The sequence below is a fragment of the Helianthus annuus genome, chromosome 5, assembly GCF_002127325.2.
Source record: "Helianthus annuus cultivar XRQ/B chromosome 5, HanXRQr2.0-SUNRISE, whole genome shotgun sequence".
NCBI lineage: Eukaryota > Viridiplantae > Streptophyta > Magnoliopsida > Asterales > Asteraceae > Helianthus > Helianthus annuus.
In genome coordinates this window covers 55595698-55667786 of record NC_035437.2, presented here as the reverse complement: position 1 = coordinate 55667786, position 72089 = coordinate 55595698, and the positions used below count along the sequence as shown (strand labels likewise).

Genomic DNA, 72089 nt, shown 5'->3' with positions numbered 1-72089 from the left:
ATAGTAAAACATTGTCTTAATGGGTTAAACACCCAACAACCACAACTTGTCTAAACATTACAGATGCAAACTTAACATAAACATGATTCAAGGACTGTGACTTGTCCAGGAAAGAGTCACAAGCCTCGAACCCTGGATGACCTCGGGCCTAATGCAGCGGAAAACAAGCCATACCGCGCCAGATCGTTAGTTTCCTGAAATACATGTAAGTTGAAAAATCAACAATAATGTTGAGCGAGTTCATGCGAAAGTGAGTAAATAAACCTTTATCTTTATCAAAAACCTGGTATGTAGCAAATAAGGAAAAAGAGATCACCAACGGTTTGCAAGGCCATTGATATGTGTAAATGCAAGTAGGAAGGCTCAAACCTAGCAAATTTATGCGTCGGGAACAAAGTCATCCCAAGGTCCGTTATGCTGGACCTGGGACTGGGCTCGCTACACCCAAATAGATCTACCGCTCCTGCCCCTCGGTCCTACCCTGAGGATTAATGACCTCAAGTTTCCGCCTACCCATTCACATGATCTAAAAGTAACCCTCCTTACGCTAACCATACCATGTAATAAGTAATCATAATCATTGTAACATGTATTTCACCCCCGCAGTTAGAAAATTGAAAACAGTTAAGAGAAAAGGGGGACATGAACTCACAGTGAGTGCGTCACAATACCAAGTAATCCAAATATCCAACTGCTGCGCAACGACCTACATGTGCTAATTCTATTAGACGGATGGCCGTGCCTTAGCTTTATAGTTTAATTTTCGGGAAACGGTTAGACAACCGTTCCGTGTATATACTTGGTAGAAAATCTCCTTCCCAAGGATGGGGGAATTAATACATGCGTGTTTATAACATTAAGTCTCACTTAATATATTTTATTTCTTATTCCCAAAATATAATTATTTTTCTCAAAAATAATATATTTTCTCTTCATATAATACTTTCCAAAATAATACGTTGACAATATCCGCATTCGTGAATATTTCCGTATAAAGCGTAAGTTACGTTTTGGCGATTAAGTGGTAATAGTAATTACCGTTGTAACTTATATGTTTATCGTGAAGGCGTTGGTATTATTTTGGGTTCGACAAAGTTAGTAAATATTATTTTTACTCTAAAAATAATATTGATACATTTTCACAAAATAATCATAAACAGTGTTGTGAAAAATATATTTATCGAATAAATATTTATCACGTTTATTTTTGTGAAAATCCCACCTCCGATTATTTAATAAATAAAGTCATGGCGAAATATAGTTTGAAAACATCTCAAAATAGTTTAACACTTGTAAATAATCCTAAGTGTTATATTTTTAGAAAATTTCGCCAGAGTTTCCCCTGTAACTGGAGGTGGCCACGCTTTCAAGCGTATCATTTTCTTTTACAAAATCATTTCAACAATTCTTCAAATCAACCAAATCATTTTCCGATACTTCAAACTAGTTTCAACACATTAAACTCGTAGACTAGTATGTAAAATCACAATATTACATGAACTTGTAGTTTTTCTAAAACTATTGTGTAGATCTCGTTATATTTAGTGGATCTATGTATAAAATAGTTTAGTCTTGCAAAAACCCCGTTTTTGGAACAAATCACTCTTTACAACTTCCGACAATTTTTATAAAAATTGTTATTTTGTCGGATCTTTCGTTTCACAAGTGTTTTTACACTTGTAGTTTATAGAAATCATCTTTTATTAACATGTTATCCACTTTTGTAAAACATGATTTTCTCGACACCCGGTCCTACGAATATACCACTTGTACATACGTAGATCGGCTCGTTTTAAATACTATTTTTCATGTTTAAACACTTTTACACAAATTCATGTTTCCCGTGTGGTGGAGTTTCACCTTTTAACCCTTGTACAAAAGAAACAAGTGTATGTCAAGATTCGGGATCTTAACAAAGTCGGGTTAAACGATGATAAGAGCCACCACATTGTAGATCGGGCCTCAATAATCAACATATTCAAATACTACGACTTTTACACGCGACATGACCTTTTATCCAACGATTTTCATGTTTTAGTAAGCTTTTTAGATTCGAATGATGGGTTACCGATTTTTAACCGTCAAAAATCCTTTTAACCACTTTAGATACGATTAAAAACGAGTTTTAAACAATATACCTCTAGCTCAAGGCTAGGGAAGAATCTAGTCGAAAACGGCGTGGATAAAAGCAAATGCACGAGGTTCTTTAGCTTCCGTTTGCTCCAAGCTTCGTTGTACGTGATCCCCGACACTAGTGTGCACTTGGAATGGCAAGACTTGAACCGAAAAATGGATGGATGGTTGTGGCTATGTTTGGCCGAGAGGGAGAGCACAAGAGGGAGAGAGAGTGTGTTGGTTTAGTGTGTGTGTTCTTGTGTGAGAGAGAGGAGTATTTATAGGGAAATTCAAGTTCTTCGTCCATCGGTTCTCAATGCTTCTAGATATCCACAAAACGAATTAAATAATAAAAGGGGTGTACCCTCTAGTTCCATTCCAATGGAACCGGCCCAAGGGGGGTGGGGTCGCCCGGTTGGGTCTCGATCGTGCCGTTACAGTTTAGTTAAGTTAAGTGAGTTAACTTTAAGGTCTAACCCCGTTAGTTGTTTAATGCGTTATAATGCGGGTGTTAGGGTAATCAGGGACCCTAACTGGCTCAGAAAAATGCCAATAATATTTATGGCAATTTTTTTATGTTCCGGGTATTGTCCGGTTGTTCGGTCGGATAGGAATCCTTTAAAGTGCTTAAGATATCCTTTAAGCGTTGTAAATAATATTTTTAGCGACACAATTTATTCTGCAAAGTGTCAGGAATAATTTCTCATGTTTTGGCACTTTATTAATTAGCTAGAAGCTAGTATGTTGATAAAAGTGCTATGTTCCGTGCTTAAAGTATGTTTTAGGCACATCCAAATCTCTATATCTTATCCCTAGAGACGTAATCATACAACCCTTGTATACCTACACACACTATGGGTGTAGTAAAATATTTCTGGCTCATACAGGCCTTTAGAGGCAGTATTTGCCTGGTGCTGGCTATATCAGCATGTTCAATAGGTAATCCGTTCAAATGCTACTGTGCTTTTGTGCATCATGTTTGTCACTAAAGTTCGGTAATTAAGTAATGTAGTGACGGAAATCAAAGTATGATGCAGACATGTACAGTTATCAGAAATCAAGTAGCAGTTTATCAGCAAACACAGTAAAGCACAGTGATTAAGCAATAATTAATAGTTAATTAGGTCGTACGGATACCTGGTTTTGTGAGGGTTGTCACATCAACTCTCTGTAGTCAATACACATACGGAAACTACCGTCCTTCTTCTTGACAAACAAAACTGGAGCTCCCCAAGGCGAGAAGCTTGGTCGGATAAATCCCTTGTCTAACAACTCTTGAAGTTGTGTCGACAGTTCCTGCATCTCAGACAGAGCAAGTCTGTAGGGTGCCTTAGCCACAGGCGCGGCGCCTGGAACTAAGTCAATGCGAAACTCCACTTGCCTTTGAGGCGGCAAGCCAGGCAAATCTTCTGGAAAGACTTCTGGGTATTCCCTCACGACAGGGATGTCTTCGATCTTTGGCTCAGCAGCCTTCTTGTCTATAATGTGTGCCAGAAAGGCAGCACATCCCTTTTGCAAACACTTTCTTGCCTTCAGGCAGCTAATAATCCTCAACGGCGTCTCACGCTTCTCTCCGTGAACGATAATGGTCTCACCATCATCGGTCGGGATACGAACGACCTTCTCATGACAAACTATCTCGGCCTTGTTACTCGATAACCAATCCATCCCTACTACCACGTCGAAGGTTCCCAACTGGACTGGTAGTAGATCTAGAGCGAACTCGCGCTCTCCCAACTCGATTACGCAACCTCGAATCACCTCATTAGCTTCTACTAACTTCCCATTCGCTAATTCGATCGAGTACGGAATATCTAACTTACTAGCGGCTAAACCAAGCATATTCTTAAATTCTAACGACACGAAGCTATAATCGGCGCCAGTATCAAATAAAACGGATGCATAGCGTTGGTTTACAGGGAACGTACCAGTGACAACATTGGGATCCTGGCGCGCCTCCCTTGCTTCTATGTTGAAAACCCTTCCGCGGGCTTGGTTCAATTCTGGGCAATTCCTCTTGTAATGCCCAACATCACCGCAGTTGAAACATCCGGGCCTCTGCCCGTTCCCACCAACGTTTCCAGCTTGATTGTTTCCCTGATTTCGATTCATGGCGCCCGCTTGGTTTGCATGATCGACCCGATTCCCATCACCTCCACGGTTTCCTTGGGGGCGATTCCCATTACCACCCCGGTTATTCCTATTCCCAGATCCTCCCTAGCCTCCCCGGCCAGCACTAGCCCAACAAAAATCCTTCGTATGACCAGTCTTCCCACATGATTCACAAACTCTTAGGCTGCAACGACCAGAGTGATGTCGTTGGCATGAGTTGCACTTGGGTTGTGCACCCATATACCCCTTTCCTTTCTTCCTACCAACTGTATCCTGAGCTGGCGCGTTCTGCTCTCCTTTCTTAACCACCACCCTGGTGCCCTGCTTGAAGTTTGAAAACTTCCTCTTGTTCCCTCCAGATGACTCCACATGAGTCTCCTTCTTCTTAGGCTCCACTTCATCAAACTTGTTTAAACGAATTGCCTCCTCCGTAAGAGCCACACTCAAATCAATGGCTTCAGTGATAGTTGCAGGTTTGGAGGAGGTCACCATGCTGATGATTTGAGGAGCTAATCCCCAAATGAAGCGTTCAATTCTCTTGAACTCAGGTGTGACCATGTATGGTACCACATGCGACAAGTCGTGGAACCTCTGACCATACTCAGCTATCTTAGGACCTTCCATTTTTAGATGCCAAAACTCGGTCTCCAATCTCTGAATTTCAGCGCGAGAACAGTACTTCTTGCGCATGAGTTCTTTCAGCTCAGTCCACGTCAATGCGTAAGCAGCAGCTTCGCCAAGTGTTTGGACTTGTAGATTCCACCATGATAGGGCTCCATCCAAAAATAGCCCTGAGATGTAAGTGACTTGTTGATCCAGCGCGCATTTGCTCATGCGAAGTACGGATTCTGTTTTCTCGGCCCAGCGGACGAAGGAGACAGCACCACATGTGCCATCGAAGTTTACGGGCTTGCAGTCCAAGAACTGTTTGTAAGTGCACCCTGCACGTACATTATAACATATGATTGGCATTAGCATTCTTGCTAAGGGAATCCATTCAGGTCATGGTATGTCTTAATGACTTAGGGTTACCATGAGGTGGATTGTTGTTGTTGCCCATGTTGCCGGAGTTGCTTCCACTCATTCCTCCTTGAGAGGCAGCATATTGAGCAATGGCAGCAGCAATGACTTGTTGTAGTTCGTCCTGAGTAGTGGGCATTGGCTGAGGTTGACGTCTTGGCGGCATCTTCTAAAGATGTGTTTACGTCGGTCAGGCCATAGTAACGCATACGTATATAGTAATAGTAATAGCACATAACATCTCATGTTATCAATACTTCACAAATACTAATCACACAACATCCCATGTCACAAATATTATACACACAACATCCCATGTCATAAATAATATACACACAACATCCCATGCCATAATAATGCAAATAAGCAATCAAGCGAATCAAATATGATGAGAATACTGCGATTGCCATATATATCGAGACCACAACGTAAGTGTATCAGTACATCACTGTGTCATACAATCATCAATCAACTGGGGGCTACATCACCCCTGTCCAAAAGCTATATCAAATCAGTGTCAAATACATCAAATACATCAAGTATGTGTCAAAAGTCAGTATCATCATGTAGTCTCCAAAATGCTATGCAAACAAAAGCAATCGCGGTCCTCTCACCAATGTCTACACAAGCAATACTGATGAGCTTATACAGATGGCGGCGGAGGAGGGGGAAAGTAAGTGTAAAGCAGGCGGCGTAGCTGAAGCCAGTCCTCCTCCATAGCCTGCTGAGTGCGAATGACAGAGGCAACCTGCTGCTCTAGTGTAACAAGACGAGCAGCAAAATCTGGGGGTAATGATCGACATGGCTGAAGAGGAGAGTGTATCTGACCATGGCATGAACATGGTGGCAGCTGAGCTCTCTCAAGCTCCTGGAGACGCTGCGTGTGTGACTCATGCTGATGAACGAAGGACATCAAAACATCCTCTATAGTGTGTCCCACATGAAACGGATGGTACGGATCAGTAGGTGGCATGGCTGGTGGTGTCGACCAAAGCAAAGGCTCACTGGTGGGGTCAAATGGTGCCACATGAAATGGTGAAGTAGAGGGTGGAACAGATGACATCTGGGGCATGAAGGGAATAGACATCGGTACGTGCCCAAAAGGATGGGCTGAAGAGCCCTCTCCAGGCCTCGCTGGAGGTACAAACTGAGGAACCTGAAAAGTAAAATCAACAGGTCGTGTAACAGGGATCAACAGGTAGTGTGTCCTCATCGGGTGGATCCCTGTGGTCAGCAAACAGTGCGTGCTCAGGCTCAAGTGGAATGGGATCAAATGGAGGAACAACAACAGGGTCAACTGGTGCAATGTGATCAGCAGGGAGGTCAACCGGTATATCAGCAACAAAAAGTGGATCAACATGATCGGCGGCAATGACCTGCTCCCCCAAAGGAACATCTACAGGAAGATCACCAACAGGCGGGTCAGCTAAAACGGGCTCAACTGGGATGCCAGCATGTACGGGGTCATGCTCGGGCATAGGATCTAGAGCAGCTGCCTGCTCAGGAGCCAAGGCATGCTCATGGTCATCAAAAGCCATATCAAAGTCGAACTCAGGATCAATAGGGTCAACTGGATCAGCGGGATCCTCCATGAGCTGGTCCATCGGGATAAACTCAATGTCGTGATCCGGGTCGAATCCCGGAGGAAAAATGGGATCAGAATCCTCTATGTCGTCATGCTCAAATGCAAAGCTCGGAATAGGTGCAGCTGAGGATGCCTGGTCAGGATCCGAGTCGTGTGCAAAATGATGTGCGCTCACCTCGTGAGAAGGTGCGGAAGCCACAGACTCAAAGGAGTCTGGGACAGGTGAATGTGCGGGTGAGTCCTCAGCAGGGGCATCAGCGATCATCAGAAGATCGCCAGCGGGAAGAAGGGCTGCGTCCGGGATCTCATCCTCTATAGGCTCATCCTCAAACAAATCGATATCGCCGTCAGCCTCGGCGTCAAGTAGTAAGTCATATGCGGGATAGACGGCTAAAGGAATAGGAGCCGGAATCACAACTAGGGGTAAGTACTCAGCAGGGGGGCCATCCGCAGGCTCATCAGCACCCTCGAGTAGTGCGAAGGGCTGGAAGTCGTCGTCATCTGTGCTGGTGGAATCAGATGTATGCACCTCATGCTCCGAAGATGGGAGGTCATCCGATACGATAGGTAGGGGTCCAGTGGTGTCTGAGTCACCAGTGCCTGGTGAGTCCATGTGTCTGTAACACAAACACAAATATGCACAAATAATCAGTCATACAATCAGGTAATCACATAAGTCGCCAAGTAAAATATCACATAGTTCTCCTAGTCCCACTAGCTTCCCAGCCTCCCAGACTGCTCTTCCTAGTCCCACTAGCCTCCCAGTCTCTCAGACTGACTCCCTAGTCCCACTAGTCAATTCTCCCAGCCTCCCAGACTGACTCCGTAGTCCCACTAGTCAATTCTCCCAGCCTCTCAAACTGACTCCCTAGTCCCACTAGCCAAATCTCCAGCCTCCCAGACTGACTCCCTAGTCCCACTAGACAACTACCTCGATCCATTAGATCGAGCCTCGGCCTCCTAGACCGAGCCTCAGTCTCCCAGACCGAGCCTCCGCCTCCCAGACTGAGCCTAAAAATAATTAATAAAATGCGCTCAACATTTGTTTATAAAAAGGTTTTGGATCTGGACTTAAGTGGTATGCAGTAAAAATGTTTTCGTGAGAGCCCTAGTGATCATAGTCTAGACTCGAGGAGGAATCCTAGTTCGCTATGAACCTGGCTCTGATACCAAGCTGTCACACCCTGGCTTTGCGGAAGCGTGGTTAATTTGGTGTGACTTCTTAATACCATAGCTTAATCATAACAAAGCTATATGAATTAAAAATATGCAAGATCATCCATTAAAATAAAAATACCATAACATTGTCTTAACGGGATAACACCCTAACAACCATAAACTTGTTCAAACATTACAAACCCAAACATAACATAACATAAACATGGTTTAAGGACTGTGACTTGTCCAGGAAAGAGTCACATTCCCCAAACCCTGGATGATCTCGGTGACTAATGCAGCGGAAAACATACCATACCGTGCCAGATCTTTAATTCCATGAAATACATGTAAGTTGAAAAATCAACAATAATGTTGAGCGAGTTCATGTGTAAGTGAGTAAATAAACCATTGTATTTATCAAAAATCCTGGTATGTAGCAAATAAGGAAAAAGAGATCACCAATGGTTTGCAAGGCCATTGATATGTGTGAAGTGCAAGTAGGAAGACTCAAACCTAGCGGATTTATGCGTCGGGCACTAAGTCACCCCGAGGTCCGTTATGCTGGACCTGGGGCTGGGCTCGCTACACCCAGATAGATCTACCGCTCCTGTCCCTCGGTCCTACCATGAGGATTAATGGCCTCAAGTTTCCGACTACCCACTCACATGATCTTAAGTACCAAACCTCCTTACGCTAACCATACCATGTATAAAGTATTCATAATCAATGTAACATGTATTTCACCCCCGCAGTTTAGAAAACTGAAAACAGTTAAGAGAAAAGGGGGACATGAACTCACAGTCAGTGCGTCGCTATACCAAGTACTCCGAATGTCAGGCAGCTGTGCAACGACCTACATGTGCTAATTCTATTAGACGGATGGCCGTGCCTTAGCTTTATAGTTTAAGTTTTTGGGAAATAGTTAGACAACTATTTCGTGTTTATATTTGGCATGTACTTGGTAGTTAATCTCCTTCCCAAGGATGGGGGATTTAATACATGTGTATTTTTATTATATCTTTAAGTCCCACTTAATATATTTTTACTTCTACTTTCAAAATATAAATATTTTTCTCAAAAATATTATATTTTCACTTCACATAATACTTCCAAAATAATGCGTTGACAAAATACGCGTCCATGAATATTTCCGTATAATGCGTAAGTTACGTTTTAACGATTAAGTGGTAATAATAATTACCGGTGTAACTTATATGTATGTCATGTAAGCGTTTGTATTATTTTGGAGCTGTTATCGTTCGAAATATTATTTTTACTCTAAAAATAATATTTATGTATTTTCACAAAAAAAATCATAAACAGTGTGGTGAAAATATATTTACTAAGTATATATTTATCATGTTTAGTTTTGTGAAAATCCCACCTCCGATTATTTAGTAAATAAAGTAGTGGCGAAATATATTTTGAAAACATATCAAAAACAATTCTAACACTTGTAAATAACTCTAAGTGTTAGGTTTTAGAAAAATTTCGCCAGAGTTTCCCCTGTAACTGGAGGTGGCCACGCTTTCAAGCATATCATTTTCTTTTACAAAATCACTTCAACACTTCTTTAATCAATCAATCAATTTCCGACACATCAAAAGTCGACAAGTATGTAAAATCGCATAATCATATGAACTTGTAGTTTTTCCGAAAACTACAGTGTAGATCCCGTTATATTTTGTGGATCTATGTGTAAAATAACTTAATCCCGTAAAAACCTCGTTTTTAGCATAAATCATCCTTTACATCTTCTTGTCATCTTTTACAAAAATTGTTATTTTGCCGGATCTTTCATTTCACAAGTGTTTATACACTAGTGGTTTGCAAAAGTCATATTTGTTAGTGTCATCCGTCTTTTATAAAACATGATTTTCTCGACACTTGGTTCTACGAAAATACCACTTGCAGATACGTAGATCCGCTAGTTTTAAACACTATTTTACAAGTAAAAACACTTTTATACAAGTTCATGTTTCTCGTGTGGTAGAGTTTCACCTTTTAGCCCTTGTACCGATAGAAACAAGCTTATGTCAAGATCTATGATCTTAACAAAGTCGGGTTAAACGATGATCCAAGCCACCACATCGTAGATCGGGCCTAAATAATCACCATATTTAAACACTACAAATTTTACACAACTTATGATCTTTTAACCAACAAGATTCATGTTTTAGTAAACTTTAAAGATTCAAAAGATAAGTTTCCGACTTTCAACCGTTACAAATCTTATTAACCACCTTAGATATGTTCGAGAATGAGTTTTAAGCATTATACCTCTAGCTCGGGGCTAGGGAAGAATCTAGGCGAAAATGTGATGGATAAAAGCAAAGTAGAAAGGTCCTTCCGCTTCCGTTTGCTCCAACACTCCTAATACGTAACCCTTAACACTTGTATGATGTAGGAATGGATGGATCAAAACTCGACAATGGGTGGGTGTGCATGGGGGTTCTCGGCCGAGAGCTCTTGGAGGGAGAGAGAGAGAGTGATTTTTGGTGAGGTTGTGAAGTGATAAGAACTCTTGAGTTTAGTGTTGTATTTATTGACAAAATCAAGTGCTTAATCCAAAGGTTAATGTGTCTTCTTGATTCTAGACACAATCCAATAAAATAATCAACTTGTACTTCACTTGGTCACAATGTGACCGATCGGCCAAGGGGGGGGGGGTCCTTTGGTTCGATTTCAATCATATAATTAGTGTCTAGTTACTTTAAAGCACGTTAGATTAGGGGTTAACTCGGTTAGTGGTGTGATGCGTTCTAATGCGGGTGTTAGGGTAATCAGGGACCCTAACTGGCTCAGAAAAAGATCAGTAATATTATTGGCAATATTTTTATGTTCCGGGTATAGTCCGGTTGTTCGGTTGGATAGTAATCCGTTAAATTGCTTAAGTAATCTTTTAAGCGTCGTTAATAATATTTTTAGTGACACAATTTATTTCCAAAAGTGTCAGGAATACTTCCCCATGTCTTGGCACTTTATCAGTTAGCCAGAAGCTAGTATGTTAATAAAAGTGCTGTGTTTTGTGCTTAGAGTACGTTTTAGGCACATCCAATCATTATATCTTATCCTTAGAGACGCAGTTCTACAACCCTTGTATCCCTACACTCACTATGGGTGTAGTAAAATATTTCTGGCTCATACAGGCCCTTAGTGGCAGTGTCTGCCTGATGCTGGCTTTATCAGCATGTTCAAAAGGTTATCCGTTCTAATGCTACTGTGCTTTAGTGCATTATGTTTGTCACTAAGGTTCAACTTGTAAATAATGTAGTGACGGAAATCAAAGTATGATGCAAGAATATACAGGTACTAGAAATCAAGTAGCAGTTCGTCAGCAATTTCAGTTAAGCACAGTAATTAAGCAGCAATTATTTATTAATTAAATCGTACGGATACCTGGTTTAGTGAGGGTTGTCACAGAAATGGAGCAGGAGTTCTATAAAGGCTTTATTGATTGGGTATATAGTTGCATTACAACTGAAGCGATCATATCTTACAGAGCTGGTGGTGAAATAAGAAATATTCACGTTTATGATCCAATGTGGTTGGTTAACTGCTCAGTAAAAGATATAGAATGCTTGTTCATTAACAAGATTCGTTATAAGCCAGCAGACAAAGAGCAAGCACAACAATTTCAACGTGTAGTTTCACTGTGTTTTCAGAAAAGCATTAACTCTGAAAGCAAGTGGAAATCTTCATGGTGGTCGTTAGATGAGAAGATGAAGAGGAAGGCGAAACGTGAGCGTGAACGTGAGAATCAAAGGATGGTAGAAAGGAGAGGTATGTTCATGAAATAACAACTTGAAGAAGAGAAAGCGAAGAAGAAGTTGAATGAAAGAATCAGAGTCGAGCTGAGCAAGAAGCCAAAATTGCGTGAAGAGAAATATAAAGCTATCTGAAGACCTACATCCTAGACAAAGACTGCGGCTTCATCCAAGGGGGAGTTTGTTGGTACACAATGTCTAAAGCCTGCGTCTTTGTTGTGCTAGTTTCATGTATAGGGTCCAGATAGGTTGATATTGTAATGTACAGGGGGTTAGAATGTAAATTTTTGTTTTGAATGTAAAAGGTCCGCTTTTGTGTCACATGTCCACAAAAGCGAACCAACTTGATAGGGAGATCCGCTTTTGTGGCATGTCACATAAGCGGACCAGAAACAGTATAAATACCCCTGTTCAGTTTTTCATTTGTAACCTTGTATGTGATCTCAAGTCGAAGTGCTGTCCGTACGTCAAGTGAAATACAAGTGAAAAAGTGTGTTTAAAGTATAATTCTTCTGTTTCTACTCTATTCTTTCACTGTTTGCTTTGTATCATGTCTGAAATGTATTTCCGCGACATTTCCGGCACGCACTAGCTCAATTGACTCGTTATAGAGGTTAAAACTGATCCTACAGCTGGCAAGACATGGAACCATATATACACAAGAAGAATTAGTTGACAAACTGTTTGATTCGCTGCCTGATGAGCAAGACTGGCAGTACTTTGCTTTGATGCTGAAGAACACAATAAAGTCGGAGGATCTGATGGTTGCTTTGTTAATCGAAAGATTGGAAAGTCATGAGTTAGATATCAAGAAATCAAACAAAATCAATCATTGCTCATATCAGCAGAATGTTGAGCTGTATTACCGAGGAAGTATGATCCCGAAGACTGTATCCCCAAAGACAGCTTTCTCTGTTGAAAGTTCTAATACGTCAAACAAAGAAAGTTCTAGCAGTCGTTTTCATAGTGGTTCATCATCAACTACTTCAAGTCAATCAGCTTCAAAGAATTTGTTTCATTGTAACATCGCTGTGGATCTAAAGAATGCTCAAAATTTCAGTGAAGAATCCACAAAGCAGCAAATGGTGTTTTTAGCGTCTGTTCTTGAATCATACGAGAGCCTTGTCGCAGGCAAGATTGGAAATACTAACCTCACCAAGGAGGATTATGACCAGATCGATCCAGAAGAGATGGAATTGATCGATATCAGACGGTGTATGGCTAGTGCAGTCAGGCGAGCACAAAGATTCATGGAGATCACAGGCAGACATTCTATTGGAGACCTTCCACAAAACTGGGTTTTGATAAATCAAAGGTCATGTGCTTTAGATGTAAACAAAAGGGACATTTTAAAAGAGAATGTCGAAACGCACCTGCTGATGATACTGCAAATCCATTCAGAGAAGATTATTACAAAAGAGCAATCTATCATCAGAACAAATCTGAACCGCCCAGAATGAAACAGCTTGAAGATGCTCCCAAAGAAAAATCAAGAGCTCTTGTTGTTATTCACGATGACGAAGGTTTTGATTGGAGTGAACTGCTACCAGAAGAGGATGCGGTGGGCTATGCGTTTGTCACAAAAATTGTTCCTTTCAAAGACAATAGAATAGAAGAAGAGAAGTTTGTCAATAGAAGAATGAAAGCTCCAAACAGGATAAGCAGAATCTATCATACATTCAAAGAAGCTAAAAAGACGAAAAGATGGGATGCTGATAGAGAATGTTACCTTGATCCCGAAGGAAACATTGCTGTTGATCCAAATTCAATTAGTCTTGAAGTTGTTATCAAGCAAATTGCTGAACGAGAAGACGCAAATCAAAGATTATGGTGGGGAGGTGGAGAAAAGAAAGAAAAAGAAAAAGAAAAAGAAAAAGAGAAAGAGCAGGAGACAAAGAAAGTTGATGACAGGATTATTGATACGTCACAAGAGTTTACTTCTGAAAATTTGAAGAAGAAGGCTGACAAAGTACTTGCTGCAAAAGAGCTAGAGGTAGTTTCTGGTTTTGCAACTGAGTCTAAAAGCAAGGTCAGTCAGAATGGTGCAATCAATGAGACAGGTAAGAAAGTCAAAACTGAAAGTGACTGCAAAAACTACATGAAAGACGGCAAGGTTTGTAGTACACTTACTTACCTCAGCGGTAAAAAGACCGAAGAACTGACAGGAAGAGTCAGAGATGTTGAGAATCAGATCTTGAACCGTGACAAAATGTTAAAAGCTTCAAATAAACGAATTAAAGAATTAACCGGTAAAATTGAAAATGATAAAAGTGATGTAGAAAGAATCAGGAAAGAAAACGAAAAGTTAATTATTGAAAATCGTAAACTCTCAGAAAATTTTGAAAAGCTAAAACGAACAGTAAAAGATTCTAATGAAAGAAATGGTAAAACAAGCAAAGAAAATGCTCAGTTAACTGGAGTTCTTAGGGTAAAAGAAGAGCAAATTAATCAGCAACTGGATGAAATTGCTAAGTTGAAGCTTCAGTTTCAAGAAGCTAAAATTGAGAATGAACGCATTCAGTTGAAACTTAACAGTTACAACTCCGCAAGTTTTGTTCTTCAACATATCGTTTCTAAACCAATTGGGAAGAAAAAAGCAGGTGAAGATGTTTACTCGGATGGAATTGGGGTTGGGTATCATCAGGTTCCACTGCCAGTGTTAAATAATTTTTCAAAGAAAAAATCCGGGTTGGTGAATGATGAAGAAGAAAATGAAGTGAAACTTCCAGACACAATTGATGTCACATTCACTTCATCATCTGATGAGGATAGTGTCCAGTCTGAAATTGTTAAAAGTACAGCTGAAAATGTTTTGAAAACTGAAAGTGACACTACTAAGGATGATGAATGCTTTTTGGATAAATTCATTTCGAAATCAAAATCCAAAAACAACATAAGTGAAGAACCTAATCTTGTGATGTACAAGATGGCAGGATCTGATAAGTTGTATTCGGATCGTGATTTTCCGATAGAGAATGTGAACGTTGGCAAACTGAGAAATGTGTTCAAGTTGATTGAAATTGATGTGTCGGAAATTGAAGGGTTGAAACATTCCAAAAGAGAATTAAACTTTGAAAAAGATAAATCTTACTATAAAAAACCTGTTGTATCACCGCGTTTTTATAACAACAATCAAAAAAGATGGTCGGGTGGTTATCAGGGTGGTAAGAATTATCAGATAAAGAATGTTCAAAACAGAAAATTTGTTGAAAAGAAAGTGTTTGTGAGAAGTTCGAGTTCAAGTTCACTTTCTGATGAAGAATCTAAAATCTTTTCAAAATCAAATGAAGAATTCTTTGAGAAAAAGGCCTCACAGCCTCAGACTGAAGGTACAAGTCGGGTAGTTGATACTCGAACATGTTTTAAATGCAATCAAGTTGGACATATTGCACGAAAGTGTACCAACTTGAAGCCTAAGTCTGAAGTTGTTGAGAGTCAGAAAAAGAAAATTGTTGAAAAGGGCAAAGCTTCATTGGTTGTTGAGAAAAAGGTTTTGAAAAATGACAACACAAAAATCAAAACTGAACCTGTGAAGAATGTGGTAACTAAAAATGACAAGTTTTACACACGAGTTGCATCATCTCAACAAACATGGAAGCCAAAAGTTGTTGAAAAGAAAACAAGTTCTCCAAAGCCAAAGGTTTCAGAGTCAGAAAAACAATCGTCTTCTACCACACCAGTAAAGATGAATGTTCCTTTGGATTATTATGAGAAACTTAAAAAACAGATGTCAATTTCTGAGAAGAAGATTGTTCCAAAGAAAGACCAACCATCTGCTCAATCTAAAAAAGATGAATTTTTCTTACTCAAAGAGGTTGAGGTTGGGTCTGAAGAGAGTTTAAAAATGAATGACAAAAATTTTCCACCATTGTACACCAAAACCACAGTTGTAAACATTCAGCTACCTGAGTCGAAAGAAGCTTGGGTGGCATCCAAATCTAACTAAATTTGTTTTAAATGAGCAGGAGCTTCCAAGATCCGTTTCACGTTGGATTATGGATAGTGGAGCTTCTCGACACATGACGGGGAAGAAGACCCTGCTGTACGATGTTAGAGGGTTTAATGGAGGCTATGTGGGTTTTGCAGGCAATCTAGGTGGTAGAATAATTGGAGAAGGAACTTTGTCGAATCTATCGTCACGTTTGAAAGAGTTAACTACATCGATGAGCTTGAGAATAATCTTCTGAGTATCTCTCAGATTTGTGATCGAATGTATACAACGCACTTCACAGACAAAGAATATTTGATCTTGAAACCAGGATTTGTTGTTCCCGAAGAATGGATTATCATGAGACCACCAAGAGTCAATGATTCGTACGTGTTGGACATGAGCGTAGCTACTACAACCACGGGTCAGGCTCATTGTTTTATGTCAAAAGCAACCGAAAAAGAATCACAGTTGTGGCATCGAAAGATGGGTCATATTCACCTACGAAAAATGAATCACCTGGTGCATAACGACTTAGTTACTGGTGTTCATGTGAAAGGTTTTCATCTTGAGGGGGAGTGCATTAGATGTGTCAAAGGCAAGCAAAAGAAGAACTCACATCCTCAAAAGAAAGTCAACTGAGTCTCAAGACCATTAGAGAGACTTCATATGGATCTTTTTGGTCCAGTGAATGTCAAAAGTATTACTGGGGATCTCTACTGTCTTGTGGTTACTAATGACTACTCAAGATTTTCATGGGTATCATTTTTTGAAGTCAAAAGATGAGACGTTTGGAAGCTTGATGGCGTTGTTCAGAAAAATTGAAAACCTGTACCAGACTAGAATCAGAAAAATCAGGAGTGATAATGGTACTGAGTTCAAGAACAACAAGATGGAAGAGTATTGTGATGAAAGAGGTATATTACAAGAGTTTAGTGCTCCTTACACTCCACAACAAAATGGAGTAGCAGAACGAAAGAACAGGAAACTAATCGAAACGGCCAGAATAATGCTTGCTGATTCAAAGCTACCAGTCAATTTTTGGGCAAAAGGCACTGTCAGCCGCTTGCTATACACTCAACAGGGTTCTCACCGTGAAGAAATTCAACAAAACGTGTTTTGAGTTGATCAATAACCGCAAACCGAATCTGAAGTATCTTGAACCGTTTGGGTCTCCCTACACTGTTCTAGAGCCTTTTGGAAAGTTTGGTCCAAAGAGTATTGAAGGAATATTCGTTGGTTACTCAAGTCCATTAAAACGAGTTTTTGTTCCAAGCTTGAAGCGGATTATTGAAGCACACAACGTTGAATGTCAAGGTCATACAATGCCACCACAGAATCCCGGCGATTCATGGCGTTTTAATTATGACACTTTGTGGGATTCGTTTGATATGGAAGAAGAAGAAACAGAGTTCTTTGATGAGTTGGATATTCTGAGAGAGTATGAGTCATCACAGGAAAGGTTTCCAGCTGAGTATTCTAGACGTCAACGGCAAACTTCAAATGATGATGAAGCCGGTCCAAGTAATGCTGGTGAACATGATGATATACAACAATCTTCAGAATAAGAACATGCTCCTGATAATCAGACGGTAGTCAACGAAAATAAAAAATCTGATGATAGACTAATATTCGATCGTGGTGTTCAAATTCTGAGGGGGAGCAGATCCAGATTTCAAGTCAAACAGATCCAGTCGGTGAACACGATGTAAATCAGAATATTACAAATTTGGAAGGCGAGGTAGATGTTCCAGGCGAAGTGATGCCAAGAACTCTTTCAAACCATCTAGAAAAGTTGATCATTGGAGAATTACAATCAGGCGTCCGCACTAGATGACAAATTGACCAAGGGCTTACTTGTTTTTATTCTACAGTTACACCTTTACAAACTGAGTTTTCACTGAGTTGTTTTATTTCGCAGATCAAACCGCGAACTTACAAAGAGGCGTTAACTGAATATTCTTGGGTCAATGCTATGCAAGAAGAGTTAAGTCAATTTGAGAAGTTAGGAGTGTGGAAGTTGGTAGACTTGCCAGATGGTCACAAGAAGATTAACACAAAATGGGTGTTTAAATGCAAGAGAGACAACCGAGGGGTTATTATCAACAAAGGTCGACTCGTAGTCCAGGGTCTCAGTCAGCAGGAGGGTATAGATTTCACCGAAGTGTATGCTCCCGTTGCTAGACTTGAAGCAATTAGAATCTTCCTAGCATTTGCGTCGTGGAAAGGATTTAAAGTCTTTCAGCTAGATGTCAAATTGGCTTTTCTCTATGGGAAGGTAAAAGAGGAGGTATATGTCGGACAGCCACCGGGCTTCACCGACCCAATCTACAAAGACAAGGTTTATTTACTGGATAAAGCTCTGTATGGTTTACACCAGGCCCCGAGAGCTTGGTATGAGACATTGTCTCAACACCTGCTTGCCAATACCTTCATCCGTGGAAAATGGATGCCACTCTCTTCACCAAGCTAGTCGATGGTCATCTTCTGATTGTTCAGATATACGTGGACGACATCAAATTTGGGTCAACAAACGAAGATTTGTGCAAAGATTTTGAGAAAGTTATAAAGCAAAAATTTGAAATGTCATCGATGGGTGAGATGAAATTCCTTTTGGGTCTTCAGGTTGAACAATTACCCAAAGGAATTTTCATACATCAGATGAAGTACGTTCATGATATCTTAGAGAAATTTGGGATGTCAGGATCTACTCCAGCCTCCACCCCATTAGCAACGAACCATGGGATAAATCCTGATCTCACCGGAGAGAAGGTAGATGAAACGCTACATGGTTCCATGATCGGTTCGCTAATGTATTTAACAGCTTCAAGACCCGATATCATGTATCCTACCTGCCCCGCAGTAAGATTTCAATCTAACCCGAGAGCTTCGCATATGGTGATTGTGAAACGGATATTACGCTACCTGAAAGGAACTCCATCACTGGGGTTGTGGTATCCAAAAGAAGGCAATTTCACGCTCGAAGGGTATTTCGATTCTGATTTGTTAGTACATACATCTGTCGACTTCGTCTTGTATCGAGTCTTGTACTAGATATGTTAGATCAGGGCACGTTGTACGAGAAAAAAGAAGAGTTAATGTTGATTTAAACTGATTTCGCTTGAAGATGATGATTTCGCTTGAAATGATGTTAGGCAGTTTCAAGCGGAATCACAACATAGTGATTTCGCTTGAACTGATCCTGGACACTTTCGAGCGGAATCTCAATACTATAAATACCTTACAAGCGAAATCATTTGTATCGAATCTGAATTTGGATACCGAGGTGCTGCCAGTTTATCCAGTGAATGTAAATAGTGTTATATCAATCTAAAAGGTGTTTAAAGTGAAGAACAAGCTGTTTCTAAGTCAGTTTCTTAGTTTCTCCCTCTGAAACTGATCAAAACTCCTCTAAACGACTCGTTCGGGTCACGCACACAATCCTACAAGTGGTATCAGAGCTTAGGAGGAGGAGTTCTGCAGATTACATCTGGATTTCGTTGTGTTTTCTTATTTCTACACCTTCTTTCATCAATTGAACAAGTTTTCACGGTTAAAATCGGCTAAATTTCTCATATATTGTGAAAAACTGCATTAAAACAAATCCTTGAAAAAATCAGAGCAAAATTTGCATTAAAAATGGCAGAAATGGACCTTCGTTGTGCTTTCGCTTGAATGGACTAGTTCTGTTTTCGCTTGAAGGTGTTATTTCGCTTGAAAATTTCAAGCGAAATTAAGTATTTCGCTTCAAAGTTACTATTCCACTTGAAGAATTTCAAGCGAAATCAGTGATTTCGCTTCAGACATTATCAGTCAGTTTTCGCTTGAAAGTTTGTTTGTGATTCCGCTTCAAATAGGGTTACTGGTTATTCCGCTTGAAAACAGTTTGGTTATTTCGCTGCAAACCGTATTTCGCTTGAAACTGAAGTGTGATAATTTCGCTTGAAGACATTTCAGTTATTTCGCTTGAAATTGTGTTCTGGTTATTCCGCTTGAATTTGACTGTTTTTGAAAAACGTTCTACCGAATCATGAGTGAAGAATTCTACAACGCGTTTGCCACATCCCCGACTACTCCGGCTTCCATTGCTCAAAACATGAACTTAGAAAACGAGACCGGAACGTTACAAAAGCCCCTGAAGCTATTGAGCATTGAAGAGTATTACAGATGGAAAGATAGATTCGAAAACTGGGTTCAGGCTAACCATCTGAGATCATGGGAATGTATCTTGAAGAAATATGTTCTACCGCGTACAAATCTGCAAGTTATAAAAGAAATCTCAGAATTCAGTGACAAAGAACCTGACATGTACAAAGCAGAAAAGATGATGATTAGTTTACTTCAGCAAGCCATTAAAGAAGACATCTTTATATTGCTCGAACATGACAAAACTTCAAAATCAATCTGGGATGCTCTTAGAGTTAAGTTTGAAGGAAGTGAAAAGATGATCAAGAGTAAAAAGGCACTGCTTAAGAAAGAATTTGATCTCTTCTCAAGTTTACCCGGGGAAGATACAAAGAAATTAATTGAAAGATATTGCCACTTAGTACGATCCATTTCGATGTTGAGCATAACCAAAGATCGTGAAGAATGGGTCGACAAGTTAGCTGATGCTTTACCTCAGAAAGAGTGGGGTACATATTTGATGATTTTGAAGAATACAGGGGTTTATGATGGGTTGACAATTTCACAGTTCATTGAGAAGATTGAGGGTCAAAATCTTGAACAACAAAAGATTGCTAGGATGAACAATCCGAGTAATCAACAAGATGTGAAAATGTATTACAAAGGCAGTGTTCCAGAGGCTGAGAGAAGTCCAAAGATTCAAACTGCTTTTAGTGTTGGAAATTCATCTGAAAAGGTTGATCAAAGCTCAAACAACAGCAGTGGACTCTCTTCATATCCGAGTGTTAATCCAAAAGATACAACATCAAGCTTTCAGCATCAAAGTTCTAAAAGTGGAAATGGTTATGTGATACAATGCAACATTGCTTTGAATCTTCCTGATGGTCAAAGTTTCTCTGAAGAAGTTGCGAAAGATCACATGGCATTACTTGGTTTCATGCTACTATCTTATGAAGGCTTGGTTGCAGGGAGGATCGGAAATCCTATGCTAGCAAAGGAGGATTACGATCAGATAGACGCTGAAGAGATGGAGCTCATGGACATCAAATGGTGTCTCGCTAGCGTCCTAAGAAGAGTAGAAAAGTTCAAATTAATTACTGGAAGAACTGATTTTCTTGATGCACATGTTTCTACTTTGGGTTTTGATAAATATAAAGTTACTTGTTTTCGATGCAGGGAGAAAGGTCATTTCAAGAGAGAATGCAAGAATAGAGAAGCAAGTGATGCAAAGAATCCGTTTGGAAAAGACGATTATTACCGGAAAGCCATATATCAACAAGTTGGTCAACAACAACAACAAGAACCACAAGTGGCGCATGGTAGAAAAGTGATAGAGGATTCAAAGAGAGCATGTTTAGTGAATCAAGAAAAAGTGAATTTCAACTGGGATAAATACATATCACCCGACAGCAAAGCATGCCTAATCAATCAAGATGATGAAAGGTTACCTGAAGGCTTTAGCTGGGATATGTTTGTTGATGAAAAGGGAGAGTTTAATGCTTTCATTGCCAAGATGGTGAAAGAACCAGACATGTTTACCGAATGGATGAAATCTATTGGAGTTAGTGTGAAGAATGAAGAAGAAGAGTCTGTTTCATCAGATGAATGCTCACAGAGTTCAGATGAAAGTTTACCAAGAGATGGAAGTTCAGAAAAGGAAATTGTTTTTGATCAAACACCATCTGATTCTGGTTCTTTGGATGATAATTCTGAAAAGTCAATTGAGTTCGATCAATCACCAACTGATGACAGTAGTGATGATGAGGAAGAAAGACATATTAATGTGGCAAAATCTCATCTCTCTCCTGAAAGTTTTCATTTTTATTTTGCAGTTCGTTTGGAGAAGCTGAAGGAGAGACGAGCAGCAAAAGAACAAGAACAAATGAAGTCTGAAAGTCCTGGTCCAAAAGGAAGAAGTTAAAGTTGCTGCTGAGGAGGTTGGTGAAATTGAAAAGGTGATTGAAGCAGAAAAGGTGGTTGAGGTGGTGAAAACAATTGAAGTAGAAAAGATTGTGTAAGTCATCAAGCCTTGCACAAAGTGTCTAGAAACATGCAAGGAATGTGCAGCTAAAGATGAAAAGCTGGCTGAATATGAGAAGATGAAGGAACAATTATTGTTCAATCTAAATTACGTGAAGGAATCTTACGATGTATTGAACAGAACAGTAACTGGTCTTCAAAAGACAAATTCTGAACGAGAAGATGCTTTGACAATGATGAATGCTGTGATGATGTCGAAGATAAAAGCTATCAATTTCTACATCGAAGAAAGTGCCAAGTGGAAGCAAGAGTTGGAAACCGAGAGAATTGAGAATGAGAGAATCAGACGCTTATTACAGAGCTATTCTAGTTCTGATTATCTTATTCATCGAATTTATCCAACTATTGCAGGTTTTGAAGCTTTTCAGGATGACAAGCCAAAGAAGGAAGATACTTGTAAGAAACTGACTGTTAGCTATAACAAGTGTCCGCCTCCGATCTGGGAAGGTTATTCTCCCAGAAAACCAAATGAGGAGCAAGTCGAAAAAAGCTGTTTATATAAAGTTAAAAACCGATACAACTGATGAAATACCAGAAAACATTGACGTTACATTCACATCGTCTGACACTGATCATGAGTCTGAGTTAATCAAAAAGGTGGTCGATCAGGTGTTGGATACTGATGAGGAGTCTGAGTCAAAGTCTGAGTCTGGAGGTTCAACTTCGTCAGTCAACAGTCCAAAGTCGTCGGATAAAAGGGCTTACAGTAAAGAGTTTTTGTTATCAAAATTGAATTTGAATGATGAAACATTTGAAGTAGCATATACTTTGAATGATTCTGACAAATTATATTCTGACAAAGAGTTTCCAATAAGAAGTTTTAGATTTGAAATGATCAAAAAGGTTTTTAAAATGACAGAAATTAATATGTCTGAAATAAAAGATTTAAATCTTACTGGAAAACCTAAAAAATACACTTTAAGAGTTCAACAACGGTTAAACAAGAAAAAAGGTTACAGTTCTGGTTCTGGTTTTCAAAAGAAACCAAACCATAATGGTAACTTCAAAAAGAAAGGACTTGGATCTATTCCACCTGAAAATTATAAAAATGAGAAAAATTCTAAAACAAAAACAAAATTTGTTTCCGGAGGAAGTGCTGAAGAAGAATAGAAGAAACCTTTCTGGAGACAATCAAACTAGGAGATTCTTGCTGAGAGGAAGAGAACATGAACTGGAGTTTTTCATCCAAAAGAGACTAGGACCTGTTACAAATGCAATGAAGTTGGTCACATTGCATGGAACTATTCTCAAGCTACAAAGACAAAATAGGAAGTCTCTGAAAAACTTATGAAGTTGGTGAATGTTCAAAGAAATTTTTTTATAAAAAGAGAGCCAAGGATAACCAAGTGTGGGATGTTAAGAAATTTTATGACAAAGACGGCGATGAATCTGGTTCCACAAAGCCAGAAGAGCCACAGGTTGAGGAGAAAGAAGAAAAATCTGTGTCTTCAGTGAATGATGATTAGTTTCCATCACTTAAGATTGAAAAAGTTAAACAGAGAGTTGGTAAGGTTGAGATCTCAGATCAGTTTTATTCTGAGAAGAATGAGTTTGATGTCGAGAAAACATTCAATGGGAATGTTAAGAAAATTTTTGGGAAAATGGTCGAGGGAAAGGCCAAAGGGGTTAAAGATTTTTATGCAACAAAGAAGGCAACTTATAACCCGACTGAACAAGAGTTGAAAACACCCAAGGTTGGTCAGACTTTGGTGGAAATTCTTTTCCCTTGAAAAATCTGACTTGCCGGAGATCCCAAGTTTGTAATCGTGGATCAGGAATCAGCATCATTCTTGTTAATTTTGATTTTGTGAATGAATTTTAATGTTGATAGATTTCTACAGGTTAAGTGTGACTTGCTGGAGCTTCCAGGTTGGTAAGTGTGAAGCAGGAATCGGCATCTTGATTGGTAAAATTGATTTAGTGTAGATGTTTTATTCCTACACTTGGTAACAGGTGATGTTGTTCTTACAAGTGGTACAGAGGTTTGTTCTGACATAGTGATTACTCAAGGTCATTAATTTGAACTTGATGTAATCTTCATACAAGTGGTTAAATGAACAAGATGATGAATCCGTCCCTACAAGTGGTAAAAACAAACTTATTTTCTGGAAAAATCATTTTGATTAAAACAAACTTAAGTGTTTTGAAATCTAAATGAGAATATAGTTTGTTGAAAGGGGGAGTTCTGACTGTTTATGCCAAGTGGATGGCAAATTGAAGCGGTTCACAACAGTTGTGAACTTACTTGTACAATTTGTTTTTCAAATTTCTTTAAATGTGTTTGCATTTTAGGGGGAGTAAAAATTTCAGAAAATCCAAAAACATTTGAAAATTGGAAAAAGTCAAAAACATGATAAAATCAAAAATGAGTTTTGTTGTGCAAAAGAGGAAATGATAGTACATCAGTGGACTATCACAACATGCTAAAGAAATGGAAAGTTAAAATGTGATAAACAATCTCACTGTGGATATGCCAGTAGGTTTTCGTACATTTAGTAGATTGTGACGACATATAAACCTAAAAATTCAAACTTGCTTATATCGTGGGTAACATTTCTTGGATATATGGGTAACCCCCGAAATTTTGTTTGAAAGGTCCATCTTTCTGAGATACTAGGTCTTTATACTTAGTGATATCTGGGGTATTATTCCGGGACTTCTGCTGAATGGAAATTCCGACCTAGTCCGTGCATAATACTTTCTGCAAATGCTTGAAATATAGCACCGCCCTCAGCATAAAAAATGATGAAACATTGCAAAATGCTAATCATGTGCTGTTGTAAAAAAGATTCTCTAAAGGGGACACACCAAAAGTCAAGCTGTCATCTCTCTGCTGAAAGGAAGTTCTGACCTAAGCTCTCACGGTTTCGTATCTAACCCCTTACAGATATCATCTGTGGTATACTCACCTGTAAGACTGAATATTGGGATCTGGATACGGGAGTATATTCAAGTAGTGGGACACGCGAATAAGTTAAAGTTCTTAAGACATTAATAGCATATCTCGAAGCAATTGAACTTTGTGTGAAAATTTAAGTGGACCAATATACTGACAATCAAAGTGAATTGTTTAGAACTTAAAATGAAATGAAGCTTAACGGTGTTGGTGATATGTCTCTTTAACTGATATGATCCTCTTTCACAAACTCACAAAAATATTGTCTGTAAATATTTATTTACTGTATTCCATTTACATTCAAGAATCCAAAAAGATTTTAGTGTGTTTTAGCATAACTTTTGAAAAATCCAAAAAGATTTTTGACAACTGGTGTTGAAAGCTGATTTTCAAAGTTCCAAGTGCTAAACATGATGACTATTTTGTGAAGGAAGTCTGTGTTTGAAAACAAATGTGTTTTGATCAAATTTACAAGTGGTTCATCAGGAGTCTAGTTAAATTTGAGGGGGAGTTTGAATTCTTAAATTTGTAATGTTTAAATTTGTAAAATTTACTTTGAGGTAGAGATTGTGTGCAGATAACCTGAGCTGGATGAGAGCCAGGTCACGATATTGGAACAACATCAAAAGTGAGTTTGGATATAGAAGAGCCAGGTTAATCGATCCTAAGAAGCTTGTGTTTAAAGAGTCAGGTTTCCGATACCTGAGGACTATGTGGATAAAGTATGAGCCAGACAACGATCGTGAACTTGTGAAAGCCAGATTATAATCCTGAAGCTGATGATGCTGATGAACTTAAGGAATGCCAGCACATCGTAAGGGGGAGTATGAAGATATTCAAGAGAAGATTTGAAAGCCCAGATACTGATAAAGACTAAAGATGAGAAGACTCGACACTTACGACTCATCAACATCTGAGGGGGAGTCTGTTAGTGCATACATCTGTCGACTTCGTCTTGTATCGAGTCTTGTACTAGATATGTTAGATCAGGGCACGTTGTACGAGAAAATAGAAGAGTTAAGGTTGTTGATGCACGAATGTCTAAAGCCTACGTCTTAGTCTTAGTCAAGCTTGTATAGGGTCTAGGGGTCAAATATGTCAGTTATGTATAGTTTAGGGGGCTGTTTGTAAAGTTTATGTGGTAATAGGCTGATTCCGCTCGAAATGACATGGTGTCATTTGGAGCGAAATCAGTTGCAGCTGATTCCTCCCGAAATAACACGATGTCATTTGGAGCGGAATTAGACCCCTATATATAGTTGTGTTGTTTTCTCATTTCGTACTGAATGTCCAAGTTGTAGCTGAATTGCTGCCGAATTTTTTCTGAGAAGATTTAATGAGAAAATGTGTTTAAAGTGATCTACTTTCTATTTCTACTCCATTCTATTTGATTCAAACTGTTTGTGTGATTCTGCCGCATAAACAGTGGTGTTTCAGCTCTGATTGACTCATTCGATCGTCAATAATGATCCTACAATTGGTATCAGAGCCGGTTATAAGCTAGAATACCAGAATCAAAGCTTTTTTACTACATTTTTTGAGTTTCTGGACATTGCCACGGACAAAATGGACTGAACTTTTGACATATTGTGTAAAATTGACAATTAACATACCCTTGAGAGTTTCAGATCAAAATACGGCTTAAAACTGGTTAAAAATGGCATAAAACTTGATTCCGCTCGAACGTAGCTTTTTGAGATTTCGCTTGAATTTGAAGCGAAATCAGGTTTTTGGTGTATAAGGTTCTAATTCCGCTTGTGTAGTTGAAGCGGAATCAGTGATTCCGCTCGAGAATCATCTGTGTTTTCACTCCAAGGGTAATTCCGCCTGAGTTACCTGTTGATTTCGCTCCAAAAGTCAATTTCTGATTTCGCTCGAGTGTTAATCTCTGATTTCGCTCGAACTTAAAATTGTAATTCCGCTTGAAAATTCATTTTAAGTGTAAAATCATGGTTTTGAGGGTTTAAGTCTGTTTCGTTCGTGATATCGTGTTGGGAATTCAGTCTGTGTAGAAAGTTTTTTGATAAAAGTAACCTGTTTTTAAAAAGTTAAAAATTTTTCAGTAATTGTCACCTAAGATGGAAAATCAAGATTTTTATAACCTTTTCGCGGGTAGTGGCATGACGGCAACACAAAGCCCGGCAAGCATAGTTCAAAATGTCAACATGGAGAATGAGCTAGGAACAATGCAGAAACCGCCAAAACTTATGAACTTAGACGAGTATGCCAGATGGTCGGGTCAATTCAAGAATTGGCTACAAGCCAACCATTTTGAATGTTGGATGAAGATAGAGAAAAAATATGTTCCACCAGTTAATGGATTGGGCTTAGAGAAAGGCATTGGAAGTTTGACTGCAATCGAACAGAATGATTTTAAGGCTGAGAAGAAGATGGTCAGTATTCTTCAACAGGCCATAAAAGAAGATATTCTTGTGCTGCTACAACACGATGACAACTCGCAATCGATGTGGCAAGCATTAAAGTTGAAGTTCCAAGGCAGCATATCTATGATCAAAAGCAAGAAAGCCTTAATCAAGAAAGAGTTTGACATCTTTACCGGGATGAAGGGTGAAACAACGAAGCACTTGATTGAACGTTATTGCCATCTGGTAGTAGAGATGAAAAGATTGGAGATTACAAAAACAAACGAGGAATGGATCGAAAAGTTATCCGACGCATTACCTTATGATGAATGGGGCACATACTTAATGATGCTGAAGAATAACTCGGATTTCGTGAATTTGAATCTCAGTTCATTCATTGAAAAGATAGAAGCTCATGAATTAGAGTTGTTGAAGATCAACAAGATGACTTCAGCAAATGTGCAACAAGACGTATCTCTTTACTACAAAGGAAGCACTCCTGTTGCAACAAACCAGAGTACGAAGATACAAACGGGTTTTAGTGCTGATACAAATTCAAGTGCTTCTACAAACACTCCACAATCAAACAAGCCCTCACCGTTCGTAAACTATGATCCAAACTTTAAAGCTCAAGAGCAGTCTTCACCTTAAAGTTCTACAAGTTCCAACAATCAGGCTTATGTTTCTGGGGTGCAATGCAACATCGTGGTGAATATTAAGAATGGAAATGAAATTACTGAAACAGCCGCGAAACAACACATTGTGTTACTTGCTTCCGTTTTAGAGGCGTATGAAGGTTTAGTGGCGGGTAGGATCGGTAATCCGGATATGACAAAAGAGGATTACGATCAGATCGACCCGGAGGAGCTTGAATTGATTGATATAAAATGGTGCATGGCAAGTTTGGTTAGAAAGCTAGGTTTCGACAATCTCTCAGGTCCTGGTCAGAAGCTAGGTTTCGACAAATCAAAGGTTACCTGCTTCAAGTGTAAAGAACGTGGCCATTTCAAGAGAGAATGCCCAAACCGAGAAGTGAACAACCATCAGAACCCATTTACGAACGATTATTACAGGCAGGCGATCTATCATCGGCCTAACCAACAACCTGCTGTTCAGAGACCGCAAATTGAGAATAAACCGGAGAAGGCACTTATCTTGAATCAAGATGATGAAAAGGTAGCCGAAGGTTTTACCTGGGATAAATATATCCCTGGAAGTGATGGGTAGGCCATGATGGCAGAAATAGTTGAAGTACCGAAGCTGGTGACTAAGCCTGAAATGATTGTTGAAGATGTTCCTGTTGAGAATGTGGTTGACATTGAAGAAATCGCTGCAGAAGTTTACTATTACCAGTCAGAACAGAAGGTATTGGCAAGTTATATGAAATCAATAATGTCTCCTAAAGTTTTTGAATCTTTTGCAGGATTTTTCAAAGAACCGACGACTGGATCGTGTCCAAGATACGAAGAAGAGAAAGAAGCTGTCAAGGAAATGATAGACGTGACAAAAGAGTTGACCGGAGACACGTTGAAAGATATCGCTGACAGAGCCCTCATGGGAAAGCTGAAAGAGGTAGACACAGAACTCGAGAAGTCAGAGTCTGTCAGTACCGTGTCAGTCAAACAGGAGTCAGATCAGGAATCTGGAGTTAAGGAGGTCAAAGTGTCTGAGTCTGAGTTGAAAAATGTCGGTAAACAGGATGTGACAATTGTTTGTGATGAACAGCTTGTTGAGAAAGTCGTTTCAATCCCTGAAACACCATGCCAGAAGTGTTTACAACCGTGCATGGAGTGTCTTGAGAAAGACACTAAATTTCAGGAATTGAAACATCATGCAGATATGCTAAAATTTGACCTTGGACAAGTCAAAGAGGCTTATGATACTCTTGCCAGATTAATTAAAATGAACCAAAAAGAGAGTGTTGAAAAAGCAACAAAACTGGTAAAAGCAACACTGTTTGATGAACAAGTTGAGGTTAATTTTCATCTAGACACGATCACTTCATTAAAGAAATAGCTTGAGTTAGCTAAAATTGAATATAAGAGGATTGATAAAAAAATTGATGAGTTATGTGGCTTCATCATATGTTCTTGAACAAATTGTTCCACAGCAGCCACATGATGCACCAGTCTTTAACAACGTTCCACCCCCAATGTGGAATCATTATACACAAAAATATCCAGATGGGGTGGAAGCTGCTTTGAACCTCAAGTTGAGATATTGAGGATGATTTGCCTGAGAGCATTGATGTCACATTCTCTGCATCTGACGCTGACAACGAATCACAGGTCATCAAAACCGTTGTCGATCAGGTGTTAGATGAAGGGAGTGATAGTTCTGAGAAGTATCAATCTGAGAAATCTGTTACTGAGTCTGAAGATGAGGGTAATTTCTTGGACCGTTTCATACCGAAATCAGACAAGAGTGCGAATGATGATCCGATTATGGTGGTCTACACTATGATTGGAACTGACAAACTTTACTCTGATTTCGAGTATCCTCTCGTGAAGATTGAGAAAGTTGAGAAAGTTTTTAAGTTGGTTGAAATGAACATTGATGAGGTTAACAACAAAGAATTGTTTTCAAAACCGAAAAAAATCTTTTGTTACATCACGTCCTACCAGCTCGGGAAGGAAAGAGTGGGAAGGTAAGGGTAATAACAAGAAAAACAACTTTAAAAACAAAGGGTTTGGTTTTGAGAAAAAGATGGCTAAGCAGGTGATTAAGCCAAAAGAGAAAATGAATGATATCTTTGTTGCTGGACCGAGTGTAGATGATGAAATGGACTACATTTTTAGTCAAAAAGCCGTTGACGATTTCAAGGCAGCAAAAAAGTTGAAAGAGGAGACATTCAAATCAACTTTTGTCGAATATGACATAAGAGTTTGTTATCGTTGTAATGAAATTGGGCATATGGTAAAACAATGCAAGAAATTGTTTGAAAAACCTGTTTTCGTAAAACCAATTGTTTAAAAACCTCGACCAAAGTCACCAATTGATACAAAAGGTAAAAAACCAATGGTTTCCCCGATTCGCATTTTAAAGAGAGGTGAATCTTTGAAGTCGGAAGAAAAGCCGAAATCGACCTTCGAGGTTGGAGAATCTTCCAAGTCTCGCAAGACTTCAAAAATTTATCCGAAAACAAATATTTTTGAAAACCAATCATGGGTTGCGAAGTCGAAACCATCAGTCGAGGTGAAACTGATGGAAAATGCTTTAAAAAATGAATCAAAGGTTTTGAAAGATGATGTTGTCGAGTTTGAATCTGAGCTTGATAAATTTCTTGCTGAGTTTCCCCTGATTAACAACAAAGTAAAATCAGTTGTGAAAGATGATGTTCCTAATGTCACATTTAATATTCCTAAAAATAGTGAGAAGTGTGATGTAGTGTTTGGTAGTGTTTCCGAGGTTAAGAAATCATGGGCGTCATTGTTTGAATGAGTTGATTTGATGTTTGCAGGGGCTGCCCAGGTCTATCCTTTGAAGTGGATCATGGACAGTGGTGCATCGAGACATATGACAGGGATGCTAGCTCTTCTTTATGACGTCAAATCAATAAATGGAAGTTATGTGGGCTTCGCCGGAAATCAAGGCGGTAGAATTGTTAGACAGGGAACGTTGATGAATGGTGTCATCTCATTTGAGAAAGTGAACTATATCGTAGAGTTGGAAAACAATTTACTTAGCATTTCTCAAATATTTGATAAATTTTTCAGTGTACATTTCATAAAAAACGAGTGTTTGGTTTTAAAACCGGGGTTTAAAATCCCTGAAGAGATGGTGTTGTTGCGCGCTCCACGGGAGAACGACTTATATATTCTTGATATGAGCGTCGCAACACCAACAACTCATTAAAAACAATGTTTTGTGTCAAAATTAAAAGCAACGGAAAAAGAGTCAACTATGTGGCATCGTAAGATGGGCCACATTCATGTTCGTAAAATGAATTTTCTAGTGCACAATGATTTGGTAGAAGGTGTAAACTTAAAAAATTTCACTTGAATGATGATTGTGTAGCTTGTAAAAAGGGGAAGCAGACTCGGAAGTCACACCCACCGAAGATACTTAATTCGATCAGATTACCGCTTGAGAGATTACACATGGATATCTTCGGGCCGGTCAATGTAAAGAGCATCAGTGGAGATTTGTACTGCTTGGTAGTGACTGATGACTTTACAAGATTCTCGTGGGTCGTGTGCTTGGAAAGAAAGGATCAGACTTTTGAGTCGCTGATTGTTAGTGCATACAAATGTCGACTTCGTCTTGTATCGAGTCTTAGTCTTAGAATGTTAGCTCAGGGCACGTTGTACGAGAAATTAGGTTGAGTTGATGTGTAGATGTCCTGATTTCGCTCCTGAGGTTGATTTCGCTTGTAATGACATTATGTCATTTGGAGCTAAATCACAATATTGTGATTTCGCCAGAAATGACACAATGTCATTAGGAGCGAAATCTCATCACTATATAAAGGACCCTCTGAGCGAAATCAGTTATGCATGTCTTGTTTCCGGTACCGAATTGCTGACGAAGTGCCGTTTGACTTGTAATAGCTGTGAAATCAACATACAAGGCAATATTTAGTAGAACAAGCTGTTTTCTGTGTCCGTTTCTTGTTTTCCGCACCTGAAACGGATTAGAACACCTCCGATTGACTCGTTTGGGTCAGCACACGATCCTACAAGTGGTATCGGAGCTCAGGACGAGGAGTTCTTGCCAAAACAGCATCATCTTCTGTCTTCTACACCTTCTTTTAAATTGAACATAGACAAACCCTTGAAAGTTTCAAGTTAAAATTCGGATTAAAAATAGCAAAAATGGACACGTGAAGTGATTCCACTCGAGAGTACATTCTGATCCGCCTGAAAAGTCTAATTTCGCTCCAAAGTAGTTGGCTAATTCCGCTCATAATTGAGGTTTCGCTCCAACTTATTGTCTGATTTCGCTCCAGGAGCACCAAATTAGTGATTCCGCTCAAGAGATTTTTGTGTGATTTCGCTCCTAGACATAAACTTTGAGATTCCGCTCCTGAGATAGTGTGTGATTTCGCTCCAGGCAAACCAACAAACAGATTTCGCTCCAAACCACAATTGAGATTTCGCTCGAAACAAGGAAACTGTGATTTCTCTCCAACTTGCTATTTCGCTCAAAACTGTCTGTTTTTTTTTTTAAATACGTGTTACCAAATCACGGCCGAAGAGTTTTACAACGCATTCACGACACCTGTTGCTCCGGTGACTGCTGCTAAAATAGTATACAGTGAGAATGAGACGGGTACTCATCAGAAACCACCAAAGTTGATGTATATTGAGGATTTTCAGGGTTGGAAAAACCGTTTTGAAAATTGGGTTCAAGCCTACAGATTTGATGCCTGGTGTTCATTGCTAAAAGACTACGAGATGCCAAAGAATGAACGCGGTTTGGAAAAGGGTTTCAATGATTTTACAGAAGCTGACAAGCTGAAATATACTAGTGAAAAGATGATGCTCAGCATTTTACAACAAGCAGTTAAAGAAGACATCTTTGTTTTACTTCAACATAACGGAACAGCTACATCAATCTGGGAGGCTTTAATTCAGAAATTCAGAGGGAGTGCAGATATGATCAAAAACAAAAAGGCCTTATTGAAGAAGTCATTTGACATGTTTACTGCATTTGATCATGAAACAACGAAGCAAACCATAGATAGATACTTTCATCTGTTTCTAGAAATGGGAAGATTGGATATTCAGAAAGAAGATGATGAGTGGGTTGATAAGCTAGCTGAAGCTTTACCACAGCACAAATGGGGAACATATCTAATGGTTGTGAAACTCATGAGGAAGTCTGAGAGTATGAACTTGGTTCAGTTTATCTATAAGATTGAAGAACAGGAGCTGGATATTCAAAAGACAGCTATCATGACGAATCCAAATGCGAAACAAGATGTCAGTCTGTACTATCGAGGGAACAAGTTTGAGGCCATTCCCAGTCAAAGTCCAAAGACTAGTACTGCATTCAGTGCTGATGGTTCTGCAAGTCCAAATGCTAGCACTACAACTCAAAGTGGTGGATACACTTCATCATTCTCAAGCTTTGATCCAAACAGCAATACACCTAGTCCTCAAAAGCAAAATCCGAGTAATCTGCAGTGCAATGTTACTTTAACTATTCAAAATGGTCAGAATCTATCTCTAGAAGTGGCTAAGCAACACATGGCATCTCTGGTTGCTATGTTAGAATCGTATGAAAGCTTGATTGCAGGAAGAATTGGTAATCCAATGCTCACAAAAGAAGATTACGACCAAATCGATGCAGAAGAGCTTGTGCTGATGGATGTGAAGTGGTGCTTAGCTAGTGCCTACAGGAGAGCTGAAAAATTTCAACAGATTACTGGAAGAGACGAGTTTCGAGGAATGGCTACCTCTCCACTTGGTTTTGACAAGTCAAAGGTTGCCTGTTTCTGATGTAAAGGAAAAGGCCTTTTTAAACGGGAGTGTAAAAACCAAGAATCAACCGGGGGTCAAGATAAAAGCAATTATTATCAAAAATCAATCTTTCATCAGATCGATCAACAACCTCAACAAAAGGAACAGAAAACTACTCATGGGAAAATGATCGAAGAAGCAAATAAGAAAGCTTATTTTGGGATAATAGACCAAAGTGATGAGTTTGTTGCAGAGGGATTTAACTGGGACAATTACATACCTGGTGTGACTAGACCTGATGTGGCTCTTGTTACCAGAATTTTGGGTGAAGGAGAAGCTAGTCAGAAAAGAAGTCAACTATTTCCGGATTTAGGAAGTGATGTTGATACTGATGATGAGGAAGAATATCTTAACAAATGTAGAAAAGGCATTGATCCTGACAGCTTTAATTTTTTCTATGCAGATAAAATTGAGATGCTGAATCAGAAGAAGATTGCTCGATTGCAGAGAAAGCTAGAAGCAGCAAAGCTACTCGCTAATGAAAAGGCGAAGACAGAAGCTAGAGAAACACAAATTGAAAAAGTTACTGAGAATGCGACATAAAAGATGGTTGAAGTGGAGAAAGTGGTAGAGAAAATCGTCGAAGTTGAGAAACTTGTAGAAGTTCAGAAAATTGTTGAAAAGATTGTTGAAATAGAAAAGATTCTTGAGGTCGAGAAGCTTGTTGAAGTTGAAAAGACTGTCGAAGTTGAAAAGATAGTTGAAAAGGTGATTGAAGTCACGAAGCCTTGTGAGATATGTTCAGAATCTTGCAAAGTATGTGAAGACAAAGACAAGAAGATTGCTGAATTAGAGAGAATGAAAGAAGATTTACTGTCTGATGTGAAGTATGTAAAAGAATCGTATGATGTGCTGAACAGGACAGTTGATAGTTTGAAGAGAACGAATGCTGAAATTGAGAAAGCAAATGACAAAATGAGTGCAAATTTAATGACAAAGCAAAGTGTCATAAATGATTATATTGAAGACTATGCTAAATTGAAGAAGGAGTTGGAACATGAGAAAATTGAGAGTGAAAGGATTAACCGATTACTTTTGAGTTATACTACTTGCGATTATCTGATTGATCGTGTTTATCCTACTGTTGCAGGTCTTGAGGCTTTCAAGAAGAAAGAAAAAGAAGAGGATACTTGTAAGACACAAAGTATCAAGTATAACAAATGTCCGCCGCCGATCTTTGAAAGCTATTCTCCCAGAAACCCAAATGAAGAACGTGTTAATAAGTCTCTCAACATCAAGTAAAAGTCTGAAACCATTGATGAGTTACCAGACAATATTGATGTCACATTCACAGCGTCTGACACTAATCATGAGTCTGAGTTAGTTAAGAAAGTTGTCGATCAGGTGTTGGATATGGATGAAGAGTCAAAGTCGGAGTCTAAGTCAGATTGTTCGAGTTCGTCTGAGAAGAGTCCGAATTCACCGGTTAAGAGGGTTTACAATAAAGAATTCCTGTTATCAAAATCTAATTTGAATGACCGATCAATCAAAGTAGCATATACATTGAATGATTAAGACAAATTATATTCTGATGAGGAATTCCCAATAAGAAGTGTTAAAACTGGAATGATCAAAAAGGTTTTCAAACTAACAGAAATTAATATTTCTGAAATAAAAGATTTAAATCTTTCTGAAAAACCTAAACCTTACACTTCAAGGATACACCAAAGAGTAAACAAGAAAATGAGTTACGGTTGTGGTTATAATTTCCAAAAGAAATCAAACCATAATGGTAATCTCAAAAAAGAAAGGTCTTGGTTTTAATTCTTCAGAAAATTTATAAACCAAAAACAAAATTTGTTTCAGTAGGGAGTTCTGAAGATGAGCAGAAGAAACCATTCTGGAAGCAGTCGAATCAAGAGTTTCTTGCTGAAGTGAAGAAGAATGTGAAAAAGTTTGCTCAAAGAGTTGATCGAAGAACTTGCTTCAAATGCCAAGAAGTTGGACATATTCCTTAGAATTGTCCAAAGTCCAACTACAAAAAACAGGAAGTTTCTTCTAACTTTGATTCAAGAAGAAAATGTGTTAATGAACAGAAACAATCAACTGAGAAACTTAAAATGGAAAAATCAATTTCTGAAAATAGTGAAAACTCAAAACGTTTTTACAAAAGAAGAGGTGATTTGAATAAGCAAAAGTGGGTTGTAAAAGTTGAAAATAGTTCTGACAATGAATCTGATTCCATAAAATCAGAGGAGTCTTTTATTCAGAAAAAGATAGTAAATTCCGTTCCAGAAGTGAATGATGAGAATTTTCCTAAGTTGTTAAAGGAAAATCTGATGTCGAAAGTGGGAAAGGTAGAGATCCCAAATCAATTCTTCGCTGATAAGGGAGAATTTGATGTTGAGAAGGCTTTCAATCGAAAAGTCAAACATATTTTCAGTAAGATGGTTGACAAAAAGGTAAAGGGTGCTAAAGAATTTTACAAATCAAAATGTTGGTGGGATAGATGTGTTCCAAAATCACCCAAGGCTGGTCAGGCTTGGGTGGATGTTATGTTTGATTAAACTCCTGACTTGCCGGAGATCCCAAGTTTGTAACCGTGGATCAGGAATCGGCATTTTTCTTAAAATTGATTATGTGAATGAATCTTAAAGTTTGTTAAATTTTACTAATTGTGGGCTTGCCGGAGCTCTCAGGTTGGTAAGAGTGGAGCAGGAATGGGCATTTTTTAGTAAATGATCCTACAAGTGGTACAGTTGGTAAAGTACAGGTGGTATACTTGATTTGTTATATTTTGTTTTACAAATGTTTGTGGTTGGTAAGTAAACCTGCAAGTGGTTAAAGAGATTTTCATTGACAAGTGGTTAATCAAGGTCATTAAGTTGAACTTGATTGGACCATACTTACATGTGGTGTTTTGAAGAACATTGTGATGAACCCCTAACCTACAAATGGTTTATTAAAATCAACAAAACTAATTTTCTAGAAAAACCATTTGTTTAAAACAAACTTAAGTGTTTTGAAATCACAATGGGAAAATAGTTTATTGTGAGGGGGAGTTCTGATTGTTTATGCCGAGTGGATGGCGATTTGAAGTGATTTGATATCAGTTGTCAATTTGCTTGTATAGTTTGTTTTCAAATTTTCCTTTAAATGTGTTTGCATTTTAGGGGGAGTAGAAATTTCACAGAAAATCCAAAAACATTAGAAAATTAAAAAAAAATCAAAAAACAATATAAAATAAAAAAAGAGTTTTGTTGTATAAAAGAGGACGATCAAGGCATGCTAAAGAATTGGAAAGTTAAAATAGTGATAAACAGTCTCACTGATGATGTGACGAGATATAAACCTAAATTTCAAACTTGCTTAATTTGTGGGTAACATCTCTCGGATATATGGGTAATCCCCGAAATCTTGTTTGAAGGACCCCTCTTTCTGAGATACTAGGTCTTTATGCTTAGTGATATCTGGGGTATTATCCCGGGACTTCTGTTGTATGGAAATACTGACCTAGTTCCCGGATAACACTTTCTGCAAATGCTTGAAAAAAAACGCAGCCCTCAGCAAATTGATGAAACAATAAAATTGATAGTCATTGCTGTTGTAAAAAAGATCCTCTAAAGGGGACCCACCAAAAGTCGAGCCGTCATCTCTCTGCTGAACGGAAGTTCTGACCTGAGCTCTCACGGTTTCGCACCTAACCCCTTATAGATATCATCTAGGTATACTCACTTGTAAGACTGAATATTGGGATCTGGATACGGGAGTATATTCTGAGGTGGGACACGCGAATTAGTTTAAGTGTTTAAGACATTAATCTTGTATCTCTAAACAGTTGAACTTTGTGTGAAAATTTAAGTGGATCAGTATACTGACAATCTAAGTGAATCGTTTCAAACTTAAAATGATTAAAGCTTAACGGTGTTGGTGATTTGTCTCAAAAACTGATATGATCCTCTTACACAAACTCACAAAAATACTGTATGTAAATATTTCTTTACTGCTTTTCATTCAGATTATTTCACAAAAATTCCAAAAAGATTTTCAGTGTATTTTAGCATAAATTTTTGAAAAAATATCCAAAAAGATTTTCGACGACTGATATTTGAGAGCTGACTTTCAAAATTCCAAGTGCTAAACATGACGAAAGCTGGTTTGGGAGAGTGTGTTTAAAAGACATATTTATTAGTGATCATCAGAGACATTAATTGTTATTTCATTCAGATAGATTCTTGCTATAGCATAATGATTGTCAAATTATAAATTTACAAAGCTTATGTTTTGGGTAGAGGATGTGCAGGTTAACCTGAGCTAGAAGAGAGTCAGGTTCCAATGCTTGAGACTCTGATTAAGAGTAGCGAGCCAGGTTCTGATCCTGATAATATAAAAGTCAGATTTCGATCCCAGCATATTTTGAGGGGGACTCTATTAGAGAAAGAATTTGAAAATGGAAGAAATAGATAGAGATTCTAGAAGCCCGAAGACTGATCAAGACTGAAGATGCGAAGACTCAACACGTCAGACTCGTCAACATCTGAGGGGGAGTCTGTTAGTGCATACATCTGTCGACTTCATCTTGTATCGAGTCTTAGTCTTAGAATGTTAGATCAGGGCACGTTGTACGAGAAATTAGGTTGAGTTGATGTGTAAATGTCCTGATTTCGCTCCTGAGGTTGATTTCGCTTGTAACTACATTATGTCATTTGGAGCGAAATCATAAGATTGTGATTTTGCCCAAAATGACACAATGTCATTAGGAGCGAAATCTCATCGCTATATAAAGGACCCTTTGAGCGAAATCAGTTATGCATGTCTTGTTTCCGGTACCGAATTGCTGCCGAAGTGTTGTTTGACTTGTAATAGCTGTGAAATCAATATACATGGCAATATTTAGTAGAACAAGCTGTTTTCCGTGTCTGTTTCTTGTTTTCCGCACCTGAAACGGATTAGAACACCTCCGATTGACTCGTTTGGGTCAGCACGCGATCCTACACTGATGGTGTTGTTCAAGAAGATGGAAACGGTGTATAAGCTGTCGATCCGAAGAATTCGTAGTGACAACGGAACGGAATTCAAAAACAACAAAATGTTCGAGTTTTGCAATGAAAAGGGAATTCTTCATGAATTCAGTGCGCCATACACACCGCAACAGAACGGCGTTGCTTAAAGAAAGAATCGGACCCTAATAGAGACAGCTCATACAATGTTAGCCGATTCCAAACTACTGATCTTCTTCTGGAGCGAAGCAGTGGCTGCAGCTTGTTATACTTTGAATCGAGTACTCACCGTCAAGAAGTACAAAAAGACATGTTTTGAGTTGCTACATCGATACAAGCCGAATCTGGAGTTTTTGGAGCCATTTGGGTCTCCGTGTACGTTTACTGATGAGAATGGAAAATTTGGTGCTAAATCAAACGATGGTTTCTTTGTAGGTTACGCAAGCTCATTGAAGAGGGTGTTCGTGCCGTGCCTGGGGAAAGTGATACAAGTTCAGCATGTGGATTGTCAGAAGCACACTCCATCACCACAACTTCCCGGACAAAGATTCCTGTTCGATTATGACAAGCTCTGGGAGTCGTTTCAACTACCGGTTCAGCCGAGTGACGAGGAACTAGCACTTCTGTACCAGTACCAGCAATCTATGTCATGAGAGCAAGTGCCTAGACCGCTAGTAGTTTCTCAACCCACCGAGGGTACTCACAATGATGAAGCCGGACCAAGTGGAACAGCTCACGAACCACCAGAGGAACCAACTCCAACATTTGATAATTCTGACGACTCAGAGGAGGAATCCGCTATGACCACCAAATGTTACTTCGACGGAAGCTGAGGATCAAACCGTTGATCTTGATATATCGAACTTGCAATCGAAAGTGATCGTGCCTAACACCATTATGCCTCGGACTTTGTCTTACCATCCGTCAGAGCAAATAATTGGTGACCTGCAAAGTGGTGTTAAAACTAGAGACCAAATCTACCGAGCTCTTACATGTTTTTATTCTTCTGTTGCACATTTGCAAGAAGAATTCTCATTAAAATGTTTTATTTCGCAGATCGAGCCCAAAACTTATAAAGAGGCGTTGACTGAAGATAGCTGGGTGAATGCGATGCAGGAAGAGCTGCAACAATTTGAAAAGCTGGGTGTTTGGAGACTAGTCGATCTGCCAGAAAATCGAAAGTTAATCAAGACAAAGTGGGTATTCAAGTGCAAAAGGGATGATAGAGGAGTCGTGGTGAGGAACAAAGCACGATTGGCGGTACAAGGCTTTAGTCAGCAAGAAGGCATCAACTCTGACGAAGTTTACACGCCTGTTGCTAGACATGAGGCGATACGGATCTTCCTGGCATTTGCGTCATGGAAAGAATTTAAAAGTGTATCAGCTGGATGTCAAATCTGCCTTCCTTTACGAAAAAATCAAAGAAGAAGTGTATGTGGGGCAACCGCCGGGGTTTACTAATCTACTGCATAGAAACAAGGTCTATCTGTTGGACAAGGCGCTCTACGGACTTCACCAGGCCCTGAGAGCCTGGTACGAGACGCTTTCCCAATATATGTTGGCCAACGGGTTCACCAGAGGGACAGTCGATAGCACTTTGTTCACAAAGGAAGTAGCAGGCCATTTGTTGATCGTGCAGATTTATGTTGACTATATCATTTTCGGTTCCACCAACGACGAACTGTGTAAAGAGTTTGAGAAAGTAATGAAGAAAAAGTTTGAGATGAGTTCGATGGGGGAGATGAAGTTCTTCCTCGGGTTGCAGGTGGAGCAGATTCCCAATGGAATCTTCATTCATCAAACGAAATACGTGAAGGACGTGCTTGAAAAGTTTGATATGACTGAATGCAGTCCTTCAGCAACCCCCCTTGCACAGAATCACGGGATTTGTCCTGATGAAAGTGGAGTGAAAGTGGACGAGACACTGTACCGGTCAATCATTGGATCTTTGATGTATCTCACTGCTTCTCGACCGGACATCATGTACCCGACATTTCTCTGCGCCAGATATCAGTCGAGCCCAAAGCAGTCACACCTGACGATTGTCAAACGTATCTTACGGTATTTGAAAGGCTGCCCAAGCATCGGCTTGTGGTATCCTCGCTCGGGTGACTTCTCCCTATCAGTTTTCGCTGATTCTGATTTTGGTAGCTGCAAGCAGAATGCAAAGTCCACCACTGCTGGGTGTCAGTTCTTCGGAACTCGACTCGTTACCTGGCAGTGCAAGAAACAAACCGCAGTGGCGATTTCTACGTGTGAGGCAGAATACGTTTCAACCTCCAGCTGTTGTTCACAGATCCTTTGGATCCAACAGCAAATGCGTGACTTCGGTTTGCAATTCTTGGATACTCCGATTTATGTGGACAATGAAGCAGCTTTAAACATCACTAAAAACCCGGTTCACCCTTCTAAAACAAAACATATCGAAATCCGTCACCACTTTATCCGTGATTATCACGAGAAAAAGTTTATCCGGATTGAACACATACACACCGATGATCAGAAAGCTGATTTTTATACAAAACCCTTTGACAAAAAGAGATTTTACTATCTTTTAAAATTGAATGGGATGAAAAATATGCGATTTGGGAGGGTAGTAGAATGTGAAGCCGAGGAGGGTGGCGATCAGATGTGAACCATGTCGTGTTGTCAACTTTCTGTATAGTTTGTTTTATGCTTTTTGATAAAAAACAAAAACACAAAAATATGTTTTTCTTTTTAGGGGAAGAAATTTGCAGAAAAATACAAAAACATGATAAAATTGAAAAATCCAAAAACATTAGAAAACTTGAAAAAGAGTTTGTGTAGAATAGGGGAAATGATAGTACATCAGCTAGACAGACACAGTACGCTAAAGATATGTAACGTTTAAAATGCATTAAGCAGTCTCGCTGATGATGTGCCGATAGGTTTTTACAAAATCAGTAGATTTGTTTGGGATAAAAACCTAAAATTTACTTGCTTTTACGTGGGGAACACCTCCAGGATATATGGGTAACCCCCGAAATCTCGTTTGAAAGGTCCCACTTTCTGAGATACTAGGTCTTTACGCTTAGTGATATCTGGGGTATTATCCCGGGACTTCTGCTGTATGGAAATACTGACCTAGTCCCCGGATAATACTTTACGCAATGCTTTACTTGTAAAGCCTCCCCTCAGCATAAAAAAATGATTAAACATTGCAAAATGCCAAATCATGTGATGTTGTAAAAAAGATTCTCTAAAGGGAACCCACCAAAGTCGAGCCGTCATCTCTCTGCTGAACGGAAGTTCTGACCTGAGCTCTCACGGCCTCGCATTTCACCCCATTACAGATATCATCTAGGTATACTCACCTGTAAGACTGAATATTGGGATCTGGATACGGGAGTATATACTGAGGTGGGACACATGTAAAAGTTTAAGTCTTAAAACATTAATTCCGTATCCCGGACAGATTGAAAATTCTGTGAAAATTTAAGAGGATCAGTATATCGACAATATACGCGAATTGTTTAAGGCTTGGAAGGAAATAGAAGCTTAACAGTGCTTGTGTCTTGTCAAATGCTGATATGATCCCCTAACACGCTCACAAAAAGATTGTGTGTACATATTTCTGCTTATCTTGTTAAAAAATCCAAAAAGATTTTGTGTTTCATCTTATTTTCGACAACCGACGTTGGGAATCAAATGATCAAAGTCTTGTGCAGATCATGTCTGTTTGATGAGGGTTGGGTAAGCAGAAAATACTAAACTGTGATTGGTATATGTTTGAAAGATTGAAAAGGTGTTTGAAAGTTCGAAAGTTCTTTAATTCGAACTGTTTTCAGAATCGAAAAGTCAGCGTACTTCATAATTTGGTCAACCAAGGTCATTAATTTGGACTTGGTAGACTGATCAGTTGACCAAGGTCATTAACTTGGACTTGGTTAACTGGGTGTGTCGGTGAACAATCAAAAATGTTAAAAATTCAAAAAGTTTGAAAGTTATTGTTTACTTCCGCTCGAAAATGTATTAAAAGCTGATTTCGCTCGAAGCTGCTTAATATCTGATTCCGCTTGTATGCTTCATGGTTGATTCCGCTTGAGAGACTCACTGACCATTTCGAGCGGAATCAGACAACCTATAAAAGGCCACCTGATTCCGCTCCAACCTCATTTTCCTATTCCGCCCCAAACTGTTTCTCTCTCCGGTGATTTTGAGCGAAACCCTTAGATCTTCATTTTTCGACCGAATTGCTGCCCGATTTCGTTTACATCTTGTGTTGTTTTGGTTGGCAATCTCAACTATTAATATGGGCAAGGAAGATTGAGACCTAATTTTACCTAGATTTACTTGTTTTATGTCTTTCGGCGATTGTTATGAACTGAAACTTAAATTTAGGGTTATAAACTGATGAATCTGTACAATAAAACACATCCCTGTTGTCGGATTATCTGTAAATCATGCGTGTTTGTTTTGATTGCATTAAATCTAGGTATAGATGTGTTTGACGATGAACTGATGGTATAATCTTAGATCTAGACTATTTCAGAGGGCCAAAATGAAATCAAAACATACCCTTATAGTCGAAATTAAAAGATTAACAAACCCACATGATCAATTTCATCATCTGACAGGATTTGTATGATTGTCTGTAATTCCGCCCCAAATTGATGATGTGTTAATTTCGCTCAAATGTTTAAATTCTTATTCCACTCCTAGAGTAACTTTTGATTTCGCTTCAAAATCAGTTTTGTGATTTCGCTTATAACTTCAAATCTGATTTCGCTTCTAGGTGTTTTGTTAATTTCACTCAAAATGTCTTGGGTTATTTCGCTTGAAATGTTAAGTCATTTCATTTGATTTCGCTTGTAGATGCTTAATGTTGAAATTTTTCTAAGTGTTTGATTCATGTTGTGTTTTGATGATTTGCAGGGTTCGAATGTGATTTTTGATCCACTGCACATCAGCTGTTGTGACCTTGATGTGAAGAAAAATACAGAGTTGGCAAAATTCAGTAGCATTCTAGAATTCATGAGTCGAATACCAATTCAGAAAGCTTTGACCGATCAACGTCCAGTGTACAAATCACATGTAGATCGTTTCTGGAAAAATGCAACTTATGATGAAGAAAATAAAGTGATTCGTTCAGTCGTGAAGCATCATAATAAAGATAAGACAATTAATGTAACAAAGGCGCTCATTCGTGAAGTTTTGAACTTTCCAGACGATGAAGACTCGCCAACAAAGTTTCCTGAACGAATGGTCAAGGGATGCATGCTGAGAATGGGATATGTTGGTGCACTAAACGTTGGAAATTACTTGAAGTCAAAGTTTCAAAAACCTTACAAGTTTATTATTCATTCTGTACTGATGTCTCTCAGTCATTGCAAAGGAGGGTATGATACCATGCGTGATTACCAGATGAATATGGTCACTGCATTGGTTCTGAACAAGAAATATAACTTCTCGCACATTGTTTTTCACTACATGGCTGAGAATATTACAACAAAGAGTAAGACTTAGATGTATCCAAGTTTTGTGCAGATGCTGATTGATCATGCATATCCGGATATTGAACGCGATTTGAATAGTGATTTGTTAGTACTCTCACACATGAGCAATGATTCTCTCAAGCAGCTTGCAAGATATCATCCAAACCATCCTGAACCAAAGAAAGTAGCTGAATTCTTCGGATTTATCAAAGATGCGAACTATGTTGATCCTGATCCAGTTAATCACCAAAACTGGAGAAATGAAGAAGAGATGAAGGAAGCAGCTTATGCTGATGCGCTAAAGGCTCTTGAAGAGTTCAAAACCACACGTAATGACTGGTTTGCCAAAGAACCGAGGAAGAGAGGCAAAAAGACCATCCCTAAAGCACAGGAGGGTGAGGGGTCATCATCGCAGCCAAAGAAGAAACTAAAGAAAGTGGCAAAGACTTTGTTGATTGATGAGCCTGAGGTTGAGGAACCGGCTGAAAATGTTGAAGAAAATCCATATGCTGATATTGAAGAAGTGATATTATACCTTGGTGATTTGGAGGTAGAGCAAGCAGCTAGCAAAGAAGCTGAGAAAGAGAAAGTTATTGTTGATGTCGAAGGTGATGATGTTAATAAAAGTACTACAAGCTCTTCGAGTTCTTCGGAAGATGAAATAGATGAAACTGAATGTTTAAGAAGAATTCAAGAAGCGACAGAGAAAGAGAAACAATTGAGAAAAAGGAAGAGACAGGAGAAAGATGATGCTGCATACATTCCATCTCTTGAGCATGTTTCTGAATCCAAATCACCTTCAAGTGGTAGAAAGAAAGTAGGAGCAAGAAAAAGGATTGTATCTCCGAAAATAAAGAAAGTTACTCCGAAGATTACAAAGCCGAAGATTATTCTGAAGAAGAAACCATCCAAACAACCAAGTAAACCACCAACACCACCACCTGAACCTACACCACATCAATCACCAATACAATCACCACCACATCAAACACCTCCACGACAACCTTCTCCACCAAAACAACCAACACCACCTAGACAACCATCACCATTCCATCTTTCACCACTACATATCTCACCACCACAACAACAAACCTTATTCATATCTCAAGAAATCTTCAAAACACCACCACCCACTCAAATTTAACTAACTCCTGGTTCTTCTGGCCACAAGGGTCTTCATATTCCACCAGATAATCTTGATGATATTGGAGACTTTGGTTTTGCGAATGATGAACAGGTGAAGAAGTTAGAAAAGAAGATGGATGATGTGTTGAATGATAACAAAAGAGTAGCAGCTGAAAGCAAGATAGTGGTTGATCGTGAAAAGATTCTCGAAATGCGTGTAAAGCGATTAGAGTTTACAACAAAGCATTACTGAAGAAGATTGATACATATCAGATTGAGATTGATTTCTTGAAAGTACGAGTGGCTGAACTAGAAGAAGAAAAGGCTCGCAGAGATAAGCAGAACAAATATTTTGAGATGAAAAACAAAGAGCTTGAGGCTGCAAAGGCATTGAAAGAGCACGAGTTCTACATGTTGAACAAAGTTGTTGAAAACATGCTCGGAAAGTCGATAGGAGAAAGATTTGAGGAGATTGAAGTTGAAGAACTTAGAGCTAAACGCCAAGCTGAAATTGATGCACAAATGAAAGATAAGGGAAAAGGGGCTGAAGGCAGTGTGGCAGTAGTTGAAAGATCAATTGTTCCATCCTTAGTCATTGAGAATCCTGTTCCAATATCTTCTATCTCTGGTGTCTTTGAAGAAGATGTTTCTCTTGAAGATCTTGCTGGTGACGATGATGAAGAAGATGATGAGAATGGTGATGAAGAGGGTGATGACGAGGAAGATGACGATGATGAAAAAGTTTTCTCTGCTAGCAGTCATGGTTCCGATGATGACAATAACGATGATGATAATCAGGGTGGTATGGAATCAAAGTGACTGAAGCTTCCAATGAAAAGATTGTTGATGATTATTTGAATGATAGTGTGAATGAAGAGACAGGGGGAGCTGATGGAAAGGGGGAGCATGGTGATGATCAAAATGTAGAACATGTTGAAAAGTTAATTATGGGATTAGAAACTGATATGGAGGAAGGTGAGCACAAACATACGTATACATTGGATGAGATTAAAGAAATGACACGTATGGTGGATCCGGACTTCAAGTTTGATTTCGAAGATGAATTGAATGCATTCGATATCAACCATCAACCTAAGTATGACTACAAGTATGTAGAGGATGCTGATGTGTATGATAGGGTTGAGGTTGAAGATTGGACTGATGACGAGAGTGTAAATGAAGATACTTCTCAGTATCCTACACTGATGGAGTTCTTTACTGAAGAAAACCGGGATGAGCTAAGAAGGAAAGTCGCTGAAATCTTGAAAGACAAAAACTTCGATGGTACTCCGAAAGACATGCAGAAGGAAGAACGGCATAAATGGTTTAAAGACAGTCATGAAAGAAAGTTCAAAAGGCCTTTGAAGTATTATCAGATAGATCGGAGCATTTCACTCGGTGATATCATTAGCTGGGGTTTCCTGCCTCATGTTAATGCTTATGCGATCAGAAGAGAATTTGGAGTACAATATTTTGAACGATTGTATGATGTGATGTCGTTACCATGGTGGGATGTCGAAGAGCTGTCAAAAGTAAGAACTTTTGGGTATCCTGTTCGAAAGAATGATGTAGCAATGTGGGGATACATAAAGTTTGAATCGTTGAAGAATTTCTGACACTGGAAGCTGCATTACCCGAACAGAGTTCAGAGGGTAGATCCAGTGACAGGGGTTGAAGAGACTATTCTTAACGTGAAAAAGACGAAGACGATGAAGAATATACCAGTGCCGAAGATGGAGCAGGATTTCTATAAAGGCTTCTTGGGCTGGGTATACGCATTTCGACTGAGGTTGTCATTACTTATCGAGCTAGAAGGGAGATAAGAACGACACATGTTTATGACCCGATGTGGTTAGTTAATTGCTCGGCCAAGGATATAGAATGTTTATTCATAAACGAGATCTATTTTCAGTCTGAAGACCATGAACAAGCGATGCAATTTCAACAAGTTGTATCTATTTGTTTTCACAAAGGCATTAATTCTGAAAATAAATGGAATTCTTAATGGTGGTCGCTTGAAGGAAAGAAAGAAAGAAAGCTGAACGTGAACGCAAGAAGCTGGATGAAAACAGAGGAAAATGGATGAAGTTACAGGCCGAAGAGGAAAAGAGAAAGAAGAAAGAGAATAACAGGCTTAGGAACTTGCTGAGGAAAAAGCCTAAGCAGCGTGATGAAAGTTTCAAGTCACTCTGAAGACCCGAAGACAAGACTAAAGACTCCGGCTGTATCCAAGGGGGAGTTTGTTGATGCATGAATGTCTAAAGCCTACGTCTTAGTCTTAGTCAAGCTTGTATAGGGTCTAGGGGGTTAAATATGTCAGCTATGTATAGTGTAGGGGGCTGTTTGTAAAGTTTATGTTGTAATAGGCTGATTCCGCTCGAAATGACATTGTGTCATTTGGAGCGAAATCAGTTGCTGCTGATTCCGCCCAAAATGACACGATGTCATTTGGAGCGCAATTAGACCCATATATATAGTTGTGTTGTTTTCTCATTTCGTACTGAATGTACAAGTTGTAGCCGAATTGTTGCCGAATTTTTTCTGAGAAGATTTAATGAGAAAACGTGTTTAAAGTGATCTACTGTCTATTTCTACTCCATTCTCTTTGATTCAAACTGTTTGTGTGATTCCGCCACATAAACAGTGGTGTTTCAGCTCTCATTGACTCATTCGGTCGTCAATAACGATCCAACAAAGGTTGATTTAAACGGATTTTGCTTGAAGATGATGATTTCGCTTGAAATGATGTTAGGCAGTTTCAAGCGGAATCACAACATAGTGATTTCGCTTGAATTGATCCTGTACACTTTCGAGCGGAATCTCAGTACTATAAATACCTTACAAGCGAAATCATTTGTATCGATTCGGAATTTGGATACCGAGGTGCTGCCGGTTTATCCAGTGAATGTAAACAGTGTTATATCAATCTAAAAGGTGTTTAAATTGAAGAACAAGATGTTTCTAAGTCAGTTTCTTAGTTTCCACCTCTGAAACTGATCAAAACTCCTCTGAACGACTCGTTCAGGTCACGCACATGATCCTCTGTAGCTTTGTCCACATGTGAAGCTGAATATGTATCTGCTAGCAGCTGCTGTTCTAAGATCTTGTGGATCCAGCAACAGATGCGCGACTACGGTTTGCAATTTCTTACTACCCCTATCTTTGTTGAGAATGAGGCAGCGATTAATATCACGAAAAATCCTGTTCATCACGCAAAAATGAAACACATAGAGATTAGTCATCACTTCATCCTAGAATGTTTCGAGAAGAAGTTGATACGAATTGAGAAAATCCACACTGACGAGCAAAAAGCTGATTTACATACCAAAGCTTTTGATAAAACACGTTTTAAATATCTTTTAAAACTAAACGGTATGAAGCTTTTATCGGTGTCGGAGGAAATTCTTGGCGTTGATGAGGGTGATACTGTTGAAGATGCTGAAAAGCAATCTGCAATGGTTTGTCGATTTTTTATTTGTTTTGGTATTTAGGGGGAGTTAGGTTATTTTCAGAAAATACAAAAAAAACAGTAAAAAAAAATTCTAAAATACAAAAACATGAGATATTTCTAAAATCCAAAAACAATAGAAAACTGAAAAAGAGCTTGTGTAATAAGGGAAAATGATAGTATATCGGCTAGACAGTTACAGTATGCTAAAGAATTGTAATGTTTAAAAGTCTTATACAGTCTCGCTGATGATGTGCAGGTTTTTACACACTTAGTAGATTTGTGTGGGATATAAACCTAAAATCTTCACTTGCTTATTTCGTGGGGAACATCTCTCGGATATATAGGTAACCCCTGAAATTCTGTTTGAAAGACGCTATTTCTGACATACTAGGTCTTTGTACGTGATGATATCTGGGGTATTATACTTGGACTTCTGATTTTGCGGAAGCAATAGCCTAGTCCTCGTATAATATTCTGCACAGCTTTGTTCTTAAAAGCTCACCCTCAGCATAAAAATGATGAAACATTGCAAAATGCTAATCATGTACGGTTGAAATAACAGATTCCCAAAGAGGAACCCACCGAAAGACGAGCCATCATCTCTCTGTCCGAACGGAAGTTCCAACCTGAGCTCTCATGGTCTCGCATTCACCCTATTACAGATATCATTAGTGTGCACTCACCAGTAAGACTGAATATAGTTGTTTGGATACGGGAGTATATTCTGAGATGGTACACATGTATAAGTTTAAGTCTCTAAAACACTAAATTCGTATCTTGAACAGATTGAAATTTGTGTGAAAATTTAAAGTGGATCAGTATATCGACAATCTAAGTGATTGTTTAATTCTGAGTATGTAAGTAAAGCTTAACGGTACTCGTAGCTTGTCTGATAGCTGATATGATTCCCTAACACGCTCACTAAAAATATGTTTGTAAATAGTTTACTTTTACTGCATTTCATTTCTATTAAATTCCAAAACTCACAAAGATTTTTCATTTCTGCTTTATTTTCCGACAAACCAAAGTAGAAAGCTGATCTTCAGATTCGCAGCTTGAAGCAGATGCAGGAAGATTCTAGCTGGAAGATGAGTTTGGAGCTTAATTTGATAAAACCTGAAAGTTGAAAAGTCAAAGCAAGTTCATTAAATTGAAACTTGTAATTTTCAGAAATTGTTTGAAAAATGTTCAACTAAAATCAGTTTTTTTTTTGTCTTAGATCAACCAAGGTCATTAATTTGGACTTGGTAGATAAATTGAGTATTCAGGGTCATTAACTTGGACCTGGAGACTTAAGTGGATTTCTTAAAACTGATGAACAACAAAAGAAGTTAAATTATGAATAGATTGTAATGTTATATCTTTGAGAAGCAGGTTACAAGTTCGAAAGGTAGAAGCAGGAAGCAAAATCCCCATGGCTATGATTGTACAAAGTTTGAACCAGAATTCAAGTCCCAGCTAATTGGAAGGAGGTGTCTTCAAATGGGCGAGTAAAAAATCTGGACCAATGCTAAAAGGGGAGTTTGGAGACTGAAGATGTAGAGATTGAAGAAAGCTTACAATGTTAGATCAGTTTGATAAACGATTGAAGATAGTTCAAGACTAAAGACTAAAGATTTGATGCTAAAGACTTCGTCAACATCCAAGGGGGAGTCTGTTGGTGCACAAATGTCTGTTAACTTCGTCTTTATAGAATCTTGTGTCTAGATAGGATAAACCAGTGTTCAGTAGGTCGGAAAACAGGTTTTGTATGTTTATGGGTAATTTTGCATGAAATTAGCTCATGCTAATTTTGCACGAAATTAACAATGGTAATTTCTCACGAAATTAAATTGCCTATTTCATGCGAAATCACAACCCTATATATAGGTGACTTGCTGATTCATTTGAAACGGTCTAGATTTCTGAGCCGAGGTGCTTCCAGTTTGTCAAACGATCAGAATTGCTTGGAAATCATTAATAAAAGGATAATTAAGGAGAATCAAGTTGTTTTACGTCTATATCATTGATTTCGCCTTTGATATAGATCATAGACTCTTCTGATTGACTCGTTGGGGTCACACGACGATCCAACAGACTACCCTATCTGGGGGTAGTTCTGGTAATTCTTCTGGAAATACATCTAAGAACTGAGACACTACTGGAATGTCTTTTAGTTCTTTTCCTTTAGTGTTAGTGATTATAGAAATCAAATACACTATGGACCCTTTTCTTATACAACTTGCTGTTTTCATTATAGAGATGAATTTTGTGGATCTAATTGGTTTATCTCCTTTAATTGTGATATTTTCACCTCATGGTGAATTTACTTGAATTGACTTTTGATCACATAAAATATTGGCTTTATTGGCTATTAACCAATCCATTCCTAATACAACATCAAATCCTGCCAGATTCATTGGGTAAAGGTTTGAAATAAACTTTTGATTTAAAAACTCTATTCCTGCTCCCTGTAAGATTTCAGAAATCCTAATGGTTTCTCCGTTTGCTATTTCTACTAGACATTCTTGTGGGAGTTTAGTTAACGGTTTTTTGAGAAGTTTGCAAAGTGAAGTATTAATAAAACTTTGGTTCGCACCAGAGTCAAATAATACTTTAGCTAAAACATCATTAACTAAAAACGTATCGGCTATGACGTCCGAAATCATCTTGGCTTCATCTGCACTTAGGACAAATGCTCTATCATTTTTGGTGTTCTTGTTGTTCGTAGCTAGAGCTAATTTCGGACAGTTTGGCTTGATATGACCTTGTTCTCCGCAGTTGTAACATATCTTGTTGTTGGCTTTCTTCCTGCAGTCTTCTTCCTTGTGTCCCGATATTTTGCAGAAATTGCAATATATGGAGCATCTTCCAGAATGCTATCTTTTGCAATACTTGCAATTAGTTGCAGATGTAGAACCTACATTTTTCCCACGGTTGGAATTTCCAGAACAGAATTCCTGGGTAAGCCTTTGAGCTAGGTTTCTCCTCTTGTCTTCTTCTCGTGTACGCACTAATTCATCTGTCAAGGTATTTGCTAGTTCTACGGCTTCTTCTATAGTTCGAGGTCTAGCTGCCTTGACTACATGTCTAATCTCCCCGATTAATCCCCAGATATAACGGGAGATTAATACTGGTTCAGGTGATGCAAGGGTTGGCACTATTCTAGCATACTCAAAGAATGTGGTTGTATAACCCTTACTATCTACCCCGGTCATCCTAAGGTTCAGAAACTTATTCGCTATCTGTTCCTTTTCATTGGGAGGGCAGAATTTCCTTTTTACCATATTCTTAAATTCCTCCAATTCCATGTTGTATATCATATCGCTTCCTCTTGACTGGAGGATAGAGTTCCACCATTCTAAGGCTGAGTTTTTAAACAAATTAGAAGCAAAAATTATTTTATCTTCTTCAGCACACTTGCTTATTTTTAAAACAACCTCAATCTTTTCTATCCAGCGTAGAGCTGCAATGGGTCCTTCATTGCCCGAGAATTCTATTGGTTTGCACGACCACAATTCTTTATAAGAACAACCATAAAATATGGTTCTTCTTCTTTTGGGAATGGGCACTTGAAGTACAGGTCCATTGTTCACGCTGTGTTCAGTTTCAGTTGGTCGCTTACTGCTATGCTTACTTTTATTATCTGCTTCCTTAACCGTTTGGATAATAAATGGCATTGTATCTATAATTCCTTGTGCCACTATGTTGGATGGCACTATTATCCACTTGGTTTCCATTGTTATTGTTGTTCGGATTCTCATTATTCAGATTATCGTTATTCGGGTTGTTGTCATTCAGGTTTTCATTGTTCAGGTTTTCCAGGTTCACTTCGTTGTCCATCTGAATTTTTAAACATTTACCACGCATTAATATCAAAAAATAATATTTAATATAGCCAATCACATGACACGCACTTTGGTCAAAAGCGTCGATCATTGCGACTTTACTCTATTTTTATATAATATGCATCTACTACAAACTGATACTGGAAATTAAAATTACAATACCGACTAAAATTTAAAGTTACACTACTAGTAGTAGGCCACCATAGTTTTTTTTCATACACATACTCACATATTTTATTATTATTTTATTATTATTATTACCATCTCTACCATCACATTCACGGATATGGATTCATCCAGAAATCCATATTGCGCTCGTCGTACTTCCATACAAGTCGCTCTCCCACCTATCTCATTGTTTCACTACTCTCTAAAATTTCCTCACCAAATGTCCTAAGTTCTTATACATTTTCTCCACTCATTGGGGGTGCAGGTTCTAGGACTGGGTTTGGAATCTAGGATGCGGGTTCCTGGTATGGGGGTATAGGTGCCTGAAATGGGTAAGGATTCTCTAAAATCTCCCTAATGAATACATTGTTATCGTAATAGGGATCTAGAGGGTCCAACCCTAGGTAGGCTCCTAGGTTCGGCATGGGCATGTCTTCGGGTATCGGCTAACATTGCACATAGTCCCTATTATCGTCCCACCATGGGTCGTAATTTGGGTCTAAGGGATTTGGTGCGGGTACCCTAGGTATCTCCTCCGGGTTGAAGTCATGCATTTCTACTTGATTTTCAGGGTTCTCTATTTCCATTGGTTGGTGAGGAAATGATGGTTGTGGTTGGGGTGCTATCATTTGCTCCAAGTTAGGGTCAGCTGCAGTGGTTGCTAAGATATGGAAATTAGCTAAACCCCTATTAATCATGTCCTGGGCATGGGCATCGGTTTCTCTTTTGGCTACTGCCAGTGCTCTCTGTTCTTGTAACTTTTTCATACGCTTTCTATGCTCATGTGCTCCACTACTGAACCATCCTCTCTTTTTCTGAGGGAATGGCTCTTCTGACTGAGCCTTAAACACGAATATTCCTTCTTCAGTATCAGCAGAGTACCCCGAGAGGGTAGGCTGAGAAGAGGCACCTTCGCTTCTAGGCCAACCAGACAATTGACGGTACGCGTCAGATGGTCCTTGGTCGCTCATACTGTAAACTAACAAATAGTCAAATAACACATAACAATAAAATACAATTATGCACGTATTTCCATAATTTATTTCCTAACATATTGAATTTTTGTGTCAGTAGAACACTTCTGTAGCTGAATCAGTGGCTTAGCTCTGATACCACCTTCTGTCGCAACCCCCGCCCCTATCTGTCCCGGGAACGGGCGGTCACGAACTCAGTGTTGGTGGTATCAGTGTTTATTAATTTGGCAACGGAAATTACATCAGGATCGTAGTTAGGAAATATTTTACCATAGTAAAACACCATATTTTACATAAATAAACACATTGGGATAAAACCCAAGTTTTCATTACAAACTGATTTATAGGAATAAATCACATTTTATTGAAATAAAACGCCTTCTTTATTTACGTAACTTTTATAGCCACTTTTCCAAGCCTTCAGTGCTATCCAGCTGGCTTCTAATTTGCTTTCACATTGTGTTACCTGAAACGCGTTTAAAAACATTTTGTCGGTGGGAAATACTGGTGAGTGAATTCCCATTTAATCAAGAAAAGTTTTATTAATTTAAACAATATTAACAACGATACATCTACCCACTTACTCATTCAGTACTGTCAATCCTGACTGGTGGGTCATGATACACATTGGCTAACTGTCACACCCCTATTTTCCACGTGTCACCGGTGGGCCCGGTGGGGGTAAAGTGACGTAGTTGATATCATCATAGTCAAACAAGACAAATAATTAATGCACAGCGGAAGCTAAAGATAAAATATTACAACCCGATATAATGTAATATCCAAGTATTACAAACGGAATGTAAAGGATCCACAGGCGGATCTTAAAACAGAAAGATAAACACTGTTCAACAGACTTTAGGCATCTAGAACTTGCAAGATTCCCTATTGACGCCCTGAGCTCCCAGCCAATTACGTACAGTACCTGTCCCTTAACCTCTTTGGAAAATACGTCAGTTTACACTGGTAAATACAACTTAACTGACTCATTTTGAAAATAGTTTAGAAAATTGATTTGAATGTTCAAGGCACAAAATTCTTTTATAACTTGGGACAATTATATAAAAATAATCTTGTATACAGATTTACATGTTTGTTATATATTTAGGGCCCGATGTAGTAACCGGGTCAAGATTAACAAACTGGACCAATGCTAAAAGGGGAGTTTGGAGACTGAAGATGTAGAGATTGAAGAAAGCTTACAATGTTAGATCAGTTTGATAAATGGTTGAAGATAGTTCAAGACTAAAGACTAAAGATTTGATGCTAAAGACTTCATCAACATCCAAGGGGGAGTCTGTTGGTGCACAAATGTCTGTTAACTTCGTCTTTAAAGAATCTTGTGCTAATTTCGCACGAAATTAACAATGGTAATTTCTCACGAAATCAACATTGCCTATTTCATGCGAAATCACAACCCTATATATAGGTGACTTGCTGATTCATTTGAAACGGTCTAGATTTCTGAGCCGAGGTGCTTCTAGTTTGTCAAACGATCAGAATTGCTTGGAAATCATTAATAAAAGGATAATTAAGGAGAATCAAGTTGTTTTACGTCTATATCATTGATTTCGCCTTTGATATAGATCATAGACTCTTCTGATTGACTCGTTGGGGTCACACGACGATCCAACAGACTACCCTATCTGGGTGTAGTTTTGGTAATTCTTCTGGAAATACATCTAAGAACTGAGACACTACTGGAATGTCTTTTAATTCTTTTCCTTTAGTGTTAGTGATTATAGAAATCAAATACACTATAGACCTTTTTCTTATACAACTTGTTGTTTTCATTACAGAGATGAATTTTGTGGATCTAAATGGTTTATCTCCTTTAATTGTGATATTTTCACCTCTTGGTGAATTTACCAGAATTGACTTTTGATCACATAAAATATTGACTTTATTGGCTATCAACCAATCCATTCCTAATACAACATCAAATCTTGCCAGATTCATTGGGTAAAGGTTTGAAATAAACTTTTGATTTAAAAACTCTATTCCTGCTCCCTGTAAGATTTCAGAAATCCTAATGGTTTCTCCGTTTGCTATTTCTACTAGACATTCTTGTGGGAGTTTAGTTAATGGTTGATTGAGAAGTTTGCAAAGTGAAGTATTAATAAAACTTTGGTTCGCACCAGAGTCAAATAATACTTTAGCTAAAACATCATTAACTAAAAACGTATCGGCTATGACGTCTGTGACATCTGTGCTTGTGATATCATTTTGCAGACTCTGAACAATACAATATTAATAAAACAGTGTGTTTTGATCCCAATGTTTGTGATTTATGTTTGGTTTTGTGCCATTGTTGATTTTTGATCGATTTTGAACTCTATATCGCTTTCTAGAAAGTTATACGCGAACTGATGCGTTAACACGATCAGTAAAACGCGACAAACACTCCGGAACATCATCATAAACTTAACATACCTTAAATGACCTTTACATAACTTAGAAATAAGTTTTAAAGGCTTTGGTATGGCAAAAACAAGTTCATTCACTCTCAGGGACTATTTGCGTCAACTTACAAAAGTCTGCCGTTTCGTAAGACAACGTACAGTCTGGAACTTGATCATAAGCTAAACATACCATATATAACCTAAACATGGCTTAGAAATAAGCTTTGATAGGTTCGGTGTGCGAAAACATGCTTATATGACCTTACAGGGACTAAAAGTGTCAAAAACGGCGTAAGTTTGCATTTTCGCGCATATCTTACGTTCTGGCCACATCTGGACATCCAAAATTTTTGTACACACTAAAATATTTTTATTTTAGAGATCGGCATGCAAAAATTCCATTCGTTTCGCTATTTGGATCGTTTTCGCGCTCGTTACTATTTCTGTCGTAATTAGCCGAACAACGCAACCGTACGGACAAACGAACCGACATCCGACATTGAGCATGTTTCATGTTCCCTATACTTTAACTTCATTATGAAGCTTAAAAATGGGCTTGACGGGCGTTAGAAGTGCCAATACGCGACGAAACAAGCTCAAGGGCCAAATCTGCCATTTTGTTAAACTTGCTGATCTGCGGCAAGGGCCTTACGGACCGTAAGGAGTCCCTTGCGGACCGTAAGGGATGCCCAGCGACTAGAAACTTGAAATTTGCTGCTGTTTTGCAAAATCAGGCCCTTGTTTGCAATTTTTATGTTTTGGGGAACAAGTTAACACCTCCCCAAGGCTTCTAACCTGCTTGCAACAAGTGTAGGGCCATGATTTCTTGCTTGGAGCCTACACAAACACTTGTTTTGATCCTATGAACTCACTACAACTATAAATAGCATGCTCCATCAACTCATTCCTTGCTCATTCTTCTATTCTCTTCTCTACATCTGACTTGGGAGCTCTCTCAAGCATTTGGGACTTTGTCTTCTTTGTAGAAAAGATAGCAAGGACCCTTAGTGAGCATTCTTTCATTCCTTTTATGGCTTTTTCCTTATGTAGTGCAGAAAGTCAAACGTTTGGCCAACAGTTTGACTTTCAGTTTTGACCATCAATTGGTCAAGTCAAAGTTCAATTGAACTTTGAAACGTGATTGTAATCACGATAGTTATAATCCTTCGTGATTATAGCATCTGAGTACCACGTTAGCTAGTTGTAGTGTCGAGTCAAAGTTTCGGTCAAAATGCGTTTTAGCACGTATTTTGCCTCGGAACTACTTTAGGGTATCAAAGCACTTTGTTTTTATACCAAATCAGTAGGTTAAACATGTTTTGACACGTTTAACTCGACACTATTAGTTTGTGCTTGTTTAGGGTCGTAAGTTAAGCGGTCTAAACAACCGCTTATACTTCCGAACCCGACCCATTTGGTCGATCTTTAGGATCCGACCAAGCTTAGTTAGTGATCATAGTTACATAGGGAATAACCTCTGAGGTTATACCTTATGATCACATAGGATTGGTTAGTCAGTTGGTAGTTAGCTTGTATGCCCATAGGAGATGACCAAAATGCCCTTTGAAGCATAAATCCGTATTTTTACTATGTGAACATAATTTTGACATATAAACTGATTTAGTAACATGTTCAGGAATAATTGGGCATGTAAGACTTGACTTAGCACATAGTTAACCATCCGGACATAGTTTTACGCTAACGACGCGTTATAGTGGCTTATGTTACCATAATGTGTCGAAACGGGTCAAAAGCACTTAGGTAGGCTTTCCAATCAGAATGTAGGGTCTATTAAATCATACCATATGAGTTCAATTACTCATTTGATTTATAGAACCTCATTCTATCCTATCTCCCGATTTAGGAGCCGATTATTAACATAGTTACCTATACTAGGTGCCAATTGATTCCGTGATACTTGGAGCTTAAATTGGTCTTATTCTCAAGACTAATTAGCAATCCCAAGTGAGTACATAGTTCCCCTCTTTTACTATTTTCAAATATTTTGGGGTGATACACATGTACATACGTGTTACTTTCGTGCATTTCATGCTTTTATGACATAAACATGCTAGTTTCACCTAGTACATTTATAGTACATGCTTTCAATTGTGTTTTGCTATGTATGTCAAGCATGCTAGCACATTGATTTGTTACATATGTTTACTTAGCATATGGAACACATTGTTTTACATGACATTTCTGCTATGTATGTTTACTGAGCATGCTAGCACATTGTTTTACATGAACATTTCTACTAGGCATGTTTACTTAGCATACCTAGTACATGGTTTTCACATGCTACATTGGTTATGACATTTGGTATGTTCAATCGGGACAATAATACATTCATTAACATTGATCACGCCGCTCGGACTTATGTAATGGTACCATAGGAATTGACAACTCCCGTTTCCGACTTCCTAGGTTTGTTTGGAAGTTGGGAATGACAGAATCCGACTACATAGCTTTAGATGAACCTTTAATTTGTTTAAGGGTTTGTCGCCACAGTCGCAAGGCTTGAATGTATGCGATTAATATTACTACATAAATGTTAGTGATCATAAAGCATTCTTTTTCTGCAAAACATAACATTTGATTTAAACTTAGGTTTATTCAAAAACATTGTTTTGTACATTTTCTATGGGGTTGAGTAGCTTCTAGTTATTCACCATACATGACACAGTTTATACATTGACATCATCACATAGCTTAAGTAGATGATTTCCTACTTGCTATGCATTTCATTTGGTTATACATGAAACATTTCACACATGACATTGTACATGGTTCACACATACACATTTTTGACATGGAACAAGACATTTTGGTTGGTTATTGATAAGTGAATTATGTAACGGGGCTATGTGTTATATAATAAAAGCATGGTGGATACGCCGCTGGTACTTCCTAAATATAAGTGCTTTTATTGTATTATACATTGTTGCGTTATATGAATCACTTGGGCAAGACATGAAACATTTTATACAAGAACAAGACATTCTTTTACAAAGTACACATTTTACCCAAATTCATTTTCACTTGGTTATTCATTTAACCATGCATTATCATTTCATCATCATTTGATTTTCATTGATTTTCACATAGTTTTACAAAGGAAAACATTTTACAAGGTTCATGACTACATTTTTTTAAACACTTCTTTCAAATACAAGTCATGAATCTGCATAAACAAAACCTATGTATCTCACAGGCATTTTTATGCTGACGTACCTATTTTTACATGTGTTTCAGGTGCTAATGCATGATGATGCTTGTGCTTCACTTAGGCGGACTCGGGCCTTAGTGACTTAAAAGACAGTTATTATGTTAGTTTAGTTTGAACTCAAAGACAATGTAACTTTAAATTTTAATAATACATAACTTTAATTGCCATGGTTGTTGAGACAATAATTATGTCGCTACTCACCTCCCCGGCGTTTCCGCCGCGGTTTTTTGTTTTACGCGGCCGGGGTGTGACAGAAGAGTTGGTATCAGAGCCAATGGTTATAGGGAATTAGGTTATTAGCAATGCTTTGACCTAGACTATAACTTTCTAGGACCCTAACACAAGTTTACTTGTGTTTAGATCTTAAAACAATACCCGTCACCTATCCTTAGGTGATAACCACAACAAGAACACAATAACAAAACCACTTTGAAAATCAATCATCTATCTTTAGATGATTTCTTTTTCGGCCTTGTGCCTTTCAATTTTTCTAAGTCCCGTCAAAGTTTTGGGTCTAAATAATGTGAACACGTGCAAACTGGAAGAGTGAATCCCTGTACCCTGAGTTTTCTGTCTAAGGCTAGAGTGTTCGTACAAATCCGCAGTATCGGACCAGTCACTCTTACCTGGGAACTCTTGGGGTGAGTGTTCACTTATAGGCGAGCATGTCTTCATTAATACATTATTATGACTCATTTACTTTGATTTGTCACTGTGTGTTGTTTGTTTGCTTTGTGGTAATAAACAAACGACCACATTCCTTGCTTTTTGTCGATTTTATTGTTATCTCATTTTCATCACATCATCTCACTCGTTTTCTCTCATGTTTCCTCTTTTAGAATGCCTCCTCGACGTAACGTTCCTCAACCTGATGCCGAACTGGCAGCTATTATAGCACAGCAGATGGCTGCTATGCTACCTGGTCTCATAACTCAAATAAACCAAGCCACCAATAACAATGTTAATGCACCTACTCCGTGCAACTTTAAACAGTTTAACTCGGCTAAACCGCTCAAGTTTAGTGGTACTGAAGGAGCAACAGGGCTTCTACAGTGGTTTGAGAGTCTTGAGAGCACCTTTCGCCATGTTCAGTGTCCGAACAATCGTAAGGTCGAGTTTGCTTCGAGTGTATTTCAAAAGAGGGCTCTTACCTGGTGGAATGGGGTAATGAGAGATAGGGGTGCTGATGTTGCTTTGGGTCAGACTTGGGAGGAACTCAGGGCTCTCATGATGAGAGAATTTTGTCCTCGTCATGAGTAGAGGGCACTCGAAGATGAGTTCAATGATCTGAAGCAAGTGAGTGGTGAACACCGGGCTTACACTGACAGATATGAGGAGTTAAGCTTGCTCTGTCCGACAATGGTCACGCCTTTGGATAAGGCAATCGAGAGGTACATAGACGGTTGCCAGATCCTGTTCAGGATATTGTCACTGGCAGTCACCCTACTACCCTCCGACAGGCCATTAAGCTAGCTGCTACCCTTACTGAATCCCAAATCAAGAAGGGTAAACTCCACAGGAAGGGTGACAAGAAACAGAAACAGTCTGATAGCACCAAGGAAAGTAAGGGCAAGAAGGCTGCTGAGTCTTCAAAGAAATCGAGGAAGCGTAAGGCTTCCAAGAATTTTGCTGTCACTGCTCAGACTAATCAGGCTGCTCCTAATCAGGCAGCGCAGAATCAGGTTGCACAACCTGCTGCCAAGAGGCAGTATGCTGGTAATGCACCCCTGTGCAATAGATGTAACAGCCACCACCAGCCACAGTTGCAATGCCGTATCTGCACGAATTGTGGCAAGTCTGGCCATCTTGCAACCACCTGCCGTTTTGCTCCAAATCAAAATCAGCCTGCTCAAAACCATGCACAAAACCCTGCCCAGAATCCTGCACGACCTCACTTTCCGCCTGGTTCATGTTTCAATTGTGGGGATCTGACCCACTACAGGAACAATTGCCCGAGGTTGGCAAATGCAAATCAGGCACTGGCTCGTGGTATAGCTTTTAACTTGAATGCCAATGAGGCGCGTGCGGATAACGAAGTGGGGAATGGTACGTTCCTTGTTAACAACCATCCTGCTTCTGTTCTGTTTGATTCGGGTGCCGATAAGAGTTTTGTGTCCTTAGCATTTGAGCCTTTGCTTGCGATGACTAGAACAAAACTAGGAAAGCCCTTGACAGTAGAAGTAGCTAGTGGTGAACCCATTATACTCGATTCAGTTCTTCGAAATTGCCAGTTGAATCTCAATAACCATCTTTTCCCTATTGATCTCACACCGATGCAACTCGAGAGCTTCGATGTTATAGTAGGAATGGATTGGTTATCGAAGTACCATGCTGAGGTGGTATGTTTTGAAAAGTTGGTCCGTATACCGCTTTCGACTGGTGAGATCTTAGAAGTTCATGGGGAGAAACCCGTCAGTGGTCTTAAGCTTATGTCCTGTACCCAAGCCCGCAAATATCTACGCAAGAAGTATGTTGCTTTCTTAGCACATGTCATAGAGGATAAAGGCAAGGGTAAGACTATCCAAGATATCCCTGTTGTTCGGGATTATCCAGAGGTATTTCCTGAAGAATTACCTGGTTTACCCCCTGTACGCCAAGTTGAGTTCCGTATTGATCTTGTACCTGGCGCTAATCCCATTGCTAAGTCACCTTATCGTCTTGCACTGTCTGAGATGCAAGAGTTATCTAAGCAGCTTCAGGAGCTATCTGACAAAGGATTCACCCGTCCAAGCTTTTCCCCTTGGGGTGCTCCAGTCCTATTCGTGAAAAAGAAAGATGGATCTTTTAGGATGTGTATCGATTATCGTGAGCTGAACAAGCTTACCATCAAGAATCGATATCCCCTACCTCGCATTGATGATCTCTTTGATCAGCTACAAGGTGCTACTTGTTTTTCAAAGATTGATCTACGTTCTGGGTATCATCAACTTCGAGTTCTCGAAGAAGATATTCCCAAGACAGCTTTCCGTACACGTTACGGTCACTATGAATTCACTATTATGCCTTTCGGTTTAACAAATGCTCCTGCTGTTTTCATGGACTTGATGAATAGGGTTTGCAAGCCTCACTTAGACAAGTTCATCATCGTCTTCATTGATGATATTTTGATCTATTCTAAGACTCGAGCTGATCATGAACAACATCTTCGTCTTACAATGGAGCTCCTAAAGAAAGAACAGCTTTTCGCCAAATTCTCCAAGTGCGAATTCTGGCTTAAGGAAGTTCAATTTTTGGGGCACATCGTCAACGAACAAGGTATACATGTAGATCCCGCCAAAATCAGTGCGATTAAAGATTGGGATACTCCTACTACTCCTGCCGAGGTTCGTTCATTTCTTGGTCTAGCAGGTTATTACCGCCGTTTCATTGAAAACTTCTCCAAGATTGCGGTTCCTCTCACTGCTTTAACTCAAAAAAGCAAACCTTTTGAGTGGGGATCCAAACAGGAAGAAGCTTTCCAGACCTTGAAACAGAAACTTTGTGATGCACCTATTCTATCTTTGCCCGAGGGTAATGACGATTTTGTCGTGTACTGTGACGCATCTAATTTAGGCCTTGGCTGTGTTCTTATGCAAAGAAACAAAGTTATAGCCTATGCATCAAGACAGCTGAAGGTACACGAGAAGAACTACACCACTCATGATCTTGAGTTAGGTGCAGTAGTCTTTGCTCTCAAAATCTGGAGACACTACCTGTATGGTACAAAGTGTGTAGTGTTTACTGACCACAAGAGTCTCCAGCACATCTTCAATCAGAAAGAACTAAACATGAGGCAACGACGTTGGGTTGAACTCCTAAACGACTACGATTGCGAAATTCGCTACCATCCTGGTAAGGCGAATGTCGTGGCTGATGCATTGAGTCGTAAGGAACGTGTCAAGCTTCACTGTGTTCAGGTTCGATCTGACATTCAATCCCGAATAATTCAGGCTCAACATACTTGTGTTACACAAGACTTGATGGGTAAAGAGATACCGTGTCATACCAATCCTGAGCTTGAACTGAGAGATTTTGGGATTTTCTATTACATGGGCCGTTTGTGGGTCCCAAGTATAGACAATCTTCGCACCTTGCTTATGGGTGAAGCTCACAAGTCTCGTTATTCAATTCATCCTGGTGCAGACTAAATGTATAAGGATCTTCGAACCCAGTATTGGTGACCGGGTATGAAGAAAGACATTGCCTTATATGTTTCAAAATGCCTTACTTGTCTTAAGGTTAAGGCAGAACATCAACATCCCTCTGGATTATTGGAGCAACCAGAGATTCCAGCTTGGAAATGGGAAAACATTTCTATGGATCTCATTACCAAGTTACCGTGCACTAAGAAAGGTCATGACGCCATTTGGGTTGTTGTTGATCGTCTTAAAAAGTCAGCACATTTCTTGCCAATCAGTGAGGATCTATCTGCTGACAAGCTTGCCAAAATCTATGTTGATGAGATTGTATCTCGACATGGTGTTCCTTTGAACATTATATCTGACATAGATGCTCGATTCTCGTCTCGCTTTTGGAGAACCATGCAATCTTCCATGGGTACTCAACTTCATTTGAGCTCAGCGTACCATCCGCAGACAGATGGTCAATCTGAGAGAACAATCCAGACACTGGAGGATGTGCTTAGAGCTTGTGTGATTGATTTTGGTGGTAGTTGGGATTCGCATCTACCTTTGATCGAATTCTCCTACAACAACAGTTATCACTCTAGCATCAACATGGCTCCTTTCGAAGCTTTATACGGTCGAAAATGTCGTTCACTGGTCTGCTGGAATGAGATAGGTGAAGCTCAGCTTACTGGACCTGAACTCATTCTAGAGACTACAGATAAGGTCAAGAAGATTCGTGATAACCTACAGACAGCTGGAAGCCGTCAGAAGTGTTACGCGGATCGACGACGCAAGCCCTTAGAATTTCAAGTTGGTGATCACGTTCTACTCAAGGTATCCCCTTAGAAAGGTGTGATTAGATTTGGAAAGAAAGGAAAACTTGCACCTCGATATGTTGGACCATTTAAGATCGTTGAAAGAGTCGGAAAAGTAGCCTACAGATTAGAGCTACCTCCTGAACTTGGAAATGTTCATCCAACATTCCACGTGTCCAATCTCAGAAAGTGTTTAGCTGATGAGAACCTCCACATACCCCTTGATGAAATTCGTGTTGATAACACGATGCACTTTGTTGAGAAACCTGTGGAGATAGTGGACCGTTCATTTAAGCAGTTGAAGGGCAAGCGGATTAAATTGGTCAAAGTTCGCTGGGAATCTAAACGTGGCCCAGAGTTTACTTGGGAACGTGAAGATCAGATGAAAGCGAAATATCTGCATCTATTCTCACAAGTTTCCTCTAAATAAATTTCGGGACGAAATTTCCTGAAGTAGGGGAGACTGTGAAAACTGTGCTTGTGATATCATTTTGCAGACTCTGAACAATACAATATTAATAAAACAATGTGTTTTGATCCCAATGTTTGTCATTTATGTTTGGTTTTGTGCCCATGTTGATTTTTGATCGATTTTGAACTCTATATCGCTTTCTGGAAAGTTATACGCGAACTGATGCGTTAACACGATCAGTAAAACGAGACAAACACTCCGGAACATCATCATAAACTTAACATACCTTAAATGACCTTTGCATTACTTAGAAATAAGTTTTAAAGGCTTTGGTATGGCAAAAACAAGTTCATTCACTCTCAGGGACTATTTGCGTCAACTTGCAAAAGTCTACCGTTTCGTAAGACAACGTACAGTCTGGAACTTGATTATAAGCTAAACATACCATATATAACCTAAACATGGCTTAGAAATAAGCTTTGATAGGTTCGGTATGCGAAAACATGCTTATATGACCTTACAGGGACTAAAAGTGTCAAAAACAGTGTAAGTTTGCATTTTCGCGCATATCTTACGTTCTGGCCACATCTGGACTTCCAAAATTTTTGTACACACTAAAATATTTTTATTTTAGAGATCGGCATGCAAAAATTCCATTCGTTTCGCTATTTGGATCGTTTTCGCGCTCGTTACTATTTCTGTCGTAATTAGCCGAACAACGCAACCGTACGGATAAAGGAACCGACATCCGACATATTTTTGAACATGTTTCATGTTCCCTATACTTTAACTTCATTATGAAGCTTAAAAATGGGCTTGACGGGTGTTAGAAGTGCCAATACGCGACGAAACAAGCTGAGGGGCCAAATCTGCCATTTTGTTAAACTTGCTGATCTGCGGCAAGGGCCTTACGGACCGTAAGGAGTCCCTTGGGATCGTAAGGGATGCCCAGCGACCAGAAACTTGAAATTTGCTGCTGTTTTGCAAAATTTGGCCCTTGTTTGCAATTTTTATGTTTTGGGGAACAAGTTAACACCTCCCCAAGGCTTCTAACCTGCTTGCAACAAGTGTAGGGCCATGATTTCTTGCTTGGAGCCTACACAAACACTTGTTTTGATCCTATGAACTCACTACAACTATAAATAGCATGCTCCATCAACTCATTTCCTTGCTCGTTCTTCTATTCTCTTCTCTACATCTGACTTGGGAGCACTCTCAAACATTTGGGACTTTGTCTTCTTTGTAGAAAAGATAGCAAGAACCCTTAGTGAGCATTCTTTCATTCCTTTTATGGCTTTTTCCTTATGTACTGCAGAAAGTCAAACGTTTGGCCAACAGTTTGACTTTCGGTTTTGACCATCAATTGGTCAAGTCAAAGTTCAATTGAACTTTGAAGCGTGATTGTAATCACGATAGTTATAATCCTTCGTGATTATAGCATCTGATTACCACGTTAGCTAGTTGTAGTGTCGAGTCAAAGTTTCGGTCAAAATGCGTTTTAGCACGCATTTTGCCTCGGAACTACTTTAGGGTATCAAAGCACTTTGTTTTGATACCAAATCAGTAGGTTAAACATGTTTTGACATGTTTAACTTGACACTATTAGTTTGTGCTTGTTTAGGGTCGTAAGTTAAGCGGTCTAAACAACCGCTTATACTTCCGAACACGACCCGTTTGGTCGATCTTTAGGATCCGACCAAGCATAGTTAGTGATCATAGTTACATAGGGAATAACCTCTGAGGTTATACCTTATGATCACATAGGATTGGTTAGTCATTTGCTAGTTAGCTTGTATGCCCATAGGAAATGACCAAAATGCCCTTTGAAGCATAAATCCGTATTTTGACTATGTGAACATAATTTTGACATATAAACTGATTTAGTAACATGTTCAGGAATAATTGGGCATGTAAGACTTAACTTAGCACATAGTTAACCATCCGGACATAGTTTTACGCTAACGACGCGTTATAGTGGCTTATGTTACCATAATGTGTCGAAACGGGTCAAAAGCACTTAGGTAGGCTTTCCAATCAGAATGTAGGGTCTATTAAATCATACCATATGAGTTCAATTACTCATTTGATTTATAGAACCTCATTCTATCCTATCTCCCGATTTAGGAGCCGATTATTAACATAGTTACCTATGCTAGGTGCCGATTGATTCTGTGATACTTGGAGCTTAAATTGGTCTTATTCTCAAGACTAATTAGCAATCCCAAGTGAGTACATAGTTCCCCTCTTTTACCGTTTTCAAATATTTTGGGGTGATACACATGTACATACGTGTTACTTTCGTGCATTTCATGCTTTTATGACATAAACATGCTAGTTTCACCTAGTACATTTATAGTACATGCTTTCAATTGTGTTTTGCTATGTATGTCAAGCATGCTAGCACATTGATTTGTTACACATTTGTTACATATGTTTACTTAGCATATGGAACACATTGTTTTACATGACATTTCTGCTATGTATGTTTACTGAGCATGCTAGCACATTGTTTTACATGAACATTTCTACTAGGCATGTTTACTTAGCATACCTAGTACATGGTTTTCACATGCTACATTGGTTATGATATTTGGTATGTTCAATCGGGACAATAATACATTCATTAACATTGATCACGCCACTCGGACTTATGTAATGGTACCATAGGAATTGACAACTCCCGTTTCCGACTTCGTAGGTTTGTTTGGAAGTTGGGAATGACAGAATCCGACTACATAACTTTAGATGAACCTTAAATTTGTTTAAGGGTTTGTCGCCACAGTCGCAAGGCTTGAATGTATGCGATTAACATTACTGCATAAATGTTTGTGATCATAAAGCATTGTTTTTCTGCAAAACAAAACATTTGATTTAAACTTAGGTTTATTCAAAAACATTGTTTAGTACATTTTCTATGGGGTTGAGTAGCTTCTAGTTATTCACCATACATAACACAGTTTATACATTGACATCATCACATAGCTTAAGTAGATGATTTCCTACTTGCTATGCATTTCATTTGGTTATACATGAAACATTTCACACATGACATTGTACATGGTTCACACATACACATTTTTGACATGGAACAAGACATTTTGGTTGGTTATTGATAAGTGACTTATGTAACGGGGCTATGTGTTATATAATAAAAGCATGGTGGATACGCCGCTGGTACTTCCTATATATAAGTGCTTTTATTGTCTTATACATTGTTGCGTTATATGAATCACTTGGGCAAGACATGAAACATTTTATACAAGAACAAGACATTCTTTTACAAAGTACACATTTTACCCGAATTCATTTTCACTTGGTTATTCATTTAACCATGCATTATCATTTCATCATCATTTGATTTTCATTGATTTTCACATAGTTTTACAAAGGAAAACATTTTACAAGGTTCATGACTACATTTTATTAAACACTTCTTTCAAATACAAGTCATGAATCTGCATAAACAAAACCTATGTATCTCACAGGCATTTTTATGCTGACGTCCGAAATCATCTTGGCTTCATCTGCAGTTAGGACAAATGCTCTATCATTTTTGGTGTTCTTGTTGTTCGTAGCTAGAGCTAATTTCGGACAGTTTGGCTTGATATGACCTTGTTCTCCGCAGTTGTAACATATCTTGTTGTTGGCTTTCTTCCTGCAGTCTTCTTCCTTGTGTCCCGATATTTTGCAGAAATTGCAATATATGGAGCATCTTCCAGAATGCTTCCTTTTGCAATACTTGCAATAAGTTGCAGATGTAGAACCTACATTTTTCCCACGGTTGGAATTTCCAGAACAGAATTCCTGGGTAAGCCTTTGAGCTAGGTTTCTCCTCTTGTCTTCTTCTCGTGTATGCACTAATTCATCTGTCAAGGTATTTGCTAGTTCTACGGCTTCTTCGATAGTTTGAGGTCTAGCTGCCTTGACTACATGTCTAATCTCCCCGATTAATCCCCAGATATAACGGGAGATTAATACTGGTTAAGGTGATGCAAAGGTTGGCACTATTCTAGCATACTCAAAGAATGTGGTTGTATAACCCTTACTATCTACCCCGGTCATCCTAAGGTTCAGAAACTTATTCGCTATCTGTTCCTTTTCATTGGGAGGGCAGAATTTCCTTTTTACCATATTCTTAAATTCCTCCAATTCCATGTTGTATATCATATCGCTTCCTCTTGACTGGAGGATAGAGTTCCACCATTCTAAGGCTGAGTTTTTAAACAAATTAGAAGCAAACATTATTTTATCTTCTTCAGCACACTTGCTTATTTTTAAAACAACCTCAGTCTTTTCTATCCAGCGTAGAGCTGCAATGGGTCCTTCATTGCCCGAGAATTCTATTGGTTTGCACGACAAGAATTCTTTATAAGAACAACCATAAAATATGGTTCTTCTTCTTTTGGGAATGGGCACTTGAAGTACAGGTCCATTGTTCACGCTGTGTTCAGGTTCAGTTGGTCGCTTACTGCTATGCTTACTTTTATTATCTGCTTCCTTAACCGTTTGAATAATAAATGGCATTGTATCTATAATTCCTTGTGCCACTATGTTGGATGGCACTATTATCCACTTGGTTTCCATTGTTATTGTTGTTCGGATTCTCATTATTCAGATTATCGTTATTCGGGTTGTTGTCATTCAGGTTTTCATTGTTCAGGTTTTCCAGGTTCACTTCGTTGTCCATCTGAATTTTTAAACATTTACCACGCATTAATATCAAAAAAATAATATTTAATATAGCCAATCACATGACACGAACTTTGGTCAAAAGCGTCGATCATTGCGACTTTACTCTATTTTTATATAATATGCATCTACTACAAACTGATACTGGAAATTAAAATTACAATACCGACTGAAATTTAAAGTTACACTACTAGTAGTAGGCCACCGTAGTTTTTTTTCATACACATACTCACATATTTTATTATTATTATTACCATCTCTACCATCACATTCACGGATATGGATTCATCCAGAAATCCATATTGCGTTCGTCGTACTTCCATACGAGTCGCTCTCCCACCTATCTCATTCTTTCATTACTCTTTAAAATTTCCTCACCAAATGTCCTAAGTTCTTATACATTTTGTCCACTCATTGGGGGTGCAGGTTCTAGGACTGGGTTTGGAATCTAGGATGCGGGTTCCTGGTATGGGGGTATAGGTGCCTGAAATGGGTAAGGATTCTCTAAAATCTCCCTAATGAATACATTGTTATCGTAATAGGGATCTAGAGGGTCCAACCCTGGGTAGGCTCCTAGGTTCGGCATGGGCATGTCTTCGGGTATCGGCTAACATTGCACATAGTCCCTATTATCGTCCCACCATGGGTCGTAATTTGGGTCTAAGGGATTTGGTGCGGGTAACCTAGGTATCTCCTCCGGGTTGAAGTCATGTATTTCTACTTGATTTTCAGGGTTCTCTATTTCCATTGGTTGGTGAGGAAATGGTGGTTGGGGTTGGGGTGCTATCATTTGCTCCAAGTTAGGGTCAACTGCAGTGGTTGCTAAGATATGGAAATTAGCTAAACCCCTATTAATCATGTCCTGGGCATGGGCATCGGTTTCTCTTTTGGCTACTGCCAGTGCTCTCTGTTCTTGTAACTTTTTCATACGCTTTCTACGCTCATGTGCTCCCCTACTGAACCATCCTCTCTTTTTCTGAGGGAATGGCTCTTCTGACTGAGCCTTAAACACGAATATTCCTTCTTCAATATCAGCAGAGTACCCCGAGAGGGTAGGCTGAGAAGAGGCACCTTCGCTTCTAGGCCAACCAGACAATTGACGGTACGCGTCAGATGGTCCTTGGTCGCTCATACTGTAAACTAACAAATAGTCAAATAACACATAACAATAAAATACAATTATGCACGTATTTCCATAATTTATTTCCTAACAGATTGAATTTTGGTGTCAGCAGAAGACTTCTGTGGCTGAATCAGTGGCTTAGCTCTGATACCACCTTCTGTCGCAACCCCCGCCCCTATCTGTCCCAGGAACGGGCGTTCACGAACTCAGTGTTGGTGGTATCGGTGTTTATTAATTTGGCAACGGAAATTACATCAGGATCGTAGTTAGGAAATATTTTACCAGAGTAAAACACCATATTTTACATAAATAAACACGTTGGGATAAAACCCAAGTTTTCATTACAAACTGATTTATAGGAATAAATCACATTTTTTTGAAATAAAACGCCTTCTTTATTTACGTAACTTTTATAGCCACTTTTCCAAGCCTTCAGTGCTGTCCAGCTGGCTTCTAATTGGCTTTCACATTGTGTTACCTGAAACGCGTTTAAAAACATTTTGTCAGTGGGAAATACTGGTGAGTGAATTCCCATTTAATCAAGAAAAGTTTATTAATTTAAACAGTATTGACAATGATACATCTACCCAATTACTCATTCAGTACTGTCAATCTTGACTGGTGGGTCATGTTACACATTGGCTAACTGTCACACCCCTATTTTCCACATGGGCCCGGTGGGGGTAAAGTGACGTAGTTGATATCATCATAGTCAAACAACACAAATAATGAATGCACAGCGGAAGCAAAAGATAAAATATTACAACCCAATATAATGTAATATCCAAGTATTACAAACGGAATGTAAAGGATCCACAGGCGGATCTTAAAACAGAAAGATAAACACTGTTCAATAGACTTTAGGCATCTAGAACTTGCAAGATTCCCTATTGACGCCCTGAGCTCCCAGCCAATTACGTACAGTACCTGTCACTTAACCTTTTTGGAAAATACGTCAGTTTACACTGGTAAATACAACTTAACTGACTCATTTTGAAAATAGTTTAGAAAATTGATTTGAATGTTCAAGGCACAAAATTCTTTTATAACTTGGGACAATTATATAAAAATAATCTTGTATACAGATTTACATGTTTGTTATACATTTAGGGCTCGATGTAGAAACCGGGTCAAGATTAACAGACACACCACAAGTATAGGCCCACATGAGCGTGAGATACCGTTTCCCTTATGCAACTGTCAGGTGTATGCCTACACCCCGTGCATAAGATGTGGCCATTTTATAATACAATGATGCCAAGGATATCCAGGACATGGTCATTAACCCCTAAAGGCCTTTATTTCAAACAAGACAGATTAAAGCGGGTTACCTCAATAATTTAATCACAATACGATTAAACATTCAATACCCGACCAAGCGGTATTATTATTATACCGTATCCCATGCACGTATATGGAAAACAAGCTAAGAGAATTTACCGGAGCTAAATAGAAATTCAATCCCAGCCGTATATCAAGTCAGCAAGCACAAGTACTCTAGGACCGAATTTGACAGTCGTTTGAGACAATCAGAGCTAGCAACTACCGAAAATGCAGCGGAAATACAAAATCGGCGTGAATCAAAGCAAGAAAGGAGTAGAAACAGAAGTAATACACTTTAACACCGTTTTCTCATTCAACTTTCACAAAATACAAGGTCAGCAGGTCGGCTACACTTGTGACATCAACGTACAAAATGAGAAAACACTTTGGGTATTTATAGGGGTAATAGTTCCGCTTATGTGGACAGTCCATATGAGCGAAACCTTTTAACAAATAGTTTCGCTTTTATGGACATG

The 72089-nt window shown here is 38.9% G+C and overlaps 2 protein-coding genes across 2 annotated transcripts; both read left to right on the top strand.

The window, feature by feature from the left end:
- The first annotated feature begins 44000 nt into the window (after positions 1-44000).
- Positions 44001-45113, top strand: LOC110943090 (serine/arginine repetitive matrix protein 1-like). Its single transcript, XM_022184846.1, has one exon. The coding sequence runs from the start codon at positions 44001-44003 to the stop codon at positions 45111-45113; it is 1113 nt and encodes a 370-aa protein (XP_022040538.1).
- Positions 45114-45227: 114 nt separating this feature from the next.
- On the top strand, positions 45228-47287 carry LOC110943091 (FK506-binding protein 5-like). The gene is made up of 4 exons (XM_022184847.1): positions 45228-45311; positions 45368-45909; positions 45960-46685; positions 47116-47287. Exons 1-4 carry the CDS (start codon positions 45228-45230, stop codon positions 47285-47287), a joined length of 1524 nt encoding a protein of 507 aa, XP_022040539.1.
- Positions 47288-72089: the final 24802 nt, after the last annotated feature.

Coding starts and splice junctions, on each gene's coding strand:
- LOC110943090 (XM_022184846.1), top strand. CDS start 44,001: ATGTATCCAAGTTTTGTGCAGATGCTGATTGATCATGCATATCCGGAT.
- LOC110943091 (XM_022184847.1), top strand. CDS start 45,228: ATGGATGATGTGTTGAATGATAACAAAAGAGTAGCAGCTGAAAGCAAG. Junction 45,910..45,959: donor CAGGGTGGTATGGAATCAAA/GTGACTGAAGCT, acceptor TTTGAATGATAG/TGTGAATGAAGAGACAGGGG. Junction 46,686..47,115: donor GCAATGTGGGGATACATAAA/GTTTGAATCGTT, acceptor GGTCGCTTGAAG/GAAAGAAAGAAAGAAAGCTG.